The sequence below is a fragment of the Eleutherodactylus coqui genome, chromosome 8 (assembly GCF_035609145.1).
Source record: "Eleutherodactylus coqui strain aEleCoq1 chromosome 8, aEleCoq1.hap1, whole genome shotgun sequence".
Classification (NCBI taxonomy): Eukaryota; Metazoa; Chordata; class Amphibia; order Anura; family Eleutherodactylidae; genus Eleutherodactylus; species Eleutherodactylus coqui.
Genome location: NC_089844.1, coordinates 150,492,590 through 150,564,678, shown reverse-complemented (window position 1 = coordinate 150,564,678; position 72,089 = coordinate 150,492,590). Strand labels below are relative to the sequence as shown.

The window sequence follows — 72,089 nt, the reverse complement described above, 5'->3', positions numbered from 1 at the left end:
GCAATGGGATGAAACTGAAAGGGAGGAGACACAGATTAGATATTAGAAAAAACTTTCGGACAGTGAGGGGGATCAATAAGTGGAACAGGTTACCACAGGAGGTGGGGAGTTCTCCTTCAATAGAAGTGTTCAAACAAAGGCTGGATAAATATCTGTCTGGGATGATTTAGTAAATCCTGCACTGAGCAGGGGGTTGGACCCGATGACCCTGGAGGTCCCTTCCAACTCTACCATTCTATGATAGATTTTGGATTCAGCGCCTCATAATTTTCAGACAATTAAGCACAGGTGACTATTAAGCCAACTCACCTGGTGCACAGTGGGACTCCCAAGCCTGAGAACCCACTGGCATGATGCTTGAGGAGGGCAATTATTTGCCGAAACGCGTTGCATTGAAACAATAAAGTTGTTACGGACTGATAAGTCATTTTTAAACCTATGGGATCCGAGAGCGCAGGGGGGTTTTTTGCCTTTTTTCTCTGCCTTAATGATTCTATGATAGGATTTTTAGCCAGACTGTCACTGGTGGTTTGAGTTGGCCCAGTTTTCTTCTGATGGCATAAAAGGTTTTGCATGCCTTGTCTTCTAAAGTTTTTTGGCTGATTTGAGACTCCCCAATTGATTGGTTTCTAAGCCCAGGTAGGTGTACCTGTCGATCGCTGTATATAATGTGTTGCGGCATGTGCTCATGTGACAGAGCATTTTTCTATCACTAAGCACAAGAGCCTGCAGTGCGACACAGGTTTAAGATGGCGCAGTGGTGACAAATGAAGATGGAGGCAGTACTTTTTTTTAATAAAAAGCTAACTTTGCTTAATGGTACTTGTATTAGCATCACTCCATGGGAGGGTACTAGTATCTATATAATTAATAAACATATACCCCTATTAAAATGCTAGGCTTTTGTTATATTAAAAAATCCAGTAAGGATGAATGATTTCAGATTTATCTCCACCTGCAATGTTATCTGTACAATGCTATTGAAAAACAAAGTGTCAGGCTAAAGGTCCCCATACACAGACTTTAGACATTGAACCTAATATTTATCAAGACAGCAGAATTTTCTCCCGCGGACTAACTGTTAAAGACAAGTACATTTAGCTGAGCCGATCGTTTATGTCTGGGAGAGGCAGGGGAATGAACAATCAATTGCCTGACAGTTGTTAAATGTGTATGGACAGATTAAGGATTTGAGGGGTAGGCAGATCTATCTATCCATCTATCTCATATCCATCTATCTATCTCATATCTATCTACCTATCTATCTATCTATCTATCTATCTCATATCTATCGATCTATCTATCTATCTATCTATCTATCTATCTATCTATCTCATATCTATCTATCTATCTAATATCTATCTTTCTCATATCTTTCTATCTATCTATCGATCTATCTCATATCCATCTATCTATCTCATATCTATTTATCTATCTATCTCATATCTATCTATCTATCGATCTATCTCATATCTATATTTCAATCTATCTCATATCTATCTATCTAATATCTATCTTTCTCATATCTATCTATATTTCTATCTATCTTGTATCTATCTATATTTCTCATAGCTTTCTATCTATCTCTTATCTATCTATCTATCTAATATCTATCTTTCTATCTATATTTCTATCTATCTATCTCATATCTATCTATTTATTTATCTATCTATCTATCTATCCCATATCTATCTATCTCATATCTATCTATCGATCGATCTATCTATCTCATATCTATCTATCTATCTATCTATCTATCTATCTATCTATCTATCTATCTATCTATCTATCGTTCTCATATCTTTCTATCTATCTATCGATCTATCTCATATCCATCTATCTATCTCATATCTATTTATCTATCTATCTATCTATCTCATATCTATCTATCTATCTATCTATCTATCTATCGATGTATCTCATATCTATCTTTCTATCTATCTCATATCTATCTATCTATCTATCTAATATCTATCTTTCTCATATCTTTCTATCTATATTTCTATCTATCTTTCTCATATCTATCTATCTATCTATCTATCTATCTCATATCCATCTATTTATCTCATATCTATCTATCTTTCTCATATCTATCTATATTTCTCATAACTTTCTATCTATCTCATATCTATCTATCTATCTATCTATCTATCTATCTAATATCTATCTTTCTCATATCTTTCTATCTATATTTCTATCTATCTTTCTCATATCTATCTATCTATCTATCTATCTATCTATCTCATATCCATCTATTTATCTCATATCTATCTATATTTCTCATAACTTTCTATCTATCTATCTAGCTAGCTTTCTCATATTTTTCTTTCTATCTATCTATCTATCTCATATCTATTTATCCATCTATCTATCTCATATCTATCTGGATCATATAATTTTATCCATCTATCTATCTCATATCTATCGATCTCATATCTATTTATCCATCTTATTTTCTCATTTATTTACTGTTTTTAATTTTTTTTTCAGTTGTAGATTATTTCAACCACACAGAAGATGAGATGCAATCTTGGCAGAAGACTCTTCTAGCAATTAACCTGGAAAAGTTTATCTACATCCATTGGAAGAAACATACTTTCCCATTTGTCAGCAAAACCTTCTACTCCATCAAGGAAGATATGTACATGGCTCGGCAGATCGATCAGGTCGGCGGAGGAGAAAACACTATCATTGTTCTCACTTTAGGACAACACTTCAGGCCTTTCCCCTTTCGAATCTTTATCAGGTCGGCCATCAACGTCCGCAAGGCTGTAGAGAGGCTCCTGATCCGTAGTCCCAGGACCAGAGTGATCATCAAAGAGGAGAATGCCCGAGACATGGACATCGACATGGAACGCTTCAGTGATTTCCATGGATATGTGCAGTATCTGGTGCTCAGGGACATTTTTCATGGCTTGAATGTTGGGTTCGTTGACGTTTTGGACATGACCATAGCTTATGCGTGTGATGTCATTCATCCGCCACGGGAAGTTCTGGAGAACATCATCAGTATGTCCTTCACTCAAGCCTTATAAACACAATAGTATAGAGTAATTCCTGCAATGCCTTATGGGTTTGATGATCTTGGGTACCAAAAGACACAGTAAAGGTCAAGTCAAGATATAAACTTCTTCATATCCTGCCCATCAGGTGGCAATTGTGTTGTGGTCAGTGACCAGAAATGTGCTCAGGGCAGTTGTCACTTTCTTTGCCCCACTCCATTTGGGAGCTTATACTCAGCAGGAGGAGACAATGAGCGCAAAAGACTACAATTCCCAGGGTGGAGAGGATATTTATTTGAACCTATGGACTTAGTATCATTTAATGAACCAGTAACCAAGTTGTTTCAGCAGTACTTGGATCCGATGCACCTTGTAGGTCTTCTTGCTGCTGCCGGCTGAGATATATCTCAGTAAACTCTAGTGAAGGAACGGGCATTGACATTTCAGAACCACATTGTAATTAAGTAATCAATATTTATGTTTAATAGGAAATAGTATGAAATTGTATTAAACACGAAGCGTGTTGTCTACATCACCAGGGGTAAGAGACACAACTCACCATTATGGCTCTGGTACAGAGCAAGCTCCTGAGCACTGTATTGTAATGACAGCGTAATAAATGGGAACCTTAATAAATAGTAATGCACTATGTTATCTATTGCGTTTATCACTATTTACAGACTTTTTTACTATTAAACATTCTTTCTATAGCTCAGCTGGTAGAGGAAGCAACTGGAAGGCGTTTTGAACAGTGTTTGACAGCGCTTTTAATGCACGAAAACACTAAAAAATAGAACAGACAATGCTTGAAAATCGTGGGGTTACAAGCGCCGCATTCGTATTCAGGTCTGAGAAGCCCCATTAAAATCAATGGCAGTGTTGTACCGCAGTTAGCGTGGTGCTCGGGACGCCGCGCTATTCGTGGTAAAAAGCTGAGTGTGTGAGAGTGGCCTTAGTCTATGCCGGCTAAATATTAGACAATATCAGTAAATCTGCTTCATTGTTCTCCTTTTTCAAAAATGTGCCCCGTTCAATAGGGTAGGCTATATTTACTGGCAATTTAGAAACCAGTCTAAGTAAAGGAGGCGCTGCTGTGATGTGAGCCAAATGTATTAAGACGCACAAGCCTCTTAATATATGCGGCACATCTTTTGGGCTATCCATGTGCCAATGATGAAACATCAGTTAGGGCTCCCACCCACATGCGTTCTTTTAACACAAATGTCGATGGAACTTTTTAATGTTAAAAATATATCACAAGTTTGCGCTTTGCGATTTTTGTGCGATGCGTTTTTAACATTAGAAAGTCCCATTTACATTTACGTTAAAAAAACGCAGCGATATCGCAGCATTAAAAAAACGCAAGTGGGTGTGAGCCCTTAGAAGATTACAATTGTGGGGCCTGGTGTTTAGCCTTAAACTGCCAATTACGACCGTTTTTACCCCCAAATTATGGCACAAGATGATTGAGACAAACTCACCAATATTCCTAAAATCTAGATAGATAAATATGAAGGATAGATAGATAGATAGATAGATAGATAGATAGATAGATAGATAGATAGATAGATAGATAGATAGATAGATAGATATGAGAGAGATAGATATGAGATAGATAGATAGATAGATAGATAGATAGATAGATAGATAGATAGATATGAGAGAGATAGATAGATAAATATGAGATAGATAGATAGATGGATAGATAGATAGATGGATAGATAGATAGATAGATAGATAGGAGATAGACAGATAGATATGAGATAGATAGCTAGATAGATAGATAGATAGATAGATAGGAGATAGACAGATAGATATGAGATAGATAGATAGATAGATAGATAGATATGAGATAGATAGATAGATAGATATTAGATAGATAAATAGATAGATATGAGATAGATATTAGATAGATAGATAGATATGAGATAGATATTAGATAGATAAATAGATAGATAGATATGAGTTAGATATTAGATAGATAGATATGAGATAGATATTAGATAGATAGATAGATAGATAGATAGATAGATAGATAGATAGATATGAGAGATAGATAGATAGATATTAGATAGATAGATAGATATGAGATAGATATGAGATAGATAGATAGATAGATAGATATGAGATAGATAAATAGATAGATAGGAGATAGACAGATAGATAGATATGAGATAGATAGATAGATATGAGATAGATAGATAGATATGAGATAGATAGATAGATAGATAGATAGATAGATAGATAGATAGATAAATAGATATGAGATAGATAGATAAATAGATATGAGATAGATAGATAGATATGAGATAGATAGATATGAGATAGATAGATATGAGATAGATAGATATGAGATAGATAGATAGATAGATATATGAGATAGATAGATAGATAGATAGATATGAGATAGAAGATAGATAGATAGATAGATATGAGAGATAGATAGATAGATAGATAGATAGATAGATATGAGATAGATAAATAGATAGATAGGAGATAGACAGATAGATAGATATGAGATAGATAGATAGATAGATAGATAGATATGAGATAGATAGATAGATAGATAGATAGATATGAGAGATAGATAGATAGATATGAGATAGATAGATAAATAGATATGAGATAGATAGATAGATATGAGATAGATAGATAAATGATAGATAGATAGATAGATAGATAGATAGATAGAAGATAGATAGATAGATATGAGATAGATAGATAGATAGATAGATAGATAGATAGATAGATAGGAGATAGATAGATAGATAGATAGATAGATAGATAGATAGATATGAGATAGATAAATAGATAGATGATAGATATGAGATAGATAGATAGATATATAGATATTTTCTAGTTATCAGAATTGTGGTACCGCAATGGGTACTTTCATCAACCTTCTATATTGAGCAACACTTACATTTACAATATCTTGGACATTTTAGTTAGAGGCCGATACATTTCCAAAGTGATACTATTTACTTTCTGTTTAAAATAAAAAGGAATGTTCACCTTGAATCTCGCATTGGTTTGCACACTGAATGTTGTGATCTGCCTACCAGAATTTCTGACACAGTGAGTTTAATGAATGCTGATGTGTTATTCTGATCATGGAACAAACCAGTGATCTGTGTCAAACATTGTTACAGCAAATGAGAATAAAAGGGTCCTGATTAAGATAGGAAAAAAGTGAAGGTCCAGGTTAAAGGTGGCCTCACGGCTGACAACCATCCTTCCCAACTTGTTTATATACATGCACACTCATCATCTGCCATCAAGAGACAGTTAGGAGACCCCATACACATAAGGGGCCAATCCAACTGTGTTCAACCAGCACATTCTAATGCGTATGATTGTAGTGTCCCGAAGTCTATATATCTGGCCCCTCCATAATTGTCATACATGTCATGTCTTCAGTGTGGGTGCACTGGGCAAATTGTCTTGTCTTTAGTTATGTGCATTGCACAGCTGCAGCATGTAAAAGGTTAATGTCTGCAAGTGGCTGGGACATGTCTAGAAAAAGTTGGTCTAGTCACGTGATGATTGAATGCCATAAATATGTGCAATTAAGAGTTAGGGGTGGTCTTCTGTCTTCTTCAGCGGTTGTGAAAGGAGTGAGAATGCCGGCCATATTGGGGGTACCTTCAACCCTCATGTGGTGAAGGGATGGAAGCAGAAGAGAGGTTTCCTGAGGTCCCCAATTCCAGGAACCGTCTGTAAGGAGTGAAAGAGAAGAAAGGAGTCTGCCGTGCAGTGTTTACGCAACAGAGTACAAGTGAGTCCTTCAAAGTAAATTTCTTGCAACAGCCACTATCAGTGGGAGGTGAAGATAATCATGCAAAGCTCATAGTTTAGACCTGACTCCAAAGTCCAGTATATTGGTCATAAATGTAGAATGTTGAGCAGCATACCGAGTCTTTTCATAAAAGCAGCTGGCATCCATGAGGGCGCTTCTTTATTCACCTGCAGACAGTACATGCAGCAACGTTTCAACCCTAGCCGGGGTCTTTGTCAAGGTGACGAAGACCCCGGCTGGGGTTGAAACATTGTTGCATGTACTGTCTGCAGTTGAATAAAGAAGCGTCCTCACGGATGCAAGCTGCTTTTATGAAAGGACTCGGTACGCTGCTCATCATTCTACATTTATGGCCAGAGTACAAGTGAGTGTCAGTGGAGTGTTCCCCTCCGTCATCCTCCTCAGGAGTGTCCCTTTCCAGGAGCAGAACCTTACAGATAACTTAGCCTGAAGGTTCGATGTCATCCTGTGTTCTCCTCCCTGACCTTGCCTAACTGTCATTTCTGCACTGGCGTGTGAAGTTTTGCAGTATAAGAAGTAAAGTTCTAGTCACTGCCCATTCCCAGTGATTGAGGTATTTAAGCATAACAGTGTGTGGACTCTATTATTTCTACCGCCGGAGAATCAACGGTGTGAAGGAACGGTGGCATCATGAGTGACAACTTCTACGGTCCACTACACATTACTATACAGGTACCCGCTGTCGCAGCGTTGCCTGGAAGAGGCCTAGCAGTATCCTAGCTGAGGTTACATGCGTCCCTCCGGGGTGGAGTCTGGTAGAGCCACCTTGACAAGTGCCATCTCTACTCTGCCAGCTCCCAGCGTGGGCCTTGTGTCTTAGTCGCTGTGGGACATTGCATGATCACCTTTAGAGACTCTCTCCAGTACAGAGTTTAAAGATGTTTGTACTATTAAAGTCTTCAATCCACTCTTTCACCTTCTATTACATCTGCCTCTTATTCCTGCCATCTGAGTCATGATCAATACTTTAAAAGTGATTTAGAACTCATAGGTGAGGACTAGAGATGAGCGAACGTACTCGTTTAGAGCAATTACTCCCTCGAGCATTGTTTTTTTCGAGTAACTGCCTAGTCAGGCGAAAAGATTCAGGGGGCGCCGGGGGTGAGCGGGGGGTTGCGGTGGGGGAGTGTTCCCCCCTGCTACTCCCCCGCTCCATCCCCCTGCCCACCGCCCCCCGAGTCTTTTTGCCCGAGTAGGCAATTACTCGAAAAAAGCGATGCTCGATCCAGTAATTGTCCTAAACGAGCACGTTTGCTCATCTCTAATGAGGATATTTTCTTGCAGGTAAAAAAGTCAGTAGGATTTTTTTGATTGGGTATTCTCTTCACCAAATTATGGTACCGCTATGGGTACGCTCATCAACCTTTGTTTTGAGAAACACAGATGTATAGCTCTAATATCACACTTACAACATTTGTATTCAGGCTTTTTTTAGGAAATCCAACCTTTCCTATATGCTGTGATTTTTTTTTGTATATATGGGAAAAAAAACTTCCCCAGCAAATGCATACAGTGTAGTCCTATCTGGAACAATGCTCTATAAACTGAAGGACTCCATTGACACACAGTGAGTCTAATGAAAGCTGTAGAATAGCAACAAACCAACGTTCAGCTTTTTATTGAATGATTTCTGTCAAATATTCTGATCAGTTGCATAGATATCGGGGGTGCAAAAGTAATATCCTAGACCACATGTGTCAAACATAAGGCCCACGAGCCAAATCCGGCCCGTGCTTCATTTTTTGTGGCCCACCAGCCATGCAACAACCTAACAGGCCCTTCACTCACACAGCCTGCAGCCTTGGTTCGGCGGCGGTGCAGTGTCTGTGATCGCTGACCTCTTCCCTGCCGTGTCTGTGTGTGCCGTTCTGTATGCTGCTTCGTTGCCGAGGGGAGAGGCCAAAGGTTACAGGCTCGGCAGTGGCTGGGTAAGTGGAATGCCTGTAGGAATGCTGGCTGGCCAGGGGCCAATTACTACTGAGGCTGATGTGGGGGTCACTATTACTACTGGGGCCATTATGGTGGTCATTATTACTACTGGGGCCACTATGGGGGTCACTGTTACTACTGGGGCCACAATTACTACTGGTACTACTGTGGCCACTATGAGGGTCACTGTTACTACTGGGGGTTACAATGGGGGTCATTATTATCAGTGGGGCCACTAAGAGGGTCGCTATTACTACTGGGGTAACTATGATGGGTCACTTTCACTCTAAGACCACAATAGGGGACCCTATCACTACTGGGGCCACTATGGGGGTCATTCCTATTATTGGAGCCACTCTGATTACTAGAGTCGCTCACTATTGGGATCACTACTATTACTGGGCTCACTATGGAGGTCACTGTTAGTACTAGGGCCACTATGGGGGTCACTATCACTACTGGGTCAACTAAGGGGGTCATTTTTATTACTGGGGCCACTATGGGGCATACTCTTATTACTGGAGCCACTTACAACTTGGGTCACAATGGGGGTCACTGTTACTACTGTGGCCACTATGTGGTTACTATCACTACTGGGGCCACTATGGGGGTCCTTATCACTACTGGGGACACTATGAGGGTCACTATTATTACTAGAGACACTATGGGGGTCACTCATTATTGGGGCCACTTTTATTACTGGGGTCACTGTTATTACTGGGGTCAATATGAGGGTCACTTACTACTGGGGCTACTATGGGGACACTATTACTACTGGGGCGACTATGGGGGACCCTATTACTACTGGGGCCACTATGGGGGTCACTGTTATTACTGGAGCCACTATCGGGGTCACTCATTACTGGGGCCACTCTTATTACAGGAGTCACTGTTACTACTGGGGTGACTATGGGGGACCCTATTACTACTGGGGCCACTATGGAGGCCACTCTTATTATTGGAGCCACTCTGATTACTGTGGTCACTTACTACTGGGGCTACAATGGGGGACACTATTATTACTGAGGTCACTATGGGGGGCAGTATTACCACTCGGGCCGCTATGAAAACCACTCATTATTGGAGCAACTCTTACTACTGGGGTCATTATGGGGGTCACTATCACTACTTGGACCACTATGGGAGTCATTGTTATTACTGGGGTCACTATGGGGGTGACTATTACTATACTGTCTTACAATTACAATCGGCCCTTTGAAGGCACACATAAGACTGATGTGGCCCTCTGTGAAAATGAGTTTGATGCCCCTGTCCTAGACCCTGCACTTACAAGGGCTTAAATATCATTATGCCACAAAAGAAAAGGCCAATATTATTACAAGGGGCACATGGTAGATTAGAGAAGCCCCTAATACAGATTTGGGACCCCGTCGCTTCAATTTGTGCCTATAATGAATGAAAGTGAATGAAAGTGTCCTGAGTTGGAGACCCTTACCAATTTTTGTAGGAACCTATCGCACTTCTGCTGCTAATTATTAATAATAACTTCAGACACTATTAACAGTTTCATATCTAATTTTATGATAATAGCTGATACCTATGGATAATATTTTTTTTCATTATCCATTACTATGGACAATTTTCAACTATTTCATTTTGTTTTATTATTTCTTATTTGATATACATTATATGGAAAATAGTAGATTTTAGAATAAAAATATGAAAATAATTAATCTCATCATGGCCGAATAATATCAGCAGGTGCAAAATAGGGGCACGTAAATCCACTAGATTCCATTAGTAACCGAACCGGGAACAATCAGCGCTAAAAACTGTTCATTTACAGATTATGAATCCTGCAGAAGAGTGACATCTACTGGCAGAATTTCAAAATGCAGCCCCATAGAACATAGTGTAGCCAAAGATGCAAATACTTGCTGTTTATTTTACTAAAACGAAGAAACGCGAACATAGGGAAGAATGTAAAAATGGTGATATTCTATTAACAAAGGAAAAATATTATTTTTTGCACATTAAAAAACGCTGTTCTGTTGGCTGGAAAGTACGCTCTCTCACCGGCCCACAACACTACCTATCTGAATAAAATAACCTTTTATACTACTTACCTTGGAGGTCTCTAGTTCTGCACTTGTGAAGATCCCGCTTCCATCTAATATCAGCTGGAGTAAGTTGTTTGTGGCTTCTTGAACAGCCGTTGTGATGTTGTCATATTGTTGTTTAATAAGGTCAATTGGAAAACAAACCAGCACACAGAGGAGACAGGGAGAAGAAGATGAGAGCTGCTTCTCCACAGACATGATGGCACTGCAGAAAGTAATGCGGTATAGTGTCTGCTCCTCAGTAATCTACTATTCACCTATTAGATACCAGACCAGGGGTCACATGACATGTTTGGTGGGTCACATGACTGATATACATTATGGACAGACCAGTCCATGGATTATACCATTCTGCTGTGCAGGTGAGGAACTCTGCACTGGTATAAGGAAGGGATGTGAGCAGAATTTTAAATACATGTCTGTTAGAAAATTGTATGATTTCCTAATCTGTTACTAAAGAAATAAAAAGTGTAAAAAGTGGACAACCCCTTTAAGTATTTTACATCAGGTAAGACTTACAGGGGCAGGAAAGGTACATACAGGATGGTGAGAACACTTGATCAATATTCAAAGCTGAAGGCTAGTAGTGGGCCAGAAAGAAAAGCTATAGTGAGCACAACAATGGTGGCTGTTAGAGGGCCCAAAAACTGAGGAGGTCTTCTTTCTGCCCCTCACTGTCACTACCGTATCCAACAGGCCCATTGTCACAGGAATGGGTATATATGTTCACCAAGGTCATTCGGTTTACTTCTTCATAGACAAAGCTCTCATATGGGTGAATGCTCAGGCTGCACCACTTAGAGATTCCCCCGTTTTCTGGTACAGTGTTGTCACTGAGACCTTATCTGGATCCAAATCACCATCTACATCAATATCTAATGTCTGGTTTAGACACAACGATTATTGCTCAGAAGATGTCTTTTGAGCGACTTTTGAGCGATAATCGTTGTGTGCCTGTAAGTGCAAGGTGATCGCTCAAACGGCACTTTGATTGACTGTTTTGAGCAATCACCTTGCGCTCCGAGCGGGGTATGTAGAAGACAAGCGGGACTGCTTGTCTTCTGCATCCAGCTGTTCAATTCTTGGAGTGCACGGCTGTTATTCAGCTGAGCGCTCCGTGCGGGGTGTGCAGAACACAGCTGGACCGCTGTGTTCTTCATACCCCGCCTGTGTTCATAGAGCGGGATACAGCTGAAACAGTAGTATCAGCTGTATTCCGCTGTAAACTCCTGATAAGGCTGAACGTTCTTTTTCAGCATGCTGAAAGAGAACGATCAGCGACTCGTTAACGAAAACTGCACAATGCCAGTGCAGTTAGACACAACGATTATTGCTCAAAAGATGGCTTTGTGTCTAAACCAGCCTTAAAGTTAGCCTTGTATATGTTGGGATATTGATGTGCCCACTCTTAAAGGGATTTTGAAGGCACAGTTACTATTGATGACATATTCTCAGGACAGGCCATCAACAGTAGATTGGCTAGAGTACGCTACTTAGGAACCCAGTTGATCAGCTAAGCAGGCGCATGTTGTCAGCATGGCTGCACGTAATGGCCTGGCAGTTGTAACTGCAGATGCAGCTGCCATTAATTTCAGTGAGAACCCAGCCTGCAATTACAAGCTCCTGCCACTACACAGGAGTTGGAGCTGTAGCTTACACTCCAGCCCCTGTGTGTAGCAGTACTAACAGTATGCGCCCACTCAGCTGAATGGCCAGGTTCCTGGGTGTGTCAGGGAAATTCTGTGTACAGCACCAATCAGGCCCACCGCAATGCCCCATTGCCAGCGGTAAAGAAAAAACACCACACACGGAGGTCTGGTATATAGATTACATGGGGCTTTATACTCCTTGTCTTGACACTAGAAATCTGTAACTGTTCTTATTGGCCCAAATCCACCGCATAACCATATATGTGATGTCCGCAGTTCCACCTGAGGCAGTGTTAGTCACATAAGCAGTCGTTATCTAGATAAGCTAATTCTGGGAAAACAGCCAAGCACGTGGCCTTCGTATCCGGTTCTGTATCATTTCTGGATACATCTCTCTTGGCCTTGCAAAGCCTGGGCATATCTGATATGATTTTTAAGGCTACATATTAAGTTTTTTGAATTTTAGCATTGCATAGATCTTGCATACAGGTATGAAAGCATAAAAACATATGGCAATATATACATATATATACATATACCCTCACAGGTGGTGATTCCTGGGCGTTCAACTATTGCTGACCTATCCTACGATGGTTCAATGCAACCAGCACTCCATATAAACTATCCATTATATATATATCAGATCATGCTCCGAAAATTTTCTCAAACCTAGTTTGGCAAGTTTGGGTTCACTCGCTTATCGGATCGCCATCTTTCAGTCAGGATGGTTGGCACACTTGTAGTTTTATTTAAGTCCTGGCACCTGCCAGTATTTATTCTATTACTTAGTGCATACAGACCTCAGGGTTCACAACCCACAGGATTTCCGTCACCCCCACTCACCCCGGGAGTCTAAAGGTGTCCTCCTCTGTCAGACTTGGGATGGGCTCCGACTGTGTAGTGGCCCAGCAGGTCCTACAGAACGTTCACAGTAATACTTGTCCTGTCTCACCTGACTATGCGCTGTCCTTTGACATGGAAGGTGCTGTATGTCTAAGAAACCCTGTTTCTCCTTTTCTTCTAAGCCTAGAGCCTAGCCTGATGTCAGCTGCAGTCCCATTGCCTGATAGTCAGATTCAATTTCACTGGTACATAGTCCAAGGGTGGGAAAACAGCAAAACAAGTCCCTATGCAAAGGTGGGAAGAAACAGAGGAGATAAAAGGGAGGGATAGTGAGCAGTTTGGCAGACTCAGCCAGGTGTGAGAGAGGAGAGGTTGCAGTCAGTCATGTCGGAGAGGAGGAGGTACGTGTACAGAAGAGAGTCAGGAGTGCAGCACGATTACTCCCAAGGTTGAGCATGGTGTATACCTATTCCCTTGGCATCCCACGGCAGAGGGAAGGAGAACCTTTCTGACGTCGTCCTTCTACTAACAGTGAGTCATAGCTACCCGGTGAACCCAAAGCCAGGATTAGCCTTACAGCCACTTTGCCCGCTGCTTCATCTACACTTCACTAAACTCAAATCAATCCTTCAGCTAAGAACAACTAGTTGAGAAATTGTCGTCAAGTCAGTTCAGTAAAGGAGAGGAGAGAGCATTGAATTCAGGTCCTAATCAAGTTAAAGGTTACTGTATTTCTCATCGTGTTTAATTGCCTGCCTACTACTGCATCTGCGTGAATCTGTTCAAAGTACCTTGGAGGAAAATTGTGAATTCAATTATACTGCAAAATACCAAATATACTACTGGACTTGACTCATTTATTTCATCGTCATTTCACCCCCAAGGGTCCAGTTGGAGTACTGGCATCACCGTGACAAAACAGGCCTTCCTGCCACCCGTACTAAGGTACGTTCCTTAAGTCCCTGCTCAGACGTTGATACTGGTCTGTACCGTATCTCAGGCTCCTAGTTCCTGATACGGTGTCTTAACATTGCCACTCACTCTGGCTCTCAGTCAACTTCCCCCTGAGCATGACAGGAACTGACACTGTTATGTTGCTTCCTGCCACATCCACAGGTGTCATCTCCTCTTTCTACAGCCTGAATGCCTGTCTACCACCCACTGCCGGCTATTCTGTGTACATTCAAAAACTGTGGGGTCAAAATACGCAGTACATCCCTAGATTAATTCGTTAAGGGCTCTAGTTTTCAAAATGGGGTCTTTGCTATCCCACACCTGTATCTAAATACTCTGGTCAAGGCAGAAGGGTTTGTCCAGGGCCCCTTCCATTTATGCCGCTGATATATATAGTTTTGCAGAGGACAGAATTTGGTTTTGTAATTTATTTAGTTCGGCCACTTAAACAAAATCCCCTTCTTCCTGATATCCTAATCCTCTAGCACTGAGACCCCCCACTGATCACTGAAATGAAGGGGCTGCAGTATCCACCTGAGCGCTGTACCCCTACAGCTATCATTGTTGCCTGTCAGATTCTCTCCGCAACTGAAGAAGGACGCATAAACTTCAATATATATCTATGCATGCGTCTTCAGCTATGAAGTGGAGCCAACAGGCATCGATGACAGCCGAAGGGACACAGCGCTCGGGTGTGTGCTGCAGCCCTGGTTTCAGTGATCAGCGGGGGTCTCAGTGCCATGACTCCACTCAGCAAAACTTTTGACATGTCACACTGACATGTCAAAAGTTTTTAAAAGTGCATTTTCTCTGCAATCAAATGACCAGGATTGAGCTGTAATATCATATACAGCCCATTGACAAGGGTGTTTTTCAGTGACCATTTATTATACTCTCACATAAACTTTCTGAGACTGCCAGTACAAGATGTTTTACGAGTAAGAGATCGCTTCTAACTGAGACTAAAGTTGGAAACTCAGTTGTTGTTTGAAGTTACTGGGGATTCCAATGAGGATTTCCTCTAAAGGGATTTCTTATAGGTTCAGCCTAGGACCTTAGGGCCACAAAAAATCCTAAGGGCCCTTTCACTTGTGGCAGAAACATTTGTAGCAGACAAATCCGCCACAAAAGCCACGTCTTACAGGCGGATTTTATACAAACTGCTGCGTCGCTTACCTTTTGTATAATGTGCAGCAGCTCTACGGTAAATCCACATCAAGTCCTGCATGTGAGGGTCCTTCTACACCGCCAGCAGTCGTCCCAATGATTAGCGCTGCTGTGCTTCCACACAGGGACAATATCGCTCAGTAAGGAGACGGAACCACCGGAGATCTTCTGGCCGCCCGCCTCCGTTCACAGATGAATGACTGCCTGTTTACGCCGGCCGATCGTTGTTTGTTTTTTATGCTGGCCTAAACTGAATGATGGACAATAGGCAAGTGAATTATAGTTTGTTGTGTCGTTGGCGGCGCTTCCGCTGAACTCTTATTGCTCCGTGTAAAAGGGCCCTCAGTAACCGACAGGCAGATTGTGCAGATTTATCTACTGGATTTTTCCACCACACTAGGAAGCCCCCTAAGCCCGGCGCACACGAGCGTGTCAGTACAGCAGATTCTGCACACAGGTCTGGTGTGTGTAATATGCTGTACCAATAGGTGGCGATGTTGCTGCTCACACGACTTGTGCAGATACTTCCGTGTGAGCCCGGACGAAGACCTTAGAAAAATGGGTTTTAATTAAGGTTTTGAAAGGAATTTTTATTTTGCTGCTTTTTTCCGCCTCCTGCTTATAGGTAATTTGGGAATCCCCTGCTATTGTGAAACCACAACTCCCAGCTTGGCGCACGGATCGTGAGATTGTAGCTTAGAAACAGCTGGAGACCACAGGTTGTCATTCTGAACTGAACAGTCAAGTGGGCGGTCCTATCCGTAACTGACAGCTATGTGTGTATGACTGTACATAGAGGTAGCTGTCAGTCACTGATAGGACCGCCCACTGGACTATTTAGTGCAGAAGGTGCAGAGGATAAAATATACTGAATCTTTTCCCATAAGCTCTATACAATCTGCTGCTCTATAACATGATGCCTGCAGGCTGGACAATTTGGACCTGGTCCCCCACCCATCAGTATGTCGCTTGTACACGGATCCCAGTGGCATTACAAGAACACTATAAAGACATCCAATGTAAATAAAGACACGGACACAAAGATATAAGGGGGCAAAGAACATTTTATTTATAGTTGTAGGAGATGGAAGATTTTATGATGGGGAATTTTGAGGCTGAGTTGATCCAGGGGAAGGCGAAAAAACCCCTTGAGGTCGAGCCAATTGTCCTCAAGGGGGAAAAAATCCTTCCTGACCCCAAATATGGCGATCAGAACAAGTCCCAGGATCAAAGCCGACATCTGACCTATCTGACTGTGTAAAATGTATTATTTTCATAAACCTAAATAAATAAATCTTTATTACTATTTATTGTTTGTGTGAAATATAAAGTGCATCAAACTAAACCTATTTATAAACTGTGTTGATCCAGAGGAAGGCGAAAACCCCCTTAAGGAAAGAGCCAATTATCCTGTTACAAGGGGGGAAAATTCCTTCCTGATCCCAAATATGGCGACCAGAATAAATCTCAGGATCAAACGCCAGCCGCTCCCCTCCCTGGTATATGTGATGTCAGCTGGGGGTTTTGTTGCTTTTTTTATGAACCTATTTAAGGCAGTAAGTTGATCCAGAGGAAGGCAAAAACCTCCTTGAGGTATGAGCCAATTGTCCTCAAGGGGGAAAAATTCCTTCCTGACCCAAAATATGGCGATCAGAACAAGTCCCAGGATCAAAGCCGAAATCTCTACCTATCTGTGTGTATGCTTGTGTCTATGTATGTGTTTGTGTGTATACTTGTGTCTATGTATGTGTTTGTGTCTACACTTGTGTCTAGCCTTCATGTGTGTGGTGTGTGCTACTTACCTGGCCTGTGCTGAGGTCTTACTGGTAACCAGGAGTTCAGGGATAATAGTCACTCGGGCTATTCTTCCTGAACTCGCCAGTTACCGATCAAGCACAGGCCGCTCCGGGGGTGTAGAGGGTCTTCAGGAGAGGATGGTATCTGATGCCAGCTGGAGGAGGTCAAGGTTCAGGGTAGCTGATGGTAATACGCAGCATACAGATGGTGGAGAGAGGGTGTTGGTGGTAAGCCGAGCTCTTCTACAGCAGAGTCGTGGGTTCAGGAGGCAGTTGGCGCGGGCCGAGCCTACAAGACATAAGAGGGAATTGTTCGTTTTTCCTCTTGTGGATACAAACAAGTGACCGTCTGTAACATGACGACTTGTATCAGGAGCAGATTTGTAGCTGATATGAAAGGAGTGAATTTCTGCATCTGTGTCTTCACTATGAGTCGTTATTAGGAGTTTTGCAATTACTGAAGCCATAATGGAGGCCATATTGCTTGTCAACCAGATTGACTCAGCAGATGATGACTGAAAGGGGGAAAATTAGAGTATTTTATGCCAGAGTTTGACGTGAAAAGTTGCTTGCTCAAACACTTTGCAACCCTTTATCGGCTATGGGGGCTCATGGCATTTCCACAAAAAGAGGGCGTGGCTGGTCAGGAGGGGCGTGGCTTCCCTGGACTAAGGGCCCTTTTACACTGCATGATAATCGTTCAGATTCTCGCTGTATTGTGGGAAGCAAAGCATAATCGCTCAGTGCAAATGCCGGCAGCGACTGAATGATGAATGATAATTCATTCATCATTCCGTTTCTGCAGGCATAAAAATCAAGTGACGATCGTCCTGTGTGAGGGATCCGAACACATTTCTTCTAATGTATGCCAGAAACTGACATAAATCATACCAGAAATGCACGCCAGATTGGGCCTGACGTCTGTTTCTGTGAAACATGTGAGACGTGTGTGTAGGTGTGTATAGGTGCACAGATATGTATGTGTAGGTATGTATAGGTGCACAGATATGTATGTGTAGGTATGTATAGGTGCACAGATATGTATGTGTAGGTGTGTATAGGTGCACAGATATGTATGTGTAGGTGTGTATAGGTGCACAGACATGTACGTGTAGGTGTGTATAGGTGCACAGATATGTATGTGTAGGTGTGTATAGGTGCACAGACATGTACGTGTAGGTGTGTATAGGTGCACAGATATGTATGTGTAGGTGTGTATGGGTGCACAGATATATATATGTGTAGGTGTGTATAAGTGTACAGATATGTATTTGTAGGTGTCTATAGGTGCACAGATATGTATGGTAGGTGTGTATAGGTGCACAGATATGTGTCTGTAGGTGTATATAGAGGCTACTTACCAGATGGTTGTGGCTTTCTTCACCATCGGATTCTTCTCGTCATCCTAAGAAGAAGCAGAGACATAGTAATTACAGGGCAATAATAATGAAGCTGAGGAGGGAGAAGTCTGCGGACCAGACATGGTGACATGAAGCAGGGTTATTATATGACCAGAGGAACAATAATGATATACACAGAGGTCAGACTGAGGAACATTATCCCTAGAGGAGGAAGATCTTACCAGGTCCAGCTTGGGGAAGTGAACGAGAATCCGTCCATGGGGTGAAAGGGTGGTCCATCCTCCGGCCACTGCAGGTCTCTATTCTCCAGAACTCTCCAGAACGGCTTGAATGGCGGCCGTGATCTCCTCAGTTCCAGGTCCGCCCAATCTATGGTGGTAAAGAAAGGGTGACCTCGGATGTTCTTATACACACCCAGCCTCTTCTCAGGGGTCTTACGCAGCAGTCTCTCCAGGAGATGCTTTAAGTCAGCATCAAGCCAAGATGGAAATTTTGGCTCCTTCCTGGTGATGGCTTTGATGACCTTTCTCCTGATGGGGCCGTGGTAGAATGGGGATTGTCCTGCCGCCATCCAGGATACGACAATCCCCAGGCTCCACCAGTCGACTGCTGCGTCGTACTCCTTTCCAAGAAGCACCTCTGGGGCCATAAATTGGAATGTGCCGGTCACTCCACTTATCTTATTAGACGAGGTGACACCGTCTTGGGCCAGCCCCAGGTCGATCAGGCGGATGTGTCCAGATCTGTCCAGCATGATGTTGTCCGGCTTTATGTCTCTGCAACGACAATAAGAGAAGTGCAAATCAGTTCAGTGATCCAAGAGACTTAGGGATGTACCGCAGCAAATCCAGGCCTAATGCAGGACTCTAGGAAAGCTGGGTACATTACCTCCACCATTGTCAGGAAACAGAGCAGTGTGGGGAAGTTGTGCTTACCGGTGGACGATGCTGCGTCGGTGCAGGAACTGGAGGCCGCATGCAATCTCCGCTGTGTAGAATCTGAGAGAAGAGTGTAGTATCAATGACATGAAATCAGTCCCCTAACATCATGTCATCAGCGTGTCTGTCCCCACCAGGAGAGGCGCTGTTCATGGCAGCCTGCACGCCCGCCATTCCTCTATATACCTGTCATGTCACCCTCAGTATTTCCCCCCCGTCTCCTGATCAGTCATTTACTCACCTCACATGGTTGATGTCCAGGCAGCCGCACATCTTGATCGTTGCTGCCAGGCTTCCTCCGGACAGATACTCCGTGATGAAGTAGGCCCGGTCGTCAGACTGCTGTGCGGCGTACAGATGGCAGATGAAGGGGCAGTCTTGGGCCGTCAGGAGTATCCGTCGCTCTCTCTGTATGATATGCGCGTTGCTCCTTTTTAAGTTGATAACCTTGATGGCCACGAAGGTGTTTCTTCCGGGGAAAGATGCCAGGACCACCTGAAGAGAACAAGGAGGAAATGATCACCGACAGCAGCCAGAGGGGAAACCATATACATTTATTACAGGGGGGATTTATCAGTAGGCGTATCTATCCATCTATCTATCTATCTCCTATCTATCTATCTATCTATCTATCTATCTATCTATCTATCTATCTATCTGTCTATCTCATATCTATCTATCTATCCTCTGTTTTAAAAAGGTGGTATAAGCAGATCAAGCATTCATAGTATTTTATCAAAAAATCACTGCATATACAGTATTGTGCAAAGGTTTTAGGTAGGTTGGGAAGAGTTTTCTTTTCTTCTCAAAAATAGTCCTATTTCCTCTAAATGTATTCTGCAGACGACCCCAAACATCCAGCCGATGTCATTAGGAACTATCCTCAGTGTAAAGGACTACAGGGAGTCCTGGAAGTGATGATTTGGCCTCACAGAGTCCTGATCTCAACATCATCCAGTCTGTCTGGGATTACATGAAGAGACAGAAGGATTTGAGCGACCGACATCCACAGATCTGTGCTTAGTCATCCAAGATGTGTGGAACAGCCTCACTGCTGAGTTCCTTCAAAAACTGTGTGCAAGGCTGTTGTGAAGGCAAAGGGCGGTCACACCAAATATTGATTTAGATTTCTCTTTTGTTCAGTCACTTTACATTTTGTTAATTAACACTCTTATTTTTGGCAGCATTCTTACTTTGTAGCATTTTTTCCACATCTGCTTAAAACTTTTAAAAAAGCAGGAACAGCTCATACTAAACACTAGAAAAATCATTTCCCAATCCCCTCAAAAACATAACACTTTCGTACAAGTCCCATTCGAATAGTTAGATATAATGGGAATACTTTCCAAATTCCCCCCCAACAGTCTGCATTCAGTTGTCCAGTAAATGGACAGAAGGATTCGGGTCACCAGGAGATAAGCAGTTCTAACACTTACCTTGCTGAAGCTTCCTCTGCCCAAGATCTGAAGGCCGGTGAAGCGACTGATGTCAAAGCTGTGGTCTGATGGCACGAGGTCCTGGCTGCTGCCCAGTCTTGGCTCCTCATCCTCATCCTCTCCGCTCCTCTTCCTCTTTATCTCCGTGAGTCCGCTCACGCTTTGCTCCTCCCTCTTTCGCTTCTCGCCGTCTCCTCTGTGTCCATTGGACGCCATATTTCACAATCCTGTAGTCTTTGATCCAAGCGCTGCCGGCGACAGTTGATTGGAAATGGCAGTTGGCCGAGTGAAGGTCAAAGGTCAGTGAAGCCGATGCTGGCATTGCCTGCCAGTACCTTGCTCTGCCATATACACTGTGATGTGGGCACCATGAGTGATGGTCTATAGCCCACAGAAATGGAGAAATTCATGCCTGGTTTTTCTAGTGCCACATTATCAGTAGATGGGGCAGGGATGGCACTTCATGTCTGGGTTGGCAGCAGTGTCCATGGTTCATCAGAAATTTCTGGAGTTATTAGAAAACTTGCAGTTGTGTGGAAATTGAAATGAGCCCAGGGGAGGAATAAACCATAAATTGTACTGATGGCAGCAATAATAAAGCCTTGTGAGGGTCATTCTCTGCTCCATTCAATAAGTGTTCATCATCCAGATACATGATGTGTATTTCCATAGGTTACAATGGGCAGCGCCCTTCGCCAGTGCAGGTCTGGGTGTACCAGGGGGGAGATGCTTCTATGGAGGTTACAGAGGGGTTCATCCACAATGATGGATTATTCTGGGGTGTGAAATGTTACATAGGGGTCATTTAGAAATGTTAGGGGGTCTTATAAAGAAGCAGTTATTGGGGGCTGTAAATTGGCGCAGTAATGTATATACGGCATTATGAGGCCTGAGAAGCACTAAGACTTTATTTAGGAGACTGAGGCCATAAATATGTTATGATATAAATGTAATAGTGTCCAATCTGAATTCGGGGGTGAGAGGTTGTGCATAAGATATAGCCAGGCTTATAGTTGGGTCTTTCAGGGTCGCTTTAAGCATCTGGCAAACTGTGCAGCTGCAGCGGGCCGCTGGTATCCGTGCTCCAGAGGGGTAACTTGTAGCTGCTGGACTCCAATGCAAAACCTGTAACAGGGACTCCTAACTAGAATACTTCATTTACAGTACTGGTTTCCTCATATTGAGAGGAGAGACCTTATGGACCCCCTAAGGCTCTAAAGCCGGGTGCGAATGCTCTCCCTGCACCCCTATAGTTACGCTCCTGGTTGGGGCCCCAGAACAGTGGCATTGTTCCCATTGAATACAAGATGCTACATGAGCTCTAGGGGTGCAGATGTGTCTCCACAATCCAAGACAGCTGTTGTTTTTCAGATATACTGTATAATAGACATATTAAGTCAATTTGCAGCTCCCTATGGGCTGTTTGCCCCCCTCCTTTACCTGTAATTGGTTCACCAGGAAATGGTTCTGACAGACACCAGGGTGTAACGATAGCGCCCCTGTCTCTGGCTGGCGGACAATGAAACAGTTGGAGCTGCTGGTGCTTGTCAGACAATCAGACACTCCTCTTTACTGGTGGTCTTGTCGGGGGTCCTGAGCCCGGTCACCTTGTGTGCCCTCACATATCCACTAGTCCCAACACCCCCTAACAGTCTGGTCAGATGCTCCTCTCTACTGATGGTCTGTCGGGGGTCCTGAGCCCGGTCACCTTGTGTGTCCTCACACATCAACTGGTCCCAACACTTCCTAACAGTCTGGTCAGACACTCCTCTCTACTGGTGGTCTGTCGGGGGTCCTGAGCCCGGTCACCTTGTGTGCCCTCACACATCCACTGGTCACAACACCTCCTAACAGTCAGGTCAGACGCTCCTCTCTACTGGTGGTCTGTAGGGGCATCCTGAGCCCGGTCACCTTGTGTGCCCTCACACATCCACTGGTCCCAACACCTCCTAACAGTCTGGTCAGACACTCCTCTCTACTGGTGGTCTGTCGGGGGTCCTGAGCCCGGTCACCTTGTGTGCCCTCACATATCCACTAGTCCCAACACCCCCTAACAGTCTGGTCAGATGCTCCTCTCTACTGGTGGTCTGTGGGGGTGTCCTAAGCCCGGTCACCTTGTGTGCCCTCACAGATCCACTGGTCCCAACACCCCCTAACAGTCTAGTCAGACACTCCTCTCTACTGGTGGTCTGTAGGGGGTGTCCTGAGCCTGGTCACCCTGTGTGCACCCATCCACTGGTCCCAACACCCCCTAACAGTCTGGTCAGACACTCCTCTCTACTGGTGGTCTGTAGGGAGTCCTGAGCCCGGTCACCTTGTGTGCCCTCACACATCCACTGGTCCCAACACCCCCCTACAGTCTGGTCAGACGCTCCTCTCTACTGGTGGTCTGTCATGGGTCCTGAGCCCGGTCACCTTGTGTGCCCTCACACATCCACTGGTCCCAACACCCCCTAACAGTCTAGTCAGACACTCCTCTCCACTGGTGGTCTGTCAGGAGGTCCTGAGCCCGGTCACCTTGTGTGCCCTCACACATCCACTGGTCCCAACACCCCCTAACAGTCTGGTCAGACACTCCTCTCTACTGGTGGTCTGTAGGGAGTCCTGAGCCCGGTCACCTTGTGTGCCCTCACACATCCACTGATTCCAGCAACCAATATGTCAATATTTATTTAGGTGGTATGGAGTCTGATGCATTTAGGGTTTCTATTTTTCTTGGGGGGAGGCAAGTTAAGTCTGTATTTTAGGGGGTCTGGCCCTCTGTCTCTATTTTTTATGCAAGAGTTTGCAACAGAAGAAAAAAGGCAATATTTGCCGGTGAAAACAATGGGAGACACTCCGCGAACCTCCACCATTGCGATTGCGATATTGGACTGCGTGAAATTAGCCTAAGGGAGTTGTCTGCTTAGAATTAACTTTCTAAAATCAGAGCCAACAGGGTTAAAACAATAAAGCACAGGGTACTTAAAGGGGTTGTCCCGCGCCGAAACGTTTTTTTTTTGTTTTTTTTAACCCCCCCCCCCCCCATTCGGCGCGAGACAACCCCGATGCAGGGGTTAAAAAAACAAACCGGAGAGTGCTTACCTGAATCCCGGCGGTCCGGCGTCTTCATACTCACCTGCTGAAGATGGCCGCCGGGGTCTGCTCCCTGTGCGGTCCATTGCCGATTCCAGCCTCCTGATTGGCTGGAATCGGCACGTGACGGGGCGGAGCTACACGGAGCCGGCATTCTGCACGAGCGGCCCCATTGAAGACAGCAGAAGACCCGGACTGCGCAAGCGTGGCTAATTTGGCCATCGGAGGCCGAAAATTAGTCGGCACCATGGAGACGAGGACGCCAGCAACGGAGCAGGTAAGTATAAAACTTTTGATAACTTCTGTATGGCTCATAATTAATGCACAATGTACATTACAAAGTGCATTAATATGGCCATACAGAAGTGTATAGACCCACTTGCTGCCGCGGGACAACCCCTTTAAATGTCCTTAGCCAAGCAATCCAGCGCTGCACCCCACGAATCCCCCAATTGACGGAGTATGTCAGGTGACCGCCGCCTGCCAATCAGAGGCCACAGTGTCAGGACCCATTCTACTGACATCAGTGGTCACATCCTGAGCATTATGATGCCAATAGTTCAGAATGGGGACTCTGCAGCCTCTGATTGGCAGGTAGCAATCACCTGACTTCTACGGTCGACTGGATGAATCACGGGGCTACAGCGCTGGGTCGCCAGAGTTAGAATGGGTAAGTACCCTTTGTTTTATTGTTGTAAGGGCTCCTGAACATAGAAATCCCGCTGCAGAATTTGGTGCTTGCAGCAGCGAAGTCCGGGCTTACCTGCTCTGTCGCCATCTTTGCTGTACTGCGGATGGACTAGGTGGCTCCACCGCATCGTCGCCACGGGTAATGGAAGTTCAATGGAAGCTGTCCGCGTGGAATCTGCGAAAAAAATGGAGCATGCTGAAATTTTTCATCCGCTTGCAGAAACCGCAAGTGTGCAGGATGAATCGATTCCCCATAGCATGCTATGGGCGGTACTTGCTGCGGACACTCGTGGGCCAGAGGAATAAACCTTTTGGCTTTGATTTTAACAAGGTAAATTCTAACCGGACAACACTTAACTAAATGGGACTGCGAGGACAGCTGAGCACTGTAACTATATGGGACTGCGGGGACAGCTGAGCACTGTAACTATATGGGACTGCGGGGACAGCTGAGCACTGTAACTATATGGGACTGCGGGGACAGCTGAGCACTGTAACTATATAGGACTGTGGGGACAGCTGAGCACTGTAACTATATGGGACTGCGGGGACAGCTGAGCACTGTAACTGTATGGGACTGCGGGGACAGCTGAGCACTGTAACTATATGGGACTGCGGGGACAGCTGAGCACTGTAACTATATGGGACTGCGTGGACAGCTGAGCACTGTAACTATATGGGACTGCGGGGACAGCTGAGCACTGTAATTATATGGGACTGCGGGGACAGCTGAGCACTGTAACTATATGGGACTGCGGGGACAGCTGAGCACTGTAACTATATGGGACTGCGGGGACAGCTGGGCACTGTAACTATATGGGACTGCGGGGACAGCTGAGCACTGTAACTATATGGGACTGCGGGGACAGCTGAGCACTGTAACTATATGGGACTGCGGGGACAGCTGAGCACTGTAACTATATGGGACTGCGGGGACAGCTGAGCACTGTAATTATATGGGACTGCGGGGACAGCTGAGCACTGTAACTATATGGGACTGCGTGGACAGCTGAGCACTGTAACTATATGGGACTGCGGGGACAGCTGGGCACTGTAACTATATGGGACTGCGGGGACAGCTGAGCACTGTAACTATATGGGACTGCGGGGACAGCTGAGCACTGTAACTATATGGGACTGCGGGGACAGCTGAGCACTGTAACTATATAGGACTGAGGGGACAGCTGAGCACTGTAACTATATAGGACTGAGGGGACAGCTGAGCACTGTACTCAACTTCTCTTTGGCAATCCCATGGAGTTGAATGGAGATAAAATTGGCATGGGATCCCAGTTCTTGTGCTGGGTGAGGCTCCACTGAGACATTTATCACCTATTTTGTATGGGTGACAAATATTAATCCTGGAAATATCAATTTTAAAGTTTTTCACATTTTTTTGAAGTGCTGGCATGTCTCAAGAATATGCCATCATTTTAGGAATGGTGGCAGTCTGACCTCTGCTAATCCTGAAAATGACCTGACTGCAGCACTGATTAAGCGTTGTTGGTTAAGGCCTGAGGGTGTCTGGCATAAGTCTGAAGTCAGGGCCTGATGGCAGAGGCTTCCACCCTACACCCTCAGGCCCTCCTTCAAGCCTCTGCCTTCTGCCCTCAGGCCCCAGCTTCAGACCTCCGTCCTACAGTTTTAGGCCTCCACTATTAGAGTGATGTCAGTGATGTAGCTCATTTTCCTTTATATTTACCTGCGTGGCACCCAAAAACTTCTCCTGGGCTCAGGATATGGGCCGGGCCTAGGCCGCATTATTCCCTATTAGTGGGGCATTCTCTCAGTGGGGACAGGCTAGCCAGAGGGGTGCAGAGTCTCCTTCAGCCTCACATAAGGGGTCTCCAAAATGGCTCAGTGCGCCCTCTACACTTCCCCGTTTCCTGACGCACTGCCTGGCAGAGGAGAACTGACGCTGCACTGCACTCTCCCCTCCCCAGCGATGTCACTGGGCCGGCGGAGGTGAACTCACACAGTGCTCGTCAGCGCTCTTCCCAGCAGGTCTCCCTGGGCATAAGTTTTGATAGGATAAGACACGGTTCCTGTCACACTAGTACATGTTTTACAAACGTTCACAAAAGCGCAGGTTCTACAAGGGTGGAATCCACATTTATAGAATCCATATGAGAAAGCCGTGAACTAGTATGCTTTAAGTTATAAATGCGTCAGGTGACACTAAGTTAACGAGCCACATTGGAGACTATATTACATGATTGTTCTAAGACTGGAGCCATAATCCCATCTGCCATAAAGGACTGACAAGTGTTCCCCAACCATCCTTTGGCCGACATTGTACTGAAGAATAATGTAGGACTTAGGTCGGTTTACAGGTAGATACCGTATCTCTTGTATCTGAAAGTCCCCTGTTTTTCCCTTGACTATCCTATGAGCAGGGGCCGACATCCAGTTAGAGGGCCCCAGGGCCAACATCCAGTTAGAGGGCCCCAGGGCCGACATTCAGTTAGAGGAGCCCAGGCCGACATCCAGTTAGAGGGCCCCGGGCCGACATCCAGTTAGAGGGCCCCGGGCTGACATCCGGTTAGAGGAGCCCGGATCGACATCCAGTTAGAGGAGCCTGGGCCAACATCCAGTAAGAGGAGCCCGGCCAACATCCAGTTAGAGGGGCCCGGGCCGCATTCCAGTTAGAGGAGCCCTGGGCCTACATCCATTTAGAGAAGCCCTGGGCCGACATCCAGTTATAGGACCCCGGGGCCAACATCCACTTAAGGGGCCCCGGGCCGACATCCAGTTAGAGGAGCCCGGGCCAACATCCAGTTAGAGGAGCCCGGGCCGCATTCCAGTTAGAGGGCCCCAGGGCCGACATCCATTTAGAGAAGCCCTGGGCCGACATCCAGTTAGAGGAGCCCGGGCCGACATCCAGTTAGAGGAGCCCGGGCCAACATCCAGTTAGAGGAGCCCTGGGCCGACATTCAGTTAGAGGAACCCTGGGCTGACATCCAGTCAGAGGACCCCGGGGCCGACATCTACTTAAAGGGCCCCGAGGGCCGACATCCAGTTCGAGGGCCCCAGGCTCTCAGGCTCTGACACGTTCAATCTGCTTGATGGATATATGGAGAAGATTCCCTACAGTTAATGTTTCCTCCTGCTTTTATCTCCCACCGATACTGACTGAATAGCATGACATGAATGTGGACGAGGGGGATGAAGGGTGATATTTAACCCCTTAAGGACATCGCCTATTTTGGCCATAAGGATGCAGTGATCTTTTTAAGAGATTTTTATCTCCACTTTTTAAAAGCCGTAACTTTTTCATTTTCCCATCGCCATGGCCGCATGAGGGCTCGGTGAACTGTAGTTTTTACTGGTACCATTTTTGTGTACAGATAATGTGTTGTGTAAAACGTAATAGAGCAGAGAGAGAAAACACATCAATTCTGCCATTGTTTTTTTACAGCATTAATCATGCAGCATAAATTACATGATATATTTTTTTCTGCGGGTCATACAATTACAATACCAAAATTATTATTTTTTTAGGTTTTTCCATTTTTGCACATTAAAAACCCTTTCTTTTTATTTTTTTCTCTTCTTTTTATAACATTGTTGCATTCAAGTCCCATAATGTTTTTTTTTTCCATGGATGGAGCTCTATAAGGGTTTGTTTTTGCATGACATGCTGTAGTTTTTATTTGTAGCATGTTTGGGTAAATGTGACTTTTTTGATCACTTTTATTAGTTTTTTGGGGGGTAACAAAACAAGCATTTTGCCTCCATTTTTTAGGTGGTGGGAGGGGTTAATGGCTTTTACCCTGCAAATTAAATAGTGCGTTCAAACTTAATGTACAGGTAATTACTAGAGATGAGCGCGCGTACTCGGAAAAGCACTACTCGCTCGAGTAATTGGCTTTATCCGAGTATCGCTGTGCTCGTCCCTGAAGATTCGGGTGCCGGCACGGAGCGGGGAGCTGCAGGGGAGAGCGGGGAGGAACGGAGGGGAGATCTCTCTCTCCCTCTCTCCCGCCCGCTCTCCCCTGCTCCCCGCTGTGACTCACCTGTCAGCCGCAGCGGCACCCGAATCTTCAGGGACGAGCACAGCGATACTCGGATAAAGCAAATTACTCGAGCGAGTAGTGCTTTTCCGAGTACGCTCGCTCATCTCTAGTAATTACGGATACAATAATAATTTTTTATGCAAACAGTGGAGAGTATGCAAAAAAAGGGTTTTCTTTTACATTTTTTTTTCTCCTTGTAGGGGACTTGAACCATAACCGCTTTGGTCGCTATAATAATGCATTGCAGGACTTCTATATTGCAATGCCTTATCGCTTACAATAGCGAGCATAGGCAATGGCAAGCCAGGATGCCAGTATGTAGGGGGTTAAAAGCGGAGATCAATGTTCTAATTGATCTTGTGTGTTGCACCATCCACACGGCGTTGCCATGACATAAACGTACGTGATATAAGGTAAGGGGTTAAAGCAGAGGGCTTATGGAAAGTCTGGGTGCTGATTATTTCACCAGGCACAGAAGAGAATTCCAAATCAACAAAAGATACCTTTGTGAGATAAGAGTATAAGTGAAGGTGAGGTTAACGGGATTATCATTAACATACTCCGCCCACCTCCAAATAAGGGCTTTTACCCACTAGCGGTTTTTTTAACGCTGCGATATCGCTGCATTTTTTTCATTGGGACTTTCTAATGTTAAAATCGCATCGCACTAAAATGGCAAAAGCAAAAAACTTGCATTTTTTTGTGCGATGCGATTTTAACATTAATAATAATCCTTATTTCTATAGCGCCAACATATTCCACAGCGCTTACAGTACAGGGGAAATGAATAGGAGAAATTTTGCTTGAAGCTGATATAGGCCCCATAGCACACTTGTAGAGCCCTTGAGCGGCCAAAACGACAGAAACCCCCCACAAATGACCCCATTTTGAAACTATTGAATTTATCTAGGCTTGAACTGTGTATTTTGACCTCACAGTTTTTGAATGAAGCTAAGCAAAGTAGAAGGAAAAAATTACTATTTTCATTTTTTTTGGCAATTGTGTCATTTTAAAAACTGCTTTTTTTCCCCATACAGCACACATATGAAAGAGGACTTTAACCCCAAATGGATCCCCCTGTTTATCCTGTGTTCAGAAACATACCCATTGTGGCCCCAATCCGCTTACTGGACACATGGCTAGGATTATAATGGAGGGACCACACCCTGGATTTCAGGGCACAACTGAATAAATTCCAGGCCCCATTGCTCACTTGTGCAGAAAAACATTGACTCCCTAAAAAGATCCCCCACACCCCCTGAGGGGTAATTACAGAGGCCTGGTAGGGATGGGCACATGCGGCAATAAAACCAGGCATCCCTCATACTCCCATGCTTCCTGCAAACCCAACACTTTTTTGAGGGGTATTTCTTGACCTCAGCGGAAGGGATGGGGTGTAAACAGGGGCGCCCTGTGAGGCTTCGTAATCTTGCTGAGGTGCGGTAGTCTCACACAGAAGGCGCTCAACAAGCTTCAAGAAGGCGAACGTTCCCGGGGCTTCTTGTAAATTACAGGTAGCGGTCTGAATAACGTCGGGCTCACATGGCTGTATGTGGAATCCACTTGCGGAGGTCTGCAGTTGATCCCAGCTGTGAGCCCGGCCGTGGCGCTGCATACGGCCACGTAATGTACTGCGCATAACTGCCTATTCACACAGGCGATCATGCGCAGTACACCTTTTTTTGTTTGTTCGGTTATATTAGCTTAGTGATGACACGGTGTTAAAGAAGCTGAACAATGGCTGATTGAATCGAAGGGTAGGAGGGTAGTGTTAGAATGTCATCAAAAATTATTTAAAGATAAACTAGACCACAACCAAAATATACCAGAAAAAGCAGCAGTAAAAGAACAGTTAGACAAACTGCTAGATCACATGAGGGAAAAAGGTTGGGAGATAAATCATAACAAAGTGCAGGGTCCATCACAGCTAGTGAAGTGCCTGGGGATCCAATGGAACAAGGGCCATAGAGAAATTCTCCCGAAAGCATAGCAGAAAATCTTGAATTTCCCAACAGCTAAGAATAAGCAGGAGACATATTCCTATATAGGACTGTTTGGCTTCTGGAGACAACACATACCGCATTTGGGACAGCTGCTGTCCCCTATTTACAAAGTAACCCGTAAAAAGTATGAGCTTACATGGACAAAGAACAAGTCACTGCAGAGGATCACACAAGGTGATCACACGCTGAAATATTGTAGAAGGGCTCAGTCACACGGGCGCATCGCCCGTTTTACTGCAGCCAGCAGACGTCCGTACCTGAAGACGGCCGTCTCTCTGCAGCGCCGGGAGGAAGAACATGTGACCGGCTTCATTGCCAGTCAGGTGTTCTTTCCTCAGCGCTGGAGAGAGACGGCCGTCTTCTAACTGTCAGTCACACGGGCGCCGGTGTACGGGTGCCGATGCGCCCGTGTGACTGAGCCCGAAGGCTTAATCTGCAAATTACCAACTATCAAACGCATGCGGAATCGGCAATTCCTATCCTGTCATGTGAGACTGGCCTAAGGTGCATCGCTATCTTTTTATACCATTTGCTAATGGCGATCACATGACCGGGGACCGCTCAATGAGGTTTCTGGTCACTGCTCCAGTCTCTCAGCTGCCTTTGGTAGCCAGGAGCAGGGAGATTTTGAATTTCCCAGGCCCTCTCTGGCTTCTGCGCTTGTGTCCGCCATTTTGCCAGCATGCACATGCACAGAAGTCGGGGAAGATCCTTAGATAAAGATCCCAGCTAGGGCATCACTGGAGGGCTTAGGAAAGTAATTTCACCTCCCCTCATGGATCTAATCTGTAAGGGGAGGTGAAACATTTTACTTTTTATTTACTTTTACATGATCGTCGTTAATCAATGGACCAGAGACTGCAAACTGCGGCCCCCTGTAAAATCTCCAGTACCTCAGCTACCAGGAGCAGGGGGATTTTAAACTTTCTGGGCCCTCCGTAGTTTCTGCGCATGTGTCCGCACTTTGCCGACTGGTGCATGTGCAGAAGCTGGGAAAAGGTTCACAGATAAAGATCCCAATGGGGGACAAATCTGGGGGCTTTAGGTAAAACTTTAACTTTTAAAACTTTCTTTTTTAACGTTACATGATCGCTGTAAGCCATTGGATAACAGTGATCATGTGACCAAGGACCACATACCCCGCCCCCCAGTGACATCTTTCTGCTCTTGGCTATGTTTGACAGCCAAGAGCAGGGAGATTTTAAATCTCCTGGGCCCTCCGGCCTCCTGCACATGCGCTCAACATTTTGCCATCTGACGTCTATGCGCAGAAGGTGGCGTCAGATCCTTGCAGGACTAGACCACCAAGGGATATTGCGAACACTGGAGGTGAGTAGTTTTTGTGTATAGTTAGGTTGCATTTGTAGCTTTCAGTAGACCTTTCACCCAGTTCCTCACACCTGCCTGTTGATATTCACATTTAAGAGGCCATTGTCTGACATTCCCCTGGATAAGAGCTGTGATGTGAATAAGTCATTCTATTCTTTTCTGCCTCATGGCTCCATGTGTCTGTTTAGTTAGAATTACCAAGATGGAACCCAATTGTGTGACCATTTAGTTGTTAATGAATTCTAAGGAAAATCACTCACCTATTAATTGGATTCTTGCAGACCTTGTAGAGTCGGAATGCAAACTAAGGAAAAATCTTTGAATAAAGACTATTGGTTGTGTGAAGGTTCTAGCCTGAAATTAATTATATTTTCAGAATTGGGCGGGCTAGCTGAACAAAACGCATCTAAACTCATTGATGTGCGGGGCCCAGACCATCCCCAAATGGTTTATCCTGGTAATAAATTCTGTGCCGTATTTGGTATCGCTGAGTCAATAAAATCATAACCAAAAATATGCCAGGCATATATTACCAATCGGAAGGTCTCCTGCGGAGATATAGCAGAAATGGAGAATTATGGTTTTTCTAAAGGTCAATACACATTTACCCCATTCTTCACTGAATGACCTCAGAGGGGGCGGTGGAGGTGTGTTCTGCGGATACTTTAATAACTAGGGTCTCAGAGAGACCCAGGGGTCCGACCTCAGAGATACACTATGGCATAAGGCTTTCCAGTTTGCTTCAGTAACTCCACACGAATTAGAACTTTGGGCCGAGTATCCCAAATCTGGTACCTTTCTTTATTTTCTCATTGTTTTATTTTAAAATACTGTCTGTTGTGTATGCCTGTATACCTTATCTCCCTTGTAACATATTTTTTCTGTATATTTTTGTATACTTATAAATATTCAGCATTTCTACTCTTTTTCAGTATAAATCTGCAATTTATTAGTCAAGGCTTGTCCATTTTAAAACGAACTATAACTCCAAAGATTGTGTTCATAATTCATAGCCTAGGTTCCAGCTTACCTTTTAATAGCTGTAGCGGCAGCGAGTGTGTGTGGTTATTGCAGAGTGTGGGACCGGATCAGGTGGTGATTTGAGCTTTTGTTTTGCATGCATGAAGAAGCCCGAAAAGCTGGGTACAAATCCATCTGTATTCTAATGATTCCAAGCTTGTAGCCCTGCTAGAGTGACCAATCAAGGTTCTGCAATGACCAGTGTTCACAGCGGCGAGAGCGCTTGGAATAGTCAATCCATTACAAATTGGCAACAGAGGTGGGATCAGTCAGCGCCCCCCCTCTCTCTCCCTGACACCGCCATTCCTGTCCTCCCCTCCCAGCAGTCCAGCACTGCCATTCCTATCCTCCCCTCCTGCCAGTCCTGCATCACCATTCCTGTCCTCCCCTCCCATCAGTCCTGCACCACCATTCCTGTCCTCCCCTCCCATCAGTCCTTCTCCACCAATCCTGTCCTCCCCTCCCGCCAGTCCAGCACCGCCCTTCCGGTCCTCCCCTCCCGCCAGTCCAGCACTGCCATTCCTGTCGTCTCCACTGGGCTGTTTTTACTTTGGCTGCAGTGGTGACAAATAAATACACGGAACGTCACTGCTGCATAGCCAAGTAAACAGAGGTCAATGATAAGGACGGGAGCAGTGGTGCTGGTACAGTGGGGATCCAAAGCAGTAAGTACAGCTTGGTATGTTATTTTTAATCATTTTTGCCCTCTCAAATATTTTTCTAGAACTTGGAAAAACCCCTTTAAAAGGTCGGCTGATGGAGCACCATGGTGGGAGGTATGGATTCTTATGTGCTTCATTACACTCTTGTACTAAGTTGCCAGTGTGTAAAAAATCTAAAATAAGGTTTAAAAAAAAATATTAAAAAATTAAATAAAACCCTTTTTCCTATTTTCCCATAGAAATTCTAAGCAATAAAATAATGACCATAATTGCTACTGCGGGATCTTTAAATGTTTGGACTAGTAAAAACATGACATTATTTATCCTCCACGGTGAACAGCAATAAAATAAATGAAAAAAGCTAACTATAAATAATGCCAGAATCGTGGGGTTATGGGCACACAGTCTACCAAAAACAATGGAACATACAGTGATCAAAAAATCACATGTACCCTGTAATGGTGCCAATAAAAACTACAACCCGCACTGCAAAAACAAACCCTCCTACCGCCCAATCAATGCAGCAATATAAAAGATATAGGTCTCAGAATACAGCGACAGAAAGGATTTTTTAAAATAAGTTTTTTATTTTCATTATTTTGTTTTCCATTTCACCTGCTTTAAAAGTTGTAAGGACTGCAGCCATTAAGAGATGTTGGGGGGCCCCAAGATGACCTTTTGCACCGGGGCCCATGAGCCTTTAGCTACACCCCTGCTAGCAGATGTCCATGATATTTATATCTGTATCCTGTATGGGGTATGATAATCCTTCCAGAACATTCTGTGACCCTAAAACAGAGGAATACAAAAACTTGTGTTAGTTATGGTATCTGTTGTACTATTTGAGTAGCCTTTGGTGAACATTATCAGCTGAGCATGTAGTTGAACTGGATGAGCTAATTGTGAAGGGTTTGGATTTCCATACTCAGGTATCTCTCGTAAGGTTACTGACCTGGTGCCCAAAATTGATATGGTCTGGCAGGTAGTCAGACATCTTGCGAATTCCCTGGGGTGCGGTTGCTGCTTCTTCTGCCACTATGTTGGTGGCTTACGTGGTGCTCAGCTGAAGAAAAAATAGTCATTAGTAAAAGTATTAGCAGTGGTGAATTATAATATGATATACCATAAAATTTAATGCAGTTTTGACACTTTTTTGACACTGGTTACTGCAAAAACTGCTACAAAACTGCGATGTGCAGCGACCCTGAAAGTTTAATTAAGTGCAGCAACTGCACATATATGGTCACATGACTATATCTGCACAAGTAAGTCCTGAAGCAAATGTTTGCAGGCCTGTCATTATAGAAGGACCTAAAGAGATATGGTCACATGATTGTATGTGTGCAGGTCCTGAAGTACAAGGGCAAAGCAGCAAGGCTCTAGAGAGTAGGAGAGTCTAAACTGCAATGTACAAGGTGCTGCTTTCAGGTCTTAGTTTAGCGGGTCTGCTTTGTGGTCTGTATTATTTAGGAGTCTAGTCTGGGCTTTAAAATTATTTAGGAGTTTGGGATGTGGTTTACTTTTATTTAGAGGATTTGTTCTGGGATCTGTATTTATTTTTAAGGGTCTGGTCAGGGGTTTGTATTTATTTCATAGTCTTTATTATAGGGTTTGGTGTGGGGGCTGAATTTATTTAGGGGTCTGATCTGGGGTCTAATGTTATTGATTGTGCTATAGAGGCTGAGGAGAGCTGCAGAAGTGGTGGCCAACGATGTCTCAACAGTAAATTCTGCAGTCAGGAGAAGTCATCATGAAGCTCTGGGTCAGATGGAGAAAAAAGGAAAGAGAACATCTAAAATCATAGAAGATATCACCTGTGATCAGTGTAGTTATAGAGGAGCTGTCACCTCTCCTGACATGTCTGTTATAGTAAATAGTTGTGTTCCACCAAAAGTATGTAAAAAGTCTGTGTAGTCCACGCCTAATTGCTAGCTGTGTGTTACCATTTCCCTTGTCAGGAGGACATGTATCTATATAGTCTGATACTGTCAGAGATGATTGGATACTATCAATGTGTAGGAATACAGCGCTTTGAGAATGTGGCAGTGCGGAAGAGGGAGGGGGCAAGTGTGGGAAACACCTTAAGACCTGTGGTAGACTTAAAGGGGTTCTGTCATAAAAAAAAATCTATACTCACCTATTCCTCTACAGGCAGACTTCTTATGACATCTTCTCCTCGCTATCTTCTCCAGTCCACAAGCCGGCCAGCTGGTTATGCAGTATGTATTCCTCGCATTGTTTTTCCTTCAGGTCAGTGAAGGTCACGTCCCTGTGACATAGTGTTTAGTGGCTAGGAAGGAATGCCGATCTATTGCAGAGACAGCGGGCATGCACAGTATCTGCAATAGCTCAGCACTCTGTTGTAGCCTGTAAACTAGTGACATAGCGTACATTGCTGGGCAGAAAGCAGACTGCCTATCAATGTCCGCTTCGTCACAGGAAGCAGAAGAATCAGCCAGCTGGAGGTGAGGTGACCCTCCGGGACTGCAGGAGACAGCAGAAGATCAACAAGGAGAAGATCTGGTAAGTAGACTAACGGGGGAGGAATAAGTAAGGATAGAATTTTTTTTCAATGACAGATCCCATTAAATCTGCCACTGACTACTAGTTGTAGTAGTGGTAGTTTTGCTTGGCTGTGGCTTCCCTAAAATGTATGGAGGACTCTAGAAAACATGTAAAAGTGATATCCAACTAACCATTTATTACCTAATGATGTGTGGCCTGGCCTGAGCAGTTGCCCTTCATCCGTAGCCCACCACCATTTAAAATGATTTAAAGCAACCTTCCAGTACGGGGACAAAATTCTGTTGTGAGACGGGAGAGAGAGGGATTATATTACCTGCAGTTGTTCTTCTCTGCTGTCCAATCAGAGAGCAGTCCACAGGTGCATTAAGTAGATAAAAAATTGCTGCAGACATCTTGGAAGGCTGCAAACAGGACCCAAAAGAGGTGGCTTGGAGGGGTGGCAGAGAAGAACAACTCCAGGTAAGATACCCTCCTTCCTCTCCTGTCCTAGGACACAATATTGTCCCAAACCAGAGGGTCGTTGTAAAGACATAACACAACCGTTTATCCATGGGTTGTAACGTGGAACTCATACATGGGTGATGGGAAAGACAGCTGTAATGGCTCCAAGTGGTCAAGTGGCATCCAAAGATATAAAAACTCACCTGTGTTTTGCAACTCTCCATAGAAGCCTCTGTGTAATAATATGGGGCCCCTATAACTCCTCAGAGAGGAGAAGGAACCTCAGTTCTTACCTTGTGATAAGATTGCTGGCAATACCCGACTGTCTGGACTTGTTTCTTGCACAGGAAAAGGCAGATCTAGTAAAAACGGATCAAGAGATAATAATGATGCAGAAAATCATTCACATATAATTAATGCTCCTATATGTCACTTATGTGCATCCAGGACAGCATCTGAATGAGCAGCGGCCACACTTGTCCGTCGCCACTTTATTTATCTCTATGAGACTCCCGTAGATAGCTAAGAGCTGTACTCACTTTCATCAGGTCCTTTCTGTACTGCGGTCTGCACTGCTGCACTCTTCTCCTCCTATCTTGGACTTAATGCTTACCAACAGGGACGAAATGGTTGAGGAAGTATGGGTGGCTGGAACCCTAGGAGGCAGTGATCATACTGTCCTTGAATTTTGGATAGCAAGGGGAAGAAGACCTGAGAAGACTCAGACCTCAAGATTGGATTTCAGATTTTATTGGACACAGAAAGAGGATAGGAAGAATCCAATGGCTGGATGTTCTTAAGGACAGAAATGTCCAAGAAGGTTAGGAAATAATGCAAAATTAGATTCTCAAAGCACAATCGTTACCAATCCCTAAAAGAAGGAAGAATGGGAAGCATTTAAAGAGACAAGGATGAATGTAGGGCAAATGTCAGAAACGCTAAAGCTAATAATGAATTGAGGCTTGCAACAGAGGCCAAAAGCAATAAAAGAGGATTTGGCAGGTATTTCAAAAGAAAAGTCAAAGATGCTATTGGATGCTTACAAGATGAAAATGGTGAATTGGCTAAAAATCATGTTGAGAAGACCGAACTTTTAAATTTCTATTTTGTATCTGTGTTCTTTCAGAAACTAAATGTAACATCAACTGATCTTCCCTGTGCTATTGCAGAAAGATTGCATCCTATCCATAAGCAGAGAAATGGTGAGAAAACACTTAGACAACTTAAATGAATTCAAGTCCCAAGGTCCTGATGAATTACATCCTAGGATACTAAGGGAGGCAGTAGAGGTAATTGCTGAACCAATCGCTGTGATCTTTGAAAATTTATGGAGAACAGGAGAAGTCCAAGAAGACTGAAAAAGGGCAAATGTCCCTATCTCCAAAAGTGGGTAGAAGATGGATCCAGGAAACTACAGGCCTGTGAGCCTGACTATACCAGAGCCAGCATGGGTTTGTAACAAAGAAGCCATGCCAGACTAATCTAATTTGCTTTACAACATAATCACAGACTGGGTTGATTGGGAAAATGCAGTAGATCTAGTATGTCTTGACTTTAGTAAGGCATTTGACAAAGTATCTCACACCATTCTTATTGAAAAAATGACTAAATATGGGATTGACAAGGCATGTCAGGGATTGTACCCAAGACCTCATGTACTCCACTCAGCAGCTCTCCCTGCTGAGTCATCCAGATGTCTGGACAGTTCCCATGCATAACCCTGTTCTTGTTCCTAGCTCCTGCTCCTGGTTCCCAATTGGCTCCTCCCTGTTCCTTAGTGGGATTTCCTATAAAAGCCTAGCCCTTCCTCCACTTTCTTATGAGATTATTGTGCCTCACAGCAATAATCAAGGTCCACTTTCTGCCTGCTCCTCTGCAACCAAACTGAGACCTACTGCTACCAACCCCTGGCATTCCTCCTGGCAATGTTACCTGCTTCCTCCCTTGTATTGCGAACTGAGATCTATTGCTACCGACCCCTGGCATTCCTCCTGACAACGTTACCTGCTTGCTTCCTTGTACTGTGAACTGTGATCAACTGTAACTAACTCTTGGCTCTCCTCTGACTACACTCTCGGTCTGCACGGGCAACAACACCGGAGGCTCCAACTATGAACCAGACTGCTTACGAGGTAACTGTTGGAGGAATTCACAACTGGCTGATTGATTGTACTCAAAGAGTCGTCATTAATGGCTGTAAATCCAATTAGAAGAATGTCTCAAATGGGGCACCACAAGGCTCTGTCCCAATGTTGTTCAACATTTTTATAAATGATCTGAAAGGAATTGAGAGGAAACTGATCAAATTTTCGACGACACAAGGCTAGGAGGCATAGCTAACACTGTGGCAGACATGATGATTTGTCAGCGTAAAATGTCTATTGATTTGTAATAAACTGGAAGTATTACACAGCTGTAGTGATTTGACTCTATAAAGGCTAATGACTGCAGAATTTCATTATGGTAGTTGCTGGACAATGGCATGGTGAAAGATGTGTGTTTTGTGACTTCAGCCAAATGTGGAGTTCTGCTGCATAAGGAAAGAGTTAAATCACAGTGCTATATGTATTGCTTGTGTTCATCTTGGATGTTTCCCCAGCCCTGCCCCCACACAGAAACTTCTTAAATAACACAGAAACTACTTAAACAATGACTGCCACGTACACAGAAATTCCTTCAGCTAGACCGCATGCTGAGGGGACAAAGTCCACACTACACAGGACTTGAGAGAAGGAGGAGAAGGAGGCTGGGGATTCTATATGACCCAGCAAATAAGAATATGTATATGTTACTGATGTAATCTGTTAAATGCCCATAAAGGGCAGGTATCATGTGTTTCAATAAAATTAGGGCTCTGAGGATTATAACTCAGAGAGCTGGTTGAGATTCAAGGCTGATGACTTGTGTCTGACTGGTTTCTTTCATTACGTGTGCACACTAGACAATTTGGAAGCTACAGAATACCCTGAAACCTGCTGGAGGAAAATATGATCCAGTTCAATTGGTGTCCCTGTGTGAGCAGGTGGATTTGTGAAGAGTCAGAGTCTGGAACGTATAGAGATCGACAGATAACACGCGGAACTCAGGGGCCCCAAAATCTACAGAACACGGTAAGATTACTTTATGTTAATCTACCGATGTGAGCTGACTTCTAATTGTTAATCTGCCTATATCTGATCCAGACTAGACCTTCACTGACAGGCAGGTAATAACTCTAGTTCTGTCTACCCGAAAACCACTGTGTAACCTGCCTAGGGGTATTCTGTAAAGATTGTGCATACAAGACCAAGAGACAAATTCTGTGAGGGTTAATGTGCGTAGACAGGCGGACTTGAGTGTATAGCAGGACATAGTCTGTGTTCCTATACGCTTTGAGGGCGCACGCCAGAGGGGCGCACACTCCTAGGTAATAGAGTGAGTTCAGGTAGTTTTAAAATACGCGTATTCACCGGTATGATCGAGCGTGTTATGTTCTCATATGTGAAAAGGGATACGCAGGATTATAGCCGTATTGGGTGTTGGCTAGATAATACTCCAAATATTGTTGAGGTCTTTATCACTGAATATAATCGTCAGTCTCTATGTATAGCTAAATTTCCTGTCCAAACTCTGTGCAGGGAGTGCTGTTGGGGATTACTAGTAGAGGGTGGGCTGTTGCAAAGGTAGGTGAGATATATACCTTGAGCCGTTGTGGGTATTCTCCAGTAATCCCATCTGTTTTGTCTGTTTGGTGTTATAGAATTAATGTGCATTGTGATTTGCGAGGGATATAAGAAGAGATGGTAGACCTCTTTCATGGGATAATCAGGGAGAGAGAGATGATCCTAACGTTGCATATAATCAGTCATTAAAGACTGCATTTGTAAGTGGAGTAAAGAAGGAAACAGAAGGTTATATAATGAGGTACATGGTTACCCTTAGGATGGGATCATTGCAGGATGTTTTGGAATATGCAAAACATGTAGAAGCGTTTTACAAAGAAAAGGATCAGGAAAGTTTTCAGAAGATAGGCAGGGAGGCCCAGCAGACAGAAAAGGTTTTTAGATTGCTAGGAGGTTGTGTAATATAGGAAAGGGATTCACGAGCAGAATTGGGTGAGGGGAGGAGGAAAGAGTGTAGTGGAGGATATGTATTGCCTGTATCATGAACAATGTAATGCCTTTGTGTTGACTATAGCCCATCCCTATAATGGCGGCCGCACTTGCAATGTCTTAAAACCCCCACATAGTGTGACTCTGCAGCAAGTATGGTGAACCCTGCCCCCATCTTGAAATTACTTCCCCCCATATGCTCACTTTCAGGGTGTGTGATGTTACTTCTGGCCATTCCAATCTGGGATAGGACTAAGCCCCGCCCCTTCCTCCTCCAGCAGCTATCTTGCCTCACCTGGGAGATTTGTAGCCCCGCCCCTTTCTGCCTTTCGCGGCCATCTTGCTGCACTCGGGAGGCCTACATTCCCCAATGCCACTGTATCCAGTGCTAACATCATGATTGTCTGAAATAAGGTCTTGTTTGACCAGACTTTGTTACACTCCAAAATGTGGCCACCTTGGATGTGTGATAAGTTCAGGGAAACAAACCTTTGTTCTTTCTGAAGATGCAGCTTAGGACATAGTAGATGACTAAGCTGGTTTATAGTGTATGGAAGATTGGAGTTGATGCATGGGGGACAGAGGCCAGGGACCCATGAGCAGGGGACGCCCTCTCATGGTGTGTTCCCAGGGGCTCTGTTTTCCACTGCTTGCTTCTCCAATGGATGTTCAGACAGATGATGTTAAGGAAGGCTCCTACAGATGGAATAATTTCCCTCTAGTCACCCAACAAACTTTTTCACGCAATTTGATGAAGTAATTTTGGTTTTTATGTGAGAAAGAGGGACTGAATTGCTCAGAGAAGGATGTCAATTAATCCGTATTCTTTTGTTTTTTTCCTTATGTCTTTGTATATTCTAGTGTCAGTCTACACTGAAGCTATAATTATATTCCGACAGGAGAGTGAAAGTTAAACATTGAAATTCCCTGAAATACTATTTCGATGGGTGACTGTAAATTTTGCTTGTATTGCGCCCCCTTGTGTTAAAAATGCTAACTGCAACCTGAAAATAAAAAAATCTAAAGGATACTTTCACTCAGACTTTGCTGCATACAATGTCACCATGACCTACAAAGTGCTTGTTTTTGTGCCTCTTGGTTTCCTTTTTCAATGTTGTACTAGTTTGAATGCAATTATTCTTTTTTCCATTGAGTATTCCGGTTCAAAAGGGGGGAGGCATAGGTGATCTAGTTGTTGTAGATCAGCTATTGGGTTTAAAAAATAAAATAAAATAAAATAAATGAAATAAGATAAAAAGGAAATAAATGATTTTGTGCTATAAGATTCTGATCCATGTGAAATAGAATATCAACATGATTATTTAGTACTGATACAGTAAGAAACTGTAGGTATGCAAACAGTTACAGGAACTTCTGTTGACAATGCATATGTTGAGCTTTTTGCAGATGGTACCAGGGTGAGGATTGATGACTCCACATCGGATATGCAGTGGTCACACAACAAGATGTCCTAGAAGCAGAAGCTCTGCCTCCGCATGTCTCAGCACAAGAAGCGGAACTGAAGGCCCTCACTGAGGCGTGTAGAGTGGCGAGAGGTAAGACGGCAACCCCTTACACTGACTCCTGGTATGCATCTTGCATAGCTTATGATTACGGCCCAATATGGAAGGCCAGAGAGTTTTTTACCTTAGCAGGACAAACTATTGAGAATGGTGCAGCGGTGCAGAGTCTCACAGAGGCCCTACTTCTACCTGACAAAGTTGAGTGCTCACACCGATTCCTACACTGGAGAAGTGAGAGACGACACCCTCACCGACAGCACAGCAAAGGCAGCGGCCCTCAAGCCGTGGAAAAAAGAAGAAAGATACTGACAGCATGAGTCAGTGGCAAAAACTTTGGACATTGACAAAATTTGGACTTTGATATGCTAAAGACTTTACAGTTACAAGCCAGCAAGGAAGGAAAGGATAAATGGACTAATATGGGAGCAGCAGAAACAGGACAGCGTATGGTGAACAGTCAACAGCACTTGCCCACCACTGTTCCTGTATCCCATGATGGCCCAGCTGGCGCATGGAGAGACCCACCGAGTAAAGCAGCAATGACATCGACGCTTGAAAGAGGATGGGCGACTTCTGGGTTCTCTGTAGCTGCTGCATCATTTGTCCGGTTTAGCATGATCTATGCCATAGGTGAGACAGGGCAGAAGTAAATTTGCCACATCACACTTGCCGGGACCACTCTACCCATTTCAGGGATTGCAAATCGACTACATTCAGCTCCCACTTGTTGGGAAGTATGAATATGTGCTTGTTGATGATGATGTCTTTGCAGGTTGGAGGCCAACCCTGTTACCAAGGCAAACAAGTAAGTAACCGCAAAGAAGCTCATGAACGAGGTAAACTGGGGATATGGGGTACCAGAAGTGATTCAGAGTCAGACAGAGGTACAAACTTCACAGGTGAATGTAACACGTCATGTCTGCTCTGGGTGTATCCCAGGCCTTTTACACACTCTACCACCTTTAGAGTAGTGGAAAGGTGGAGAGACTTAGTGGCACGCTAAAAAGCAAGATACTTAAAATGACGCCGAAAATGGGGCTACTTTGAAAAGACTGTCATCCAATAGCCCTATTCAGTGTTAGATATGAACCCAGGGGGGATCTTGCATTATCTCCCTATGAGATTGTTTGGGCTAGCCCCAAGGCTAGGTTGCTACTGTCCTCAGCAGTTACAATTACAATCTGATGTGTTGACTAAGTATGTGATTTTCATTGTTAAAGCACTAACCAAAGCCTATGCACAAGTGTTCTCTTCCAGACCCAGAGGCAGATACTGGGACACATATCTTGCAGCCTGGGGATTGGGTGTGTGTCAAGAAGTTCCTTAGGAAGCACCCTCTTGAGCCCCGATTTGATGGTCCCTACCAGGTGCTTCTGACTACTGCCACAGCTGTGAAACTAGCCGAAAGACTTACATGGATCCACGCTTCATACTGTAAGAAAGCTTCAGATCCGGGAGACCAGTCTTAGTTCTGCCGAGGACATTATTCTGGTTAGGGCTAGTGAGAGAGGAGGGTGGCAACTGGAATCCTTAGTCGGAAGAATATGAGGGTATGGTTATCGTCTGGTATAACTCGTCCAACACTCAAGTAGCTGCATATTCCTTCGACTATTGTACTGTGGTCCCGTGTCTAAGCGCAAGATCCCACCGCGGACCAGATTTAGCCCAGTCCAGCTGGTTATATGACTTATATACCCGGGGAATACAATATGTTTGCGCCACTGATAATGTCTGGGGAGAAGACTGCCGTTATTGGGGATCAGTGGGATGGAACACAGGAACAGACTGGTCCAATAAACCGAGAAGTGCCTTAAATAAGAAAGATAAGAGCGGGAAATCCCTAATTAGTCGTATAACCCTCCTTGAGAATAATAAGGACAGCAGGTATTGGAAGGCTGAACTTCGTATGTTGCTTGGTTTTAATACGGTTTTTACACTAACCATGGGAAATCCAAGCCCAGGGGACTTACAGTTTGGGAACATACGGGTACGGGAGGACAGATCCCTTAGGGAAGTTTAAAATAAGGGATATGGTAGATGCACCCGAATGGAAGCCTTCACTTAGTCCCGTGCCCATAATTAACCCCCTCTGCCGTAAGATAAAGACCTTGACGAACATGATGATCATAGCCGACCCTACCTTTGAGGACACCTTGACAGTAGAGACTGGCTACTCTGACCAGAATCTCTGGTTGGAGTTGATGAGGTACAATGCTAACAGCAGTAACAAGTCTAACTGTTGCGTGTGCGGTAGTGCCCGACCACACTCGGGGATGGTCCCCCTAAATCTCCTTGTAGATGCTAAAGAGTGTTTCCTTAGTTTCGTCGTTAGCACTTCCACCAATTACACTGCTTGTGAGAAGTGGAAAAAGGAATACTCTATAACTACCTAAGTGTTTTGCACCGGAGAGAGTATTATTGACTACCCTGGAAACTACACCTGCCAGGCAAATGGGCAGGGTGGAGGGAGATTTTTGGGGAACTCATTAACGGGTATTGCACCTCCTACAGTACGATAGGAGGGGAATGGATGCAGAATCAGGTCCAGTCCTTAGGAGACGTTTACTGGCTTTGTGGAGACATGAGGTGGAGGACCCGCCTGGAAGGTAATTGGGCAGGGGAGTGTGCTTTGGTAAAACCCTTATGCTCCTCCACATCCTGTCAGCCAGCACTGAGGATAATGAGGTTACCCCCAATAGTTACTTTATCTCAATCCAACTCTGTCTGTGTTTTGTGGTTTTCTTGTCATGTTGGTCTATCCTTGTTTTCTGCATAGGTACGGCAGTTCCTTCCAGTCTTGTCACTAGGTAGTGTAGGGTCAGTGTTGGTGGCCTGGACCTGTCCACCTTCAGGGCTATCTCCAGGAGGGACATTGGTGTGGGTGAAGATCAGGGAGTCCCACGCCGTGCGTACCTGTGCACACTACTAGTATTGTAACATTATACTAGAGCGAGAAAAGAGACTCCTGGTGGTAGTTTTGATCTACACGTGTACATTGACGTCATAGGACAGCCAAGGGGGGTACCTGACGAGTTTTAAAAATTAGAGACCAAGTTAAAGCTGGATTCGAGTCCATTTTTCTGATTATTATGGTAAATAAAATGTTGACTGGATTAATTATGTTTATTATAATTAGCAACGGTTTATAAATTACATTAGAGATGCCTTATAGGGACTAGTCGAGACCAATAGGACCTACCTCGACTATGACTTATCAAAATAGAATGGCCTTAGATATGATTTTAGCTAAAAAGGGGGGTGTCTGTAAGATGATAGGGGAGACTTGTTGTACCTACATCCCAGACAACACGTGACCCGCGGGTAAAGACGCAGTTGCCATTAAGAAGCTGACCGCACTAAGTAAAAAGTGCTAACCTTTGGGAACAGTACTCGCCATGGATGAGCGGGTGGCAAAGGATCCTGGCTCAGATGGGCGTCGCTGTTGTATGTGAACTGATTATCTTTTCCGTTCTAGTCTGCTGTGTTATCCCGTGTCAGAGAGACCTGTGAAACTGATGCTGGAAAAGCCGCCCCCACAATGAGTTTGCTGGATGTATCTCCAGAAGGAGTGGACAAGTCCTACACCCCCTTGAAGACCCTAAATCGAACCTTCAACACGCTCCAGTTATAGGCTCACGTGCAGAGAACTGTGAAAATTAGATGGAGAGTTAGAGGATAGACATTTTAAGGGGGGATTGTGGTAAACAGGATGATTAGTTAGCGTAAAATGTCTATTGATTTGTAATGAACTGGAAGTATTACACAGCTGTAGTGATTTGACTCTATAGAGGCTAATGACTGCAGAATTTCATTATGGTAGTTGCTGGACAATGGCATGGTGAAAGATGTGTGTTTTGTGACTTCAGCCAAATGTGGAGCTCTGCTGCATAAGGAAAGAGTTAAATCACAGTGCTATATGTATTGCTTGTGTTCATCTTGGATGTTTCCCCAGCCCTGCCCCCACACAGAAACTTCTTAAATAACACAGAAACTACTTAAACAATGACTGCCACGTACACAGAAATTCCTTCAGCTAGACCGCATGCTGAGGGGACAAAGTCCACACTACACAGGACTTGAGAGAAGGAGGAGAAGGAGGCTGGGGATTCTATATGATCCAGCGAATAAGAATATGTATATGTTACTGATGTAATCTGTTAAACGCCCATAAAGGGCAGGTATCATGTGTTTCAATAAAATTAGGGCTCTGAGGATTATAACTCAGAGAGCTGGTTGAGATTCAAGGCTGATGACGTGTGTCTGACTGGTTTCTTTCATTATGTCTGCACACTATACAATTTGGAAGCTACAGAATACCCTGAAACCTGCTGGAGGAAAATATGATGCAGTTCAACACTAGAGAAGAGAAAGAGAGGATTCAAAAGGATCTTGGTAAACTTAAACAGTGATCAGCGACTAAGAGAATGGTATTTAAAAAGGAAAAATCCAACTTTCTACAACGGGGCAAGAAAAATAAAAAAAGCACATAAAGAATGGGAGGAATTGAGCTAAGCAGCAGCACATGTGAAAAAGACTTGGGTATACTAATAGATCACAGACGACTGAACATGAGTCAACATTGTGATGCAGCAGCAAAAAAAAGCGAACACAATTCTGGGATGTATTAAGTGAAGCATAGAGTCTAGATGACGTGAGGTAATTGTCCCCCCCTACTCTTCCTTAGTCAGACCTCATCTGGAATACTGTGTCCAGTTCTGGGCATCCCAATTTAAAAAAGACATAGACAATATGAAGCAAGTACAGAGAAGAGCTACCAGGATGGTGAGGAATGGTTAAAGGATGTTTAGCTTGCAAAAAAGAAGGCTGAGAGTAGACATAATGGCTGTCTACAAATATCTGAAAGGCTGTCACAGTGTGGAGGGATCAGCCTTATTCTCATTTGCACAAGGAAAGACTAGAAGCAATGGGATGAAACTGAAAGGGAGAAGACACAGATCAGATATTAGAAAAACTTTTTGACAGTGAGGGGAATTAATGAGTGGAACAGGTTGCCACGGAAGTTAGTGAGTTCTCCGTCAATGGAAGTGTTCAAACAAAGGCTGAACAAATATCTGTCTGGAATGATTTAGTGAATCCTGCATTGAGCAGGGGGTTGGACCAGATTGCCCTGAAGGTCCCTTCCAACTCTACCATTCTATGACTCCAACTCTGTTGACCGGCTACCACTTTGCGGTCATGTGCTGCTCCCAGGAACAAAATCTAAGTGGGTGGGAAAAGCGCAAACATTGCTACTGCACATACCATGCAATAAACATGATGAGAGCAGTGGTGGCATCAAATCTTATATCACATCGCAATATTAAAGGGGTTGTACTAGAATTGCAAGTTATCCCTTATCCACTACTGAGACCCCCACCAATCCAGAGAACAGGGATCCTGTGTGCTCCATCCTCCTCACTGCGGGCTTACTGCACCCCCCGCAGTGAGGAGAAGACTGAGTGAAGCACTGGTCACGCAAGCACGCTGCCACTCCATTCATTTTCAATGGGACTGCCAGAGATAGCTGAGGTACAAGTGCTTGGGTACTTCTGTAGTGGCCCAAAGTCACTGGGGCCCCTCCAGAATAAATGCTATATGGAGATTGTATTGTCTTGTGCTTTGTCTGGTATAGCATCTTTAATATGGAATGAATCAGCTAAGTGTACTAATGTTTGCAGGAATGAAAGGGTTAACGTCTGCAAATGTGTTGTCTGTGTCTGCAAAATGTATCGTTCTATGTTGTGAGATTGGATGTCATGAGACCATGATTCACTTTTAAGTTTGCAAGAAGGTGAGAGCAAGAGAGAGCATCAGTCTGTCTGGAAAAGGCTTTGCAAGAGGTGCAGATGTTTTTGGACCCCCGCAGACATTGAACGGCCTGTATGTGAATGATGGAAGAGGCCAAGTGATTTCCCGAGAGTTGCCCTGGGACTACTGCCCCCAGGAGTTCTTCCAATTAAACAGGAAAGAGGAGATCACCATGCAGCCCCGAGGGTCGGCTGGAAGTGCGAGTGTTGATGGATGGATTGAGAGTCCAGCGGAGTAAGGAGTTGGTATATTTGAAAACAGTCCACGTTTTTTGGCCACTTGTGAGCTGCCATAGTTAAAGAAAGGCCATAGTTGTGCTTCACTATTGAGCTGGCATATTCAGGCACAGGCCACGTTTTTGAGTCTCTGGTTAGCTGGCACAGTCAGAAACAGTCTATGGTTGTGGGTTACGCTTACATTGTTAGGAACGTCATGTTTATGGGTCATTGCTGAGGTGGCATAGTCAGAAACAAGCATGGATTACTGGTGAGTTGGCACACTCAGGAACATGACACAGTCATGGCTTGCTTGTGAGCTGCTATAGTCAGGAACAGACCACGTTTATGGTTCACTGGTCAGCTGGCATAGTCAGGAACAGACCACATTTATGAGTCACTAGTAACAGTGTGTAAGGCTGAAAAAAGACATCCATCCATCTAATTCAGCTTATTACCCCCAAATGTTGATCCAGAGAAAGGGAAAAAACTATCAGGTAGAAGCCAATTTTCCTCATTTTAGCCCCTCTTGTATTCTATTAGTGAGTTCACCATCACCACATCCTCAGGCAGAGTGTTCCATAGTCTCACTGTAAAGAGCCCCCTTCTATGTTATGTAGAAACCTTCTTTCCTCTAGACATAGAGGGTGCCCCCTTGTTACAATTACAGTCACAGTCTTGGGTAGAAATAGATGATGAAAGAGATCTCTGTATTGTCCCCTGATATATTTATAAATAGTTATTAGGTCGCCCCTCAGCCATCTGTTTTCTAAACTTAATAACCCCAATTTTGATAATCTTTCTGGGTATTGTAGTCCGCCCATTCCATTTATTACTTTAGTTGCCACCTTTGAACTGGCTCAAGTTCCGATATGTCCTTCTTGCGTACCGGTGCCCACAACTGTCCACAATATTCCATGTATAATCGGACCCGTAACTTATAAAGAGGAAGGACAATGTTCTTGTCATGCGCCCCTAGATCTCTTGTGATGCACCCCATGATCCTATTTGCCTTGGCAGCAGCTGCCTGACACTGGTTGCTCCAGATAACAGATAAGCTTACAGATAACTAAAACCCCCAAGTCCTTCTCCATGTCAGTGTTACCCAGTGGGTTCCCATTTAGTGTGTAATGGTGACATGTATCTCCTGCCCGTGTGCAGAACCTTACATTTATCAGTGTTAAACTTAATTTGCCATTTTCTGCCCGATCTCCCAATTTGTCCCGATCCACTTGCAGCCGCATTCTGTCCTCTTGTGTTAATTACTTTACATAGTTTTGTATCATCTGCAAATATTTATAAGTTACTGTACAATCCCTCCACAATGTCATTAATACATATAAAAAATAGGGCCCAACACTGCCCCCTGTGGTACCCCACTAGTAACCCCCTCCAATACAGCCCCCTGTGGTACCCCACTAGTAACCTCTCCAATACTGCCCCCTGTGGTACCTCACTAGTAACCTCTCCAATACTGTCTCTTGTTGTACTCCACTAGTAACAATGCTCCCTCCAATAATGCCCCCTGTGGTAGCCCACTAATAACCTATCCAATACTGCCCCCTGTGGAACCCACTAGTAACCCTTATAATAATGTCCTCTGTAGTACCCCACTAGTAACGGTGACTCTTCCAACACTGCCCCCTGTGGTACCCCACTAGTAATGGTGACCCAATCAGAGTATGTACCATTTATAATCCCCCTCTGCTTTCTATCACTGACCTGTTACTTACACTTTCACACACATTCTCCCCCAGACCAAGCATTCTCATCTTATATACCAACCTTTTATGCGGCGCAGTATCAAACACTTTGGAAAAGTCCAGATACACAAGATTTAGTGACTCCCCGATCCAGTCTAGAACTTACCTCCTGGTAGAAGCTGATCAGGATGGTGTGACAGCAGTGATCTCTCGTAAACCCATGCGGATACGGAGTTATACAGCAGTTCTCCTTGAGGTCCTGCAGGATGGCATCTCTTAGAAACCTCTCAAATATTTTACCCACAAAATGATTTTATCTAAACAGGCTACACGAGCGAAGACGAGATTGTGAATGAGTTAGCGGTGACGTCACTCGCTCGTGCGCTGGTTCAAACGAGAATCAGCTCATGTAGAAGGGCCAGTAGTGTTCCCTCACCATCGCTCTGCTTACAGTTAGATGGGACTCTTCTAGGCCTTCCATAGAACAGGGAAGATCAGTTGATGTTACATTTACTTTCTGAGAGAACTTTCAAATTTGAAAGTTCGTCCTTCTCATCATCATAGAAATCTATGTGAGAGCGAGAGATTTTCAGACCAGATGTGGAGTTGACTGGGGACACTACGGGAACCGAGGAGTGGAAACGTATAGAAAGTACATCCACCGGCTCACCGTTAACTCCCCAAAGTGCACCATAACTTAGTTTATGGTGCTGTTTGTTGGTGACAGTTTCGCTTTAAGCCAGGTCACACCTGGAATCCCAAAAACTGACACCACATACGACTCACAGTAATCCTCCGAGAGAAGGAATTTTTGCCCAGTAACTACCTGTCTGGTTATCCCTTAGGAGATCCTGTCCTTCTTGGCTGGTCTCGCACTGAGGGGTCTCTTCAGATCCATGTTCTTCATTCCATTCTAAGAAAAACAAAATCAAAGTGGGTTACTAGACAGAACTAGGAATCCATTAGACATCCCAGGACTAAAGATCCGCATTAATAACATTTGTTGTACTGTGTTGATCCAGTCTAGAACTTACCTCCTGGTAGAGGCTGATCAGGATGGTGTGACAGCAGTGATCTCTCGTAAACCCATGCGGATACGGAGTTATACAGCAGTTCTCCTTGAGGTCCTCCAGGATGGCATCTCTTAGAAACCTCTCAAATATTTTACCCACAAAATGATTTTATCTAAACAGGCTACACGAGCGAAGACGAGATTGTGAATGAGTTAGCGGTGACGTCACTCGCTCGTGCGCTGGTTCAAACGAGAATCAGCTCATGTAGAAGGGCCAGTAGTATTCCCTCACCATCGCTCTGCTTACAGTTAGATGGGACTCTCCTAGTCCTTCCATAGAACAGGGAAGATCAGTTGATGTTACATTTACTTTCTGAGAGAACTTTCAAATTTGAAAGTTCGTCCTTCTCATCATCATAGAAATCTATGTGAGAGCGAGAGATTTTCAGACCAGATGTGGAGTTGACTGGGGACACTACGGGAACCGAGGAGTGGAAACGTATAGAAAGTACATCCACCGGCTCACCGTTAACTCCCCAAAGTGCACCATAACTTAGTTTATGGTGCTGTTTGTTGGTGACAGTTTCGCTTTAAGCCAGGTCACACCTGGAATCCCAAAAACTGACACCACATACGACTCACAGTAATCCTCCGAGAGAAGGAATTTTTGCCCAGTAACTACCTGTCTGGTTATCCCTTAGGAGATCCTGTCCTTCTTGGGTAGGCTCGCACTGAGGGGTCTCTTCAGATCCATGTTCTTCATTCCATTCTAAGAAAAACAAAAACAAAGTGGGTTACTAGACAGAACTAGGAATCCATTAGACATCCCAGGACTAAAGATCAGCATTAATAACATTTGTTGTACTGTGTTGATCCAGTCTAGAACTTACCTCCCCGTAGAAGCTGATCAGGTTGGTGTGACAGCAGTGATCTCTCATAAACCCATGCGGATATGGAGTTATACAGCTGTTTTCCTTGAGGTACTCCCGAATAGCATCTCTCAGAAACCCCTCAAACATTTTACCCACAATAGAAGTTACATTTAACATTCTTTGAATTCGGGGGTGTATGCCATCAGGACCCACCGTACGTATTTAAGAGGCTTTTTAAAATTTTACATTTATTGTTTTTACTCTTATTTCTGAGGACATTATCCCCGTCAGTAAGGTTAGGGCATCTCTGAGCTGATCGAACTTTACCTTCCTATAATCTAGGATTTTTGTAGCTCCCCGATAAAATTCCCTTTTGAAAAACAAATTGAAATGTATTATATTATGGTCAGTCACTTTTTTTTTCAGATGCCCCCCAACTTGAACCCCTGTTATTCTGTCAGGTCTGTGGGTAATATAAAGTCCAGAATGGCCGTCCCTCTAGTTGAGTCCTGTACAAGTTGGGTAAGGTAATTATCTTTAGCAATTGACAGAAACTTGTTACCTTTATGAGATCCGCAGGTTTCAGCTTCCCAGTTTAAGGCTGCCTGTCCATACGCGTATTTTAATTGCGTTCCCCGCGGCAATAATCCGGCCACGGGGAACACAGTGAACGCTTTCCATAGCGTTGCTATGGAAAGTGCAGCCCCCCTGTCCACGAGCGGAGAACTGTAGTGATTCTCCGCTCGTGGGTGGCAAATCGTGATTTGCCGTGATTCTCCGCAGTGAGCCTATCTGTCAGATAGGCTCAGTGCGGAGAACCATCAGCTGGCTCCTGCTCCCCAGCGGCGGCTCCCGCGGCGGGATATCGCTACGCCCGTGGACAGGCAGCCTAAATCTGAATAGTTAAAGTCCCCAATAATAATTACCTCATTTTGATTTTCTGCTTCATCTATTTGTGTCAGTAATAGATTTTCGTTGGCTTCTGTTACATTTGGTTTCCTATAGAAACCCCCTATGAGGATTTATTATTGTTTTTTCCTCAATGTATCACTACCAATAGAGACTCCACGTGTTCATCTCCCTCCCATATATCTTCCTGTAATGTGGGCTTTAAACAAGATTTTACATAAAGACAAACCTCTCCACCTTTCCCACTTTTTACAATCCCTTCTGAACAGACTGTGACCCTGTAAATTCACTGCCCAGTCACTTTCATTGAAACAGGTCTCAGTTATTCCTGCTATGTTGTAGTTTTCCATAGACATTATTACTTCCAGTTTATCAACTTTAGTCACCAGACTTCTAGCACTAGTCACCATACATTTTAGAAGGTTTGGGTTATTTTTTATATTACGTGTATCCCTACTAACTATTCTGCCAGTTCTAACTGTAACCCCTCCCATCCCTACTCTCTTATTTCAGGCCCTTTTACACGGGACGATTATCGTTTGTAGTTGTTCAAAACCCCACGCTCCCATGGGATTTTGAACAATAGTCGCCTGTGTAAATGCATGCAGAGGCTGAACAACCGAGCGAGAGTCAGTCAGTCATTTAGGTTCAGCATACTGAAAACTGAACGACTAGCCATTCAATGTAAACAGCAGCCGTTCAGTTCTGAACGACTGCTGCTTACAGTGAATGGAGGCGGGTGGTAAGAGAGCAGGGGGGGAAAATGCTCCACTGGCTGCCCCCATGCTGTGATCAATCCAGCGATACTTGCTCCTGTGTAACAGCATCGTTTGTCTGACACTCGTCCCATGTAAATGGGCCTTTAGTCCCATGTGACTGTCTACTCTATCTTCCTCTCTGTCTCTCTGATTGCTCTGCCCCAGTCCCTAGTTTAAACACTCCTCTAGCCTTCTAGCCATGTTCTCCCGCAGCAGAGCTGCACCCTTCTCATTGAGATACAGCCCGTCCCTACGGTAGAAGCTGTAGCCAACAGTAAAGTCAGCCCAGTTCTCCAGGAAGCAAAACATCAACTCTAGAACCACTTGTTTACTTCCTTAATCTCCCACTGCCTTTCTTGTGTGGCAGGAGGTACAGGTAGTATTTCCGAGAAAACTGCCTTGGAGTTGTTCGCACTGAGCTTAGATCCTAGGTCCCTGAAATCGTTTTTGACCTCTAACTTTGTCATTGGTGCCAATGTGCACCTTGACCACTGGATCCTCAACAGCCCTTCCAGTAATCTGTCATACCCGATCGGGATGTGCCGAACTCGAGCAACAAGAAGGCAACACACCTTTCGACAACCTCTGTCTTTGTGGCAGATTGCCTTGTTTGTTCTCCTAATAATTGAGTCCCCCACTATCATGATCTGTAAAGCCACCCTGCGCTCCTATTCCCCTTCTTACTGGAGCAGACATTTCCCTGGTGATCAGAGACCACGTCATACTGCAGCAGTGCTAATCCTGTAATGGCATCCCCCTCATCCACCAACCTTGCAAACTTGTTGGGGTGTGACAGTTCAGGACTAACTTTCCTGACACTCTTCCCTCTACCCCTCCTTCTGTCACCTAGCTAGCTGCATGGTCATCCTGTCCTCCTAAACTACCCTCCACCCCCATATCTACCCCAGCGAGTGCCACCTCAGTGAGCAGCAAACTTCAGGTTTCATTGGTGAGCTGGCATAGTCAGGAACAGGCATATTCATGTATCATTCGTTATGCCTGAGGAAGGATCCTAAGTCGGTCTGAAAGCTTACAATAACATCATGTATTTTTGGTTGCCATTAAAAGATATCATATCTACAAGATTACTTGGTTTCTCTTGCTGGGAACAATCACATTTTGCTCTACTGGCTAACACCGTACCAAAACTTTTTTTTAATTGGTCAGCTGGCATATTTAGATACAAGCCTCACCATGGATCGCTGGTAGGCTGGTATAGTCAGAAACAGACTACATTCATGCTTCACTGGTCGCAGATCATTGTTGAGCTTGCATAGTAAGGAACAAGCCATGTTTATGGGTAACTGGTGTGCTGGCATAGTCTAGATCACACATGTCAAACACAAGGCCCGTGGGCCGAATCTGGCCCACCACCACATTTCATGTGGCCCGCCGGCTGTGCAGCAAGTTCCCTTACCCTTAGTGCTGTTGTCAGTAAGGGATCTTCAATCGTCTTGTTCTGTCTAGTAGAGCAGACAAAAATAGAGGAATGCTGATAGCGCACTGACAACGGCCACAGAGGAGGGAAGAAGTCTGCAGAAGACATCATCTCTGGTGCGAGGAGCAGCTGCAGGAGGAGAGTCGCTCAGCACTAACCTCCTCTCACCAGCCCTCCCTGTGTTCATGGCAGCAGATCAGGGGGGAGACATCAGGGGCCCAAGTATGCTGGAGGGTAGCAGCCAGTATACCTGCCTTTGGGACCACATTGGATGCAGGTAAGTAGACAGATTGTTCTATCTGGTATATAAACATATTTGTTTGCCTTGTGTATAAAAATGCAAAAGTGTCTGTGTATATGTAGATATAATATAAAAAGTGTGTATATATATATATTATGGTGTGTGTGTATATATATATATATATATATATATATATATATATATATATATAATGTTTGTTCGCCTGTGCATATATATGTATAATAGTGTGTGTATGTATATATATATATATATATATATATATATATATATATAATATGCAAACACATACTATTATATACACACACACATGTGTACAATAGTGTGTATATTTATGTATGTGTGTGTGTGTGTGTGTGTGTATATATATATATATATATATATATATATATATATAATATAATGTGCGTCTGTGTATAATATATATTTCTATCTATTTTTCTATCTATCGATTTTTGTGTGTGTGGGGGGGGGGGGGTCACTTTTTACTACTGCGGCCATTATAGGGGACACAGTTTGTACTGGATCTGCCCTGGGGGCACTATTCCTACTAAGGCCACCAATATGAGGGACACTTACTAAAGAGGCCACTATGGGGGGTACTATTAATACTGGGGCCACTATGGGGGACCCTATTACTACTGGGGCCAATATGGAGTTTACTATTACTACTTGGACAACTATGAGACAACTAGGACTTCTGGGTCCATTATGGGGGTTGCTATTACTAATGGGGCCACTATGGTAGCACTATGACTACAGAGGCCATTATGGGGGTCACTATGACTACTGGGACCATTGTAGGAGCACGATGACTACTGGGGCCATTATGGGGATCACTATTATTGGGTCACTATGGAGGTTACTTACTACTGGGGACACTATGGGTGACCCTATTACCCCTGGGGTCACTATGGGGACCTTATAACTACTGTGGCCACTATAGGGGACCCTATTACCACTCGGACCACTATGGGGTTCACTATTACTATACAGTCTTACAATTAGAATCGGCACTTTGAAGGCAGCCATAAGGCTGATGTGGCCCTCTGTGAAAATGAGTTTGACACCCCTGGTCTAGATCATACCACAGTCATGGGTTGCTCGTGAGCTGGCATAGTCAGGAACAGAGCACAGTTATGGGTCATTTCTGAACTGGTATAGTCAGACGCAGGCCATATTCATCGTGGGCCACTGGTGGGATGGCACAGTCAGGAACATATATATATACTTGTATGTCATTTCTAAGCTGGCAAATTTAGAAACAAGTGGGTATCTGGAAGTCTTCAGACAGAGGCTGGACAGACATCTGTCTGGGATGGTTTAGTGATCCTGCACTGAGCGGGGGGTTGGACCCGATGACCCTGGAGCTCTACCATTTTATGATTCTATACATCTTCAAATATTATGGCGAGTGGTTCAGCAATTATCTCTGCTGCTTCATTCAGTACCCTAGGAGATAATTCATCTAGACCTGCAGAATTCAATTCATTTACGTTAGCTAAAGGCCCATTTATATGTACTGATCGTTAAAAAACTGTTGTATCAACCAAAGGCGCGCTATAATGGTTACGCCTAACCGCGAGCCATCATGCATTTTTTGTTTGTCGTTCAGTTTCAGCCAGCATAAAATTCATTGGTGGCTCACTCACTTCTGGTTATGATTAAACACCCCGATCAGTGTTATACATAGAATGGGAAGCACAGAACAAGAAGTGAATGATTCTCAACAATGATCTGCCTGTCTAAACAGGCTGCACGAGCAAACACTAGATTGCGAATGAGTTGGTGGTGACGTTACTCGCTCATGAGCTCGTTCTAACGAGAATCAGCTCATGTAGAAGTGCCAGTAGTGTTCCCTCACCATCGCTCTGCTTACAGTTAGATGGGACTCTTCTAGTCCTTCCATAGAACAGGGAAGATCAGTTGATGTTACATTGACTTTCTGAGAGAACTTTTAAATTTGAAAGTTCGTCCTTCTCATCATCATAGAAATCTATGTAAGAGCGAGAGATTTTCAGACCAGATGTAGAGTTGACTGGGGGACACTACGGGAACCGAGGAGTGGAAACGTATAGAAAGTACATCCACTGGCTCACCGTTAACTCCCCAAAGTGCACCATAACTTAGTTTATGGTGCTGTTTGTTGGTGACAGTTTCGCTTTAAGCCAGGTCACACCTGGAATCCCAAAAACTGACACAACATACGACTCACAGTAATCCTCCGAGAGAAGGAATTTTTGCCCAGTAACTACCTGTCTGGTTATCCCTTAGGAGATCCTGTCCTTCTTGGGTAGGCTCGCACTGAGGGGTCTCTTCAGATCCATGTTCTTCATTCCATTCTAAGAAAAACAAAAACAAAGTGGGTTACTAGACAGAACTAGGAATCCATTAGACATCCCAGGACTAAAGATCCGCATTAATAACATTTGTTGTACTGTGTTGATCCAGTCTAGAACTTACCTCCTGGTAGAAGCTGATCAGGATGGTGTGACAGCAGTGATCTCTCGTAAACCCATGCGGATACGGAGTTATACAGCAGTTCTCCTTGAGGTCCTGCAGGATGGCATCTCTTAGAAACCTCTCAAATATTTTACCCACAAAATGATTTTATCTAAACAGGCTACACAAGCGAAGACGAGATTGTGAATGAGTTAGCGGTGACGTCACTCGCTCGTGCGCTGGTTCAAACGAGAATCAGCTCATGTAGAAGGGCCAGTAGTGTTCCCTCACCATCGCTCTGCTTACAGTTAGATGGGACTCTTCTAGTCCTTCCATAGAACAGGGAAGATCAGTTGATGTTACATTTACTTTCTGAGAGAACTTTCAAATTTGAAAGTTCGTCCTTCTCATCATCAAAGAAATCTATGTAAGAGCGAGAGATTTTCAGACCAGATGTAGAGTTGACTGGGGGACACTACGGGAACCGAGGAGTGGAAACGTATAGAAAGTACATCCACCGGCTCACCGTTAACTCCCCAAAGTGCACCATAACTTAGTTTATGGTGCTGTTTGTTGGTGACAGTTTCGCTTTAAGCCAGGTCACACCTGGAATCCCAAAAACTGACACCACATACGACTCACAGTAATCCTCCGAGAGAAGGAATTTTTGCCCAGTAACTACCTGTCTGGTTATCCCTTAGGAGATCCTGTCCTTCTTGGGTAGGCTCGCACTGAGGGGTCTCTTCAGATCCATGTTCTTCATTCCATTCTAAGAAAAACAAAAACAAAGTGGGTTACTAGACAGAACTAGGAATCCATTAGACATCCCAGGACTAAAGATCAGCATTAATAACATTTGTTGTACTGTGTTGATCCAGTCTAGAACTTACCTCCTGGTAGAAGCTGATCAGGTTGGTGTGACAGCAGTGATCTCTCATAAACCCATGCGGATATGGAATTATACAGCTGTTTTCCTTGAGGTACTCCCGAATAGCATCTCTCAGAAACCCCTCAAACATTTTACCCACAATAGAAGTTACATTTAACATTCTTTGAATTCGGGGGTGTATGCCATCAGGACCCACCGTACGTATTTAAGAGGCTTTTTAAAATTTTACATTTATTGTTTTTACTCTTATTTCTGAGGACATTATCCCAGTCAGTAAGGTTAGGGCATCTCTGAGCTGATCGAACTTTACCTTCCTATAATCTAGGATTTTTGTAGCTCCCCGATAAAATTCCCTTTTGAAAAACAAATTGAAATGTATTATATTATGGTCAGTCACTTTTTTTTTCAGATGCCCCCCAACTTGAACCCCTGTTATTCTGTCAGGTCTGTTGGTTAATATAAAGTCCAGAATGGCCGTCCCTCTAGTTGAGTCCTGTACAAGTTGGGTAAGGTAATTATCTTTAGCAATTGACAGAAACTTGTTACCTTTATGAGATCCGCAGGTTTCAGCTTCCCAGTTTAAGGCTGCCTGTCCATACGCGTATTTTAATTGCGTTCCCCGCGGCAATAATCCGGCCACGGGGAACACAGTGAACGCTTTCCATAGCGTTGCTATGGAAAGTGCAGCCCCCCTGTCCACGAGCGGAGAATTATAGTGATTCTCCGCTCGTGGGTGGCAAATCGTGATTTGCCGTGATTCTCCGCAGTGAAACTATCTGTCAGATAGGCTCAGTAGGGAGAACCATCAGCTGGCTCCTGCTCCCCAGCGGCGGCTCCCGCGGCGGGATATCGCTACGCCCGTGGACAGGCAGCCTAAATCTGAATAGTTAAAGTCCCCAATAATAATAACCTCATTTTGATTTTCTGCTTCATCTATTTGTGTCAGTAATAGATTTTTGTTGGCTTCTGTTACATTTGGTTTCCTATAGAAACCCCCTATGAGGATTTATTATTATTTTTTCCTCAATGTATCACTACCAATAGAGACTCCACGTGTTCATCTCCCTCCCATATATCTTCCTGTAATGTGGGCTTTAAACAAGATTTTACATAAAGACAAACCTCTCCACCTTTCCCACTTTTTACAATCCCTTCTGAACAGACTGTGACCCTGTAAATTCACTGCCCAGTCACTTTCATTCAAACAGGTCTCAGTTATTCCTGCTATGTTGTAGTTTTCCATAGACATTATTACTTCCAGTTTATCAACTTTAGTCACCAGACTTCTAGCACTAGTCACCATACATTTTAGAAGGTTTGGGTTATTTTTTATATTACGTGTATCCCTACTAACTATTCTGCCAGTTCTAACTGTAACCCCTCCCATCCCTACTCTCTTATTTCAGGCCCTTTTACACGGGACGATTATCGTTTGTAGTTGTTCAAAACCCCACGCTCCCATGGGATTTTGAACAATAGTCGCCTGTGTAAATGCATGCAGAGGCTGAACAACCGAGCGAGAGTCAGTCAGTCATTTAGGTTCAGCATACTGAAAACTGAACGACTAGCCATTCAATGTAAACAGCAGCCGTTCAGTTCTGAACGACTGCTGCTTACAGTGAATGGAGGCGGGTGGTAAGAGAGCAGGGGGGGAAAATGCTCCACTGGCTGCCCCCATGCTGTGATCAATCCAGCGATACTTGCTCCTGTGTAACAGCATCGTTTGTCTGACACTCGTCCCATGTAAATGGGCCTTTAGTCCCATGTGACTGTCTACTCTATCTTCCTCTCTGTCTCTCTGATTGCTCTGCCCCAGTCCCTAGTTTAAACACTCCTCTAGCCTTCTAGCCATGTTCTCCCCCAGCAGAGCTGCACCCTTCTCATTGAGATACAGCCCGTCCCTACGGTAGAAGCTGTAGCCAACAGTAAAGTCAGCCCAGTTCTCCAGGAAGCAAAACACCTCCTTCTGACATCAACTCTAGAACCACTTGTTTACTTCCTTAAACTCCCACTGCCTTTCTTGTGTGGCAGGAGGTACAGGTAGTATTTCCGAGAAAACTGCCTTAGAGTTGTTCGCACTGAGCTTAGATCCTAGGTCCCTGAAATAGTTTTTGAGGGTCCTCCATTGACCTCTAACTTTGTCATTGGTGCCAATGTGCACCTTGATCACTGGATCCTCAACAGCCCTCCCAGTAATCTGTCATACCCGATCGGGATGTGCCGAACTCGAGCAACAAGAAGGCAACACACCTTTCGACAACCTCTGTCTTTGTGGCAGATTGCCTTGTTTGTTCTCCTAATAATTGAGTCCCCCACTATCATGATCTGTAAAGCCACCCTGCGCTCCTATTCCCCTTCTTACTGGAGCAGACATTTCCCTGGTGGTCAGAGACCACGTCATACTGCAGCAGTGCTAATCCTGTAATGGCATCCCCCTCATCCACCATCCTTGCAAACTTGTTGGGGTGTGACAGTTCAGGACTAACTTTCCTGACACTCTTCCCTCTACCCCTCCTCCTGTCACCTAGCTAGCTGCATGGTCATCCTGTCCTCCTAAACTACCCTCCACCCCCATATCTACCCCAGCGAGTGCCACCTCAGTGAGCAGCAAACTTCAGGTTTCATTGGTGAGCTGGCATAGTCAGGAACAGGCATATTCATGTATCATTCGTTATACCTGAGGAAGGATCCTAAGTCGGTCTGAAAGCTTACAATAACATCATGTATTTTTGGTTGCCATTAAAAGATATCATATCTACAAGATTACTTGGTTTCTCTTGCTGGGAACAATCACATTTTGCTCTACTGGCTAACACCGTACCAAAACTTTTTTTTCATTTGTCAGCTGGCATATTTAGATACAAGCCTCACCATGGATCGCTGGTAGGCTGGTATAGTCAGAAACAGACTACATTCATGCTTCACTGGTCGCAGATCATTGTTGAGCTTGCATAGTAAGGAACAAGCCATGTTTATGGGTAACTGGTGTGCTGGCATAGTCTAGATCACACATGTCAAACACAAGGCCCGCGGGCCGAATCTGGCCCACCACCACATTTCATGTGGCCCGCCGGCTGTGCAGCAAGTTCCCTTACCCTTAGTGCTGTTGTCAGTAAGGGATCTTCAATCGTCTTGTTCTGTCTAGTAGAGCAGACAAAAATAGAGGAATGCTGATAGCGCACTGACAACGGCCACAGAGGAGGGAAGAAGTCTGCAGAAGACATCATCTCTGGTGCGAGGAGCAGCTGCAGGAGGAGAGTCGCTCAGCACTAACCTCCTCTCACCAGCCCTCCCTGTGTTCATGGCAGCAGATCGGGGGGGAGACATCAGGGGCCCAAGTATGCTGGAGGGTAGCAGCCAGTATACCTGCCATTGGGACCACATTGGATGCAGGTAAGTAGACAGATTGTTCTATCTGGTATATAAACATATTTGTTTGCCTTGTGTATAAAAATGCAAAAGTGTCTGTGTATATGTACATATAATATAAAAAGTGTGTGTATATATGTATATTATGGTGTGTGTGTATATATATATATATATATATATATATATATATATATATATATATAATATGCAAACACATACTATTATATACACACACACATGTGTACAATAGTGTGTATATTTATGTATGTGTGTGTGTGTGTGTGTGTGTGTGTGTGTATATATATATATATATATATATATATATATAATATAATGTGCGTCTGTGTATAATATATATTTCTATCTATTTTTCTATCTATCGATTTTTGTGTGTGTGTGTGGGGGGGGGTCACTTTTTACTACTGCGGCCATTATAGGGGACACAGTTTGTACTGGATCTGCCATGGGGGCACTATTCCTACTAAGGCCACCAATATGAGGGACACTTACTAAAGAGGCCACTATGGGGGGTTACTATTAATACTGGGGCCACTATGGGGGACCCTATTACTACTGGGGCCAATATGGAGTTTACTATTACTACTTGGACAACTATGAGACAACTAGGACTTCTGGGTCCATTATGGGGGTTGCTATTACTAATGGGGCCACTATGGTAGCACTATGACTACAGAGGCCATTATGGGGGTCACTATGACTACTGGGACCATTGTAGGAGCACGATGACTACTGGGGCCATTATGGGGATCACTATTATTGGGTCACTATGGAGGTTACTTACTACTGGGGACACTATGGGTGACCCTATTACCCCTGGGGTCACTATGGGGACCTTATAACTACTGTGGCCACTATAGGGGACCCTATTACCACTCGGACCACTATGGGGTTCACTATTACTATACAGTCTTACAATTAGAATCGGCACTTTGAAGGCAGCCATAAGGCTGATGTGGCCCTCTGTGAAAATGAGTTTGACACCCCTGGTCTAGATCATACCACAGTCATGGGTTGCTCGTGAGCTGGCATAGTCAGGAACAGAGCACAGTTATGGGTCATTTCTGAACCGGTATAGTCAGACGCAGGCCATATTCATCGTGGGCCACTGGTGGGATGGCACAGTCAGGAACATATATATACTTGTATGTCATTTCTAAGCTGGCAAATTTAGAAACAAGTGGGTATCTGGAAGTCTTCAGACAGAGGCTGGACAGACATCTGTCTGGGATGGTTTAGTGATCCTGCACTGAGCGGGGGGTTGGACCCGATGACCCTGGAGCTCTACCATTTTATGATTCTATACATCTTCAAATATTATGGCGAGTGGTTCAGCAATTATCTCTGCTGCTTCATTCAGTACCCTAGGAGATAATTCATCTAGACCTGCAGACTTCAATTCATTCACGTTAGCTAAAGGCCCATTTATATGTACTGATCGTTGAAAAACTGTTGTATCAACCAAAGGCGCGCTATAATGGTTACGCCTAACCGCGAGCCATCATGCATTTTTTGTTTGTCGTTCAGTTTCAGCCAGCATAAAATTCATTGGTGGCTCACTCACTTCTGGTTATGATTAAACACCATGATCAGTGTTATACATAGAATGGGAAGCACAAAACGAGAAGTGAATGATTCTCAACAATGATCTGCCTGTCTAAACAGGCTGCACGAGCAAACACTAGATTGTGAATGAGTTGGCGGTGACGTTACTCGCTTGCTCTAACGAGAATCAGCTCATGTAGAAGGGCCACGAGTGTTCCCTCACCATCGCTCTGCTTACAGTTAGACAGGACTCTTCTAGTCCTTCCATAGAACAGGGAAGATCAGTTGATGTTACATTTACTTTCTGAGAGAACTTTCAAATTTGAAAGTTTGTCCTTCTCATCATCATAGAAATCTATGTGAGAGCGGGCGCAGCGGTCAGATTTTCAGACCAGATGTGGCATTAGGTGGGGGACACTACGGGAACCGAGGAGTGGGAACGTATAGAAAATACATCCACCGGCTCACCGTTAACTCCCCAAATTGCACCATAACTTACTTTATGGTGCTGTTTATTGGTGACAGATTCGCTTTAAGTGAGATCACACCTGGAATCCCAAAAACTGACACCACATACTAGAACATTCCACAAGCTTAGAATCCAGTACAGTACAGACTCGCACTAATCCTCTGAGAAAGGGAATTTTTGCCCAGTAACTACCTGTCTGGTTATTCCTTAAGAGATCCTGTCCTTCTTGGGCGGTCTCGCACTGAGGGGTCTCTTCAGATCCACGTTCTTCATTCCCTTCTAAGAAAAACATAAATAAAGTGGGTCACTAGACAGAACTAGGAATCCATTACACCTCCCAGGACTATAGATCAGCAATAATAACAATTGTTGTACTGTGTTGATCCAGAAGAAGCAAAAGCCACAAAAGTGGAATTGCCTGGACATTATTGTCCCATAGATACCATAGATTTCATTGGGAATGATGTCCAGCTAACTCAGGGACACAAATGTAGCTATATTGGATGCAGAAGTTCCTACCGGGCCCTGGTGCCTGATAGGGCCTAAAGGCCCTTCTGCCTCCAGTATTATAAATGGCCCATGATAGATGGTGGCCCTCTTACAAATTTTCAGTTGTGGTCCAGGAGCTTTTAGCTATGCTACTATATGGTTCTAATGCTCTGACAGCCCTATATAAATATATACCTGGCCCTAGAGAGGAGACACTTACCACGTGACATTTGGAAACAACACGTCAGAATCCGGAGACCTACACAGAAGCAGAGATTACTGTCAGCGGGGGACACTTTAGAGATGAAGACGTACATGAGATTACTTTTAGATTGTTTTTTGATTTTTTTAAAGACATCAATAGCTTTACTTGTCTCCTCATGTGAGAGAGGACCTGTGATGTACTCATGACAGTAGGGCTGCCCCATAGCTTCACATCCGTGACCTTGCTGCAATGTTTTTCTTTTATTTATGCTCCCTCCTTTCCGCTACATAGGTTCTTCTTAGAATTGACTCCTGATGCTGTGAATGTGTCAAGTGGGCGGTCCCTACTGCTCACTGTCAATAGGTGACATATTTGAATGATAATGAGCCTGTAGAGGGGAATGGGAGTATAAATGAAAAGAAAGGCATCATTGGAGTCAGCAGGGCTGCAGCTGCAAAGCCATGGAGGCAGCACCATTGACATAAGGACATGACAGGACCTCTTTAAAATATATATTTTTTTTTTAGCTATTATAGATAAAAGTACAAAAAGAGTAAAAATAATGGGATACACTTTTGATTTTTTTTGTTTTTTAATACTGTGATCTTTAAAGTATTTGTCCACTTTCTGGATGGATTTAGTGTCCGGTCATGGATGGGTTACAGGTAGTGTTGTTCGTCGTGATCAGCCAGGCTGTAAGATCCGGCTGCTTTTTGCAAAATTAGATTAAGTCATCCCGATCCAATTTTGGCAAAAATCGCCAGAAAATAATTGTACAAATCAAACTATGTTGCTTCTTCTTGAAATGTTGATCACTTGTTAGAGCTGTTGCCTCTCAGCGCTGGTTCAAATCCCATTAAGGATAACAACTGCATAAACTTGAAAAACTCCATTGAGATGTTGCCCTTGGTCAGATATGAACCTAAGACCCCAGCGGTGCTAACCACTGAGCCACCACACTTATCTGCTCTGTTCCAGAGGAGGAGAACAAGTGTGAACACAAAGAAATATGGAAAACCTACATGCAGATCCACGGTGCCTTCAGATGGAAATTCATTATAGAAATCCACGGTAATCGCAAGGATTTCTGATGCTGATTTTTCCCGTGTAAACGGGGCCTTAGAACTACATTTAAGGTGCTTTTACCTGGAATGAGTATCGTTCAGATTCCTGTGATTCAGTGATTATCATTCAGTGTAATGCACGCACCGAATGAACGACGAATGAGAGGTTGTTCACGATCCCCGGCTGCTCCACCTCCATTCACTAGTGATCATTCCTGTGTAAAAGCTCCCTTAGAGCTGATCTGGGCAGACCCATCAGTCATTATATACATATATGATTGTATACAAGGGCCCGTTACCTCCAGGGGTCGGGGGTGTTTGTTACCAAACAGACAAGAGAGCACATGAGGAGAAGGGGGTAAGAGGCGATGACTCCAGGCAAACACCAGCAGGGCGGCCCACGTCTGATAATGATATTGGGCCTTTGTTCCCCATATATATAAAAATTGTCACCGCATTTTCCTTTGTATTGTGGATATAGCAGTTGAAAATGGCGCTGCCATATTTATAACGCATCTTGTTTGAATCAGGATAAAAAGCCCAAATATCCTTTTTCATAGTTCACAGATCAGTCATCTGGATCATTCTATTTTTTTTGCAAAAACATGGTGCCATGAATTTCAAAAAGTTTCAGAGGGTCCTAGTAGTGTCCTCGTCTGTGTAGATACTTACATGAACACGCCATTATGGTGACCTGGAGGGAAAAAGAAACTTGTATGAAGAAATGAGATCTGAGTAATGGAGAAGAAGCCCCCAAATTACCTCTGCTATATGGTGATGTGTGAGATTCTGTAGGGCTCTACTGGCTACATGGGGATAGTGTATAATGGATTATATAGGTGTACCAGCTATATGGTAGTATATGAGGTAATATAGGTGCACTGCTGGTGGAGGTGTGCAGATTAACACCGGTAAATGTTATAGTGCAGTAACCTACACTGAATGGACCCTTTATTAGAGCTCAGACCATCTCATGATTGGTGCTTCCCTGTATGGAGATTCTCCCCGTGACCCCGGATGCAGCATAAAATCCCGTGATAAGTTTCCGTGGATCAGTTTCAGTGGGAATCCACATTAGATGGGAAAATCTAGCGATCTGAGTCATTTCCAACGAAGCCGGGTCATTGATACTAGACTAACCGGGGCTGGGATTACACTGCCAACCGCGAGGGGTTTTCTCATGTAACGTTGTGGAGAGTTTTCAGAGAATAATGTGACTGAGTAAAAACATTCAGCAAAAAAGTACCCGCTGGACGGAAATAACTCATCACCGAAAGGGGTCAGAGGAGGATGTCAAGAATTGCTCTGGTCAACAGGCGCTGCGCAGTCCACAGCAGCCGAATACAATGGTGGTGCTACAACTAACATGTCTCCGTTCCTTATCAGGGATGGCCTATAACAGCAGATGATGACCAGTTCTAGCTCCATTGTGTCTAAGAGAAACAGAAAGGTAACTAAAGTGCAAAACTTGTATCACTGAGCAGCAGAACAACATCTCCTGGTCAGATGGATCCAGATTTCTGTTGCCCCGTGCTGATGGGAGGTCAGAATTTTCCCACAAGCAGCATGAACCGATGACCCCTTCCTGTCTGCTAATCAGAACATGTCAGGTCCCTAGTCTAATATAAAAGAAGATTCCTGTCCACAGGGGCCAATTTTCCTGCAGAACGGTTTCATCATTAAGTGAAATCTACACCACTTAGAATTGTTGCAGTTCTGAAGTCCAGAGGACACCAACGCTTTACTAGACTTGGGTCTACAATAAAGGGGACATTCAGTGTATGCACATTGGTGTATGTACACTGGGCAAATACCCTGAAACAGCTGTGCATGGACTCTGGCTCTGATTTTAATTTCCAGTCATTGTTACAAGGCTTGTATAAAGAGTCTAACTTTGGCTTGAAGGCATGCTGCTTTCCAATGGATGGCACTGTGGAGGTATTATTCCATCTCCCTTATTTACATATTACCCATAGGAGGATAAATGGCCTTTTGAGTCTCCTCACTCACCATATAGGTGCTCCCCCTAAGGAGAAAAGCGTTTCTGCCCCTCTACATTACATATAACACACAATTCCACTTGATTCCCCGTAATCACTCATGTCCTAAATTACCTCCGAGTCCTCCGTGATATAACTGACCTTGAGGTCCTTCTTCAGAGAACTCAACCTTATTTATTATAGGAAAATCACAGAGGTGGAAAAAAATGTACAAAGACAACTAACAGAAAAAGAAGTCAGATACAAGATATATTATGCTACAAGGAAGGCTCAACCACCATGTGGCCTAATAGCATGCAGCAAGCCAGATTGCAATATAGAGGAGCAAAATGGCATGCTTCTCTATATTGCATGGATGGCATGCTGGTGTGGCACACTTTGTTAATACAGGGCAATCCGCTGCTTTGTCAGTGTGGGTTGTACTCCTGTGTGGTGTGGCGCACTTAGCTATGGCTGTCATCCTGGTATCAGTTCATACTGTGCAGATTAGGTTTGTTCATGAACACTTTTGCTCCTCTATATTGCAATCATGCTATTAGCGTACATGGCGATTGAGCCTTCCCTGTAGAATATATCTTCTATCTGGCTTCTTTTTCTGTGAGTTATTTATTATAGGGGTCCGTATTCATGTTCTATAACTGGTCATGGGTGGTGGGGCGGCACAGGTTCAGGGTGGCGCGGCGATGACAGTCAGAGGCCACACATTTTTTTATATAAAATTATAACTTCACTTAATAGAAGGGTTAATTGGGGCTTTTACTCCATAGGAGGGCATGAATAATTAAATGTTGCATAACTAACCGGGCATCACAGTCCTAACATATCTCCGTCGCAGTATTCTGCAGCATGCGGGTTAAATACACCGGAGGTGCAGAAGTACATCTTTCTCCTCCCTCGGGGTGACAAGGCCCTTCGTACTATCCAGTGACTCACATCTCAGTAGTAATACTCCATACTCTAATGTGGTGCCCCGTACTAATTATCTAAGGTCTGCGGCATCGCTACCTCACAGCCTCACGCACCGTAGGTGCCAGAATACGTCACTACATATTGGAGCTCTCCGTCACTGTGGACTCACCGGACCGTAGGTGCGAACATCATCTCACGTACATTACCGTCTCCCATCTCTTACTGGCACATAGGTATTTTAACCCGCAGTGCCCTGTCTTCTGTTTTAGTACACTTTACATCAGGCTTCATATATCCATACACATAACATTGCTCACTAACTATAAGCTCCATCGCAGATTTGGCACAAAATACTGAAGAGAAAGTCCTGCATGGACCTTTCGGTTGGTAAAATGACGATCAACTGAGAGAAACTGAACGGACTCCATTATAGTCAATGGGGGCTCTTCGGTGCTCCTTGGTTCCATCATTAGATGGATCTGTTTGGTCAGGAGATTTCCCTTTCCTCCCATAGCTGTCACCATGTCACCCTGCAGCCTCTCCTTTGCCCCCTCTCTCATTCCTATGGCCTCTTTTGGGGCCAAGCAGGACACACTGCTGTTGGCATCTTCATCTAGCTGTGCCAACTGCACTGTTGTGGCGCATCTTAAAATTCCCTTCCAATCCTAGGTGGCCGCTGCCGGACCCATCATCAGAGGGTGGGGCATAGGACCTTGTTTGCCTGGAACTGCAATAACGGTCGGCAGGCGTAGCCTGATATGATGCCTGCCGCAAGCGGAATCTCCAGTCACCAAACTCTGGATTCGGATGTACAAAAACTGGATTGCATTGGACGTTGCCTTGTTTGCCTGGAACTGCAATAAAAGTGAGTTTTCCTGTTTCACTCTTGGGGCTCCTTTCCACTGGCGAGGTAATCGCACGTTTCCAGTGCGATGCGGGGGTGCGAGCTCTCGCAGGAAAGTCCCACACATGTTGTTCTATGACAACCTTTCCACTAGTGATGGTTAAGGGGAAGCTGCGATGCGAGGATTAATATCGCAGCAGGAGGATTGTTTCAGCGTTTTGCATTTTTCTGTCGCCCATACAGTGTAATGGCAAAACAGATTCTCACATCGCAACGCCAACGGTTGTGCAGCGTTGCGATGCGATTTTAACATTGCAATTTTCTCGCAGCGATATCGCTATCGCCAGTGGAGAGGAACCCTTAAAGGGCTCCCACACACTTGCGTTTTTTTAACGCTTCATTTTTTATTTACGCAATTGTCAATGGGCCTTTCCAATGTTACAAACGCAACGCAACTTCCGTTTTTGGTGCGTTGCGTTTTTAACATTAAAAAAGGCCCCTTGACTCGCGTTAACAAAAAACGCAAGTGTGTGGGAGCCCTTACTCCGACTCCTGGAGCTCCTTCTCCTTAGGAAACATCTGCGCTCTGTAACATACTACACCGCCCTCCAGTAGCAGGGACCGTGACCCCTATTATCTATAAACTTTGTAGCATCACCGGGTGGGAGTAAAACTACCGAGCTTCCTTCAGTCCGGCCTGCAGCAGGCTGGCGTCATGAATTACAACCTCCATCATCCACCATTACTACTTTTACGTGTAGCATAGCGGATAGGATTCAGAGTACATCGTCACCGTGAGCTGACTCCCCGCTACATGAATTCTTCTGTTTCTTCCCTCTCCACAGCAGTAGCATTGGGCAAGCAGAGAGGGGTAACTCTTTCCTCCAGCAGGGGTCACTGCACCTGCGGGTGGGACTGAGCATCGTGGCAGTAGACCAGCTGACATGCCACAATGGATAAGGGGGACCTCTCAGCGATATATAGAGCCGCCGCTGGTATATGCCGATCACTGAGACCTCCCAATTATACTACAATATATCGGTAGACACCCTGAGATGTGACTACTGCACTCCCCGAAATCTATTGTCTCCCATGCCCCTCCCATCACACCTCTCTATACGGTATAGGTATCATATATATACTGTATACACCCACATCATTAGCGGCGTAAGCATACGGCACCTGTAGGCATAGTGAATGAGCTGTGCATATCATTATGGGGTGCGAGCTGCTTCCAAAGATGGCGGCTTTTTTGCACCCTGACAATTTACCGCCATTCAACTCTTTTATTTGTTGTTTGAGCCTCAGTTTTAACCCTATAAAGGCTGGACGATGATATAACTTTCCATGTCTGCAGTGACTCGTACAGCTCGCGCTCGCGTCTGATATCTAGGTATTACTTGTGTGTCTACGGAAGCGGGTGGGGTTATATATTATACCGCCGTAGATCAATTAACCTACCTGACTGGTTGTTGCGGTCCGATCGGCTTTCAGGAAGCTTTGATGAGCAATGAATTAGTCAATGGCGGTATTGACCATGTGCTTGGTACCAGCCGCAGTATAATGTTAGTGCTGGATTACTGTCCCCTCCCCTTCCTGCGTCACTACCTATGTCTTTACGCAATCTTGAAGGGATGTTCCAGGGAAGGAAGACCAAAGAGAGAGACTCCGTGCCAGTGTCAGGCTCCGCCCAAATCCTGCGCCAGGTGTTATGTAATATATCCGTTCTGCCTGCCGTGTTCTTTTAATCTCTGTACAATGTAAGTACCGCAGCTTTCTAATATACTTTGTTCATCACTGTTTTAAAGATCTCTGCTTGCTGTCAGGGATTTGGAACATTTTTGCTTACATTTAGAAAACCAAACAGAACTAATACTTCTTACAGCTGAGGGGTTGTTACAATTGTATCCAGTGTAGACAAACCTCTGTGGACTCCAGAATAATACAGGCTACCTTACACTGATACATTGTAACAAACTATCAGGAGAGGAGAGATTTGTGCTGCTGATGTGTTACACAGAGGACTGTCTGCACTGGATACAACTGTAACAAACCCTCACCTCAGGTGTGTACAGGTTTTCAGCCTCTGGCTATAAATAATAATGTCTGCATTCACTGACAGCAAGCAGAGAATATGTCCCCGATAAAAAGAAAAATCCCTAGTAATTCCAATTACTCAAGTCATCCTATTCTGCCAAGCTCTTACTGATGGCCGACCCTCAGGACAAGTTATCAGTAGTTGGTTGGCGGTGGTTTGTGCTCCGACCCCAGTGCATCCCGTTGGGGGCTGACTGTATGACACTTTAAAGGGATATGCTGAGCTTTTATCATTGATGACCTACCCTCAGGATAGATCATCGGTAGTTGATTGTTGGGGGTCCGCCGTTTGGGATCTCTGGCAATCTTCAGCTCGCTGTCAGTGCAGAGGGGTCAGACGTCCGCATCGGTAGTCGGGGCTGAAAGTGTATTAGGTGGCTTTGCTCCCATTAGAAGTGATGCTTTCTATTACACTTCCGGCCC

The 72,089-nt window shown here is 44.4% G+C and overlaps 3 protein-coding genes and 1 long non-coding RNA gene across 4 annotated transcripts in view; 1 reads left to right on the top strand and 3 right to left on the bottom strand.

The window, feature by feature from the left end:
* LOC136577006 (NXPE family member 4-like) overlaps positions 1 to 3,651 on the top strand; it is a 23,435-nt gene extending 19,784 nt beyond the window's left edge. The window contains exon 7 of the mRNA XM_066576692.1: positions 2,491 to 3,651. Within this exon, the coding sequence (XP_066432789.1) occupies positions 2,491 to 3,035 (545 nt within the window). The 3' untranslated portion in view covers positions 3,036 to 3,651. The remainder of the gene's footprint in view (positions 1 to 2,490) is intronic.
* A 3,005-nt stretch (positions 3,652 to 6,656) lies between these two features.
* Positions 6,657 to 21,192, bottom strand: LOC136577959 (protein kinase C delta type-like). Its single transcript, XM_066577870.1, has 6 exons — positions 20,977 to 21,192; positions 19,782 to 20,035; positions 19,538 to 19,600; positions 18,824 to 19,378; positions 10,839 to 11,037; positions 6,657 to 6,719 (listed from the first exon to the last, which is right to left on the bottom strand). Exons 1-6 carry the CDS (start codon positions 21,190 to 21,192, stop codon positions 6,657 to 6,659), a joined length of 1,350 nt encoding a protein of 449 aa, XP_066433967.1.
* A 13,195-nt stretch (positions 21,193 to 34,387) lies between these two features.
* On the bottom strand, positions 34,388 to 61,104 carry LOC136577958 (sodium/potassium/calcium exchanger 1-like). The gene is made up of 9 exons (XM_066577869.1): positions 61,020 to 61,104; positions 58,451 to 58,537; positions 57,582 to 57,668; positions 51,773 to 51,859; positions 50,905 to 50,991; positions 50,245 to 50,337; positions 37,032 to 37,097; positions 34,724 to 34,834; positions 34,388 to 34,560 (listed from the first exon to the last, which is right to left on the bottom strand). Exons 1-8 carry the CDS (start codon positions 61,102 to 61,104, stop codon positions 34,758 to 34,760), a joined length of 669 nt encoding a protein of 222 aa, XP_066433966.1. The 3' UTR covers positions 34,388 to 34,560; positions 34,724 to 34,757.
* A 3,683-nt stretch (positions 61,105 to 64,787) lies between these two features.
* On the bottom strand, positions 64,788 to 71,145 carry LOC136577005 (uncharacterized). Its single transcript, XR_010786432.1, has 3 exons — positions 71,031 to 71,145; positions 66,489 to 66,510; positions 64,788 to 64,806 (listed from the first exon to the last, which is right to left on the bottom strand). It is a non-coding gene; the product is annotated as an uncharacterized lncRNA (long non-coding RNA).
* Between the last annotated feature and the right edge of the window lie 944 nt (positions 71,146 to 72,089).

Excerpts from the sequence above, each read along its gene's own strand:
- LOC136577958 (XM_066577869.1), bottom strand. The coding sequence starts at position 61,104 with ATGGTGGATGAGGGGGATGCCATTACAGGATTAGCACTGCTGCAGTAT. Across the intron at positions 51,860-57,581 it reads CCTAAGGGATAACCAGACAG|AATGGAATGAAGAACATGGA; the intron begins GTAGTTACTGGG and ends TGTTTTTCTTAG. Across the intron at positions 37,098-50,244 it reads TGATCAGCTTCTACCAGGAG|ATCTGCCTTTTCCTGTGCAA; the intron begins GTAAGTTCTAGA and ends CGTTTTTACTAG.
- LOC136577959 (XM_066577870.1), bottom strand. The coding sequence starts at position 21,192 with ATGGCGTCCAATGGACACAGAGGAGACGGCGAGAAGCGAAAGAGGGAG. Across the intron at positions 19,379-19,537 it reads CGACGCAGCATCGTCCACCG|AGACATAAAGCCGGACAACA; the intron begins GTAAGCACAACT and ends TTGTCGTTGCAG. Across the intron at positions 11,038-18,823 it reads ACTTCCCCAAGCTGGACCTG|TGCCATCATGTCTGTGGAGA; the intron begins GTAAGATCTTCC and ends TACTTTCTGCAG.